The 70,870-nt window shown below is 46.8% G+C and overlaps 5 protein-coding genes across 7 annotated transcripts; 3 read left to right on the plus strand and 2 right to left on the minus strand.

Annotated features, from left to right (window-relative positions):
• Positions 1-27,064: 27,064 nt before the first annotated feature.
• Positions 27,065-29,599, minus strand: LOC125535478 (uncharacterized). Its single transcript, XM_087541093.1, has 2 exons — positions 29,573-29,599; positions 27,065-29,482 (listed from the first exon to the last, which is right to left on the minus strand). The coding sequence occupies exons 1-2, from the start codon at positions 29,597-29,599 to the stop codon at positions 27,065-27,067; spliced, it is 2,445 nt and encodes an 814-aa protein (XP_087397219.1).
• Positions 29,600-30,009: 410 nt separating this feature from the next.
• On the plus strand, positions 30,010-34,482 carry LOC125536459 (uncharacterized). Of its 2 annotated transcripts, none has more exons than XM_087543537.1 (6): positions 30,010-30,257; positions 30,341-31,516; positions 31,989-32,144; positions 32,230-32,416; positions 32,652-32,721; positions 34,201-34,482. In XM_087543537.1, exons 2-5 carry the CDS (start codon positions 30,884-30,886, stop codon positions 32,693-32,695), a joined length of 1,020 nt encoding a protein of 339 aa, XP_087399663.1. In that variant the 5' UTR covers positions 30,010-30,257; positions 30,341-30,883; the 3' UTR covers positions 32,696-32,721; positions 34,201-34,482. The 2 variants fall into 2 exon arrangements, with proteins under 2 accessions (XP_087399663.1, XP_087399664.1); XM_087543538.1 differs by having other exon boundaries at positions 30,045-30,178.
• Positions 34,483-38,655: 4,173 nt separating this feature from the next.
• On the plus strand, positions 38,656-41,260 carry LOC125528418 (phenylalanine ammonia-lyase). The gene has a single exon (XM_048692899.2). It carries the CDS (start codon positions 38,944-38,946, stop codon positions 41,065-41,067), a length of 2,124 nt encoding a protein of 707 aa, XP_048548856.2. The 5' UTR covers positions 38,656-38,943; the 3' UTR covers positions 41,068-41,260.
• A 68-nt stretch (positions 41,261-41,328) lies between these two features.
• Positions 41,329-44,257, minus strand: LOC125528419 (pentatricopeptide repeat-containing protein At5g66520-like). 2 transcript variants are annotated; one of them, XM_048692901.2, is made up of 2 exons: positions 42,111-44,257; positions 41,329-41,857 (listed from the first exon to the last, which is right to left on the minus strand). In XM_048692901.2, the coding sequence occupies exon 1, from the start codon at positions 44,099-44,101 to the stop codon at positions 42,563-42,565; it is 1,539 nt and encodes a 512-aa protein (XP_048548858.1). In that variant the 5' UTR covers positions 44,102-44,257; the 3' UTR covers positions 41,329-41,857; positions 42,111-42,562. The 2 variants fall into 2 exon arrangements, with proteins under 2 accessions (XP_048548858.1, XP_048548857.1); XM_048692900.2 differs by having other exon boundaries at positions 41,951-44,257.
• A 2-nt stretch (positions 44,258-44,259) lies between these two features.
• On the plus strand, positions 44,260-45,985 carry BRK1 (BRICK1). The gene is made up of 2 exons (XM_048692902.2): positions 44,260-44,451; positions 45,676-45,985. Exons 1-2 carry the CDS (start codon positions 44,310-44,312, stop codon positions 45,798-45,800), a joined length of 267 nt encoding a protein of 88 aa, XP_048548859.1. The 5' UTR covers positions 44,260-44,309; the 3' UTR covers positions 45,801-45,985.
• Positions 45,986-70,870: the final 24,885 nt, after the last annotated feature.

Raw genomic sequence — 70,870 nt, forward strand, 5'->3', positions numbered from 1 at the left:
AAGTATTTGATCGCACCTGGGCTATTCTGACTCAACTCTACGGTGAAGATGATCTCAAGAAGATGGACTTCAAGCAAGACTTTGACTGGTCTCAGCCACCTTCGAAGAAATTCAAGAAGGTCAAAGTTCCTCACTTGGTAGCCAGATCTTATTCTTCATCGCGCGAGACTGATGAAAATGAAGATTTTGACGACACTGCGGCAGGCCCTACTTCAACAACCGACCCCAACAACGCTGGCGCTCCTCCATTGACTCAGTGATGATATTACTCAGGGGGGGTTAGTCCTCATTTTTCATCCCTTTTGGTCATACGATGACAAAGGGGGAGAAATTTGAGTTAGTCTTCAAGCGAGTCTGTTTATATGAGAGTTTTTTGCTAAGTTACAACTCTCGTTCTTCTAAAGATTTATTGGATCGAGTTGTAAACTTAAGTCCGATGGTGGTCTGATACTTTTGATATGTTCTTCTACATGCTATTTCCTCATGTATGATAATGCACGCATGATAAATTACAACAGTCACCATATTTCATCATGCATTTTAAATTATCAATATCATATGTTAAATGCGTGTATGAATTACAAGATATAGGGGGAGATCTCCATGATTCTACTCTTCAAATGTGCATTGCCTCAAAAGCAAATTCCTCACTATGCACCTCTTCAGGGGGAGTCTCTTCTATATCTTGCAATAAAATTCCTCAATATCAGTATTTACACTTCATTTGTTTATCCTCGTTGAAAACTTAACCTATATTGTCATCAATCACCAAAAAATAGGAGATTGTAAGTGCATCTAGTGCCCCTTAGTGATTTTGGTGTATTGAAGACTTATAGTTTAAGGGATTGATGCATTTGTGAGTGTACACATGTCTATAAGTCTTTGAGGAGTTTGATATTTACAGAGAAAGTCAACCCCTAAAAATGAATGTTTTCATCTAAAAACTTTCTGAAGACTTTGAAAGCGAAGAAATTGGTGTGACTATGAAGACTTGATATTCATGTGAGAAACATGAAGCGTGAAGACTTTTGTTTTCGTAGTTTCATTTTCTCTTTCTTGAGTCATAGGAAACACTGTACTGTTAAAGAGGGTCAAGGTAAAACTAAGGAAAAGTTTCTAAGTGATGCACAACTCAAAATCCTACACCTACCAATCCCTTCGAGTGAAGCCATTGGAAATCTCATATAGTTCATTCAATTTCTTCAGTGACAGAGACGTAGTTCTTCTAGTCTCTGAGGAATTTGGCCTGACTAAGGAGTTAGGAATTCGCCAGTGCGGATTGCCTACAAGTGAGGAACATGATAGCCCTGAGGAATTTGAACCTCAAATTTCCGACCATTGCTGTGATATGCGCCAGCTGTCCCAAAATATCTTATCCATGTAACAGTCATATCATTGAAGGGCATTTATGTCTTATCATGTCGGGCTGTTCCCTAGGCTATAAATAGCCGCCCCTACAACCACTAGTTGGTTGGCTGCTCCGTGAGAAACTGACACTTGTCATTGAGAGCATCCCATCCTTCGAGGACTTTGAGCGAAAATCATCAAGTGAGGAAAAACCCAAAACCCCAAACCAAACACCTACAAACCCAAAGTGATTGAGCATCACCGAAGAGATTGTTCCTGTGTGGAACCGACGCTTGTTACCTTTGAGGACTGTGCATCCTCCAGTCGGTTAGGCGTCATGGTCTAGAGCATCCAAGAGGAAATTGTGGATCGCCGAGTGGCCGAGTCTGTGAAGGTTTGGAAGTCACCTGAAGACTTATCACGAGTGATTGGGTGAGGTCTGTGTGACCTTAGCTCAAAGACAATACGGTGAGGACTGTGTGTCCGGGACTGGGTGTCCTTAGGTTTAAATACCTAGCCGCTCCAACCAGACGTACGACTGTCACAACAGTTGGAACTGGTCTACCAAATCATTGTCTTCACCGAGCTAACTGGTTCTATTTCCTCAACCCTTTCATTTCCTCATTACTGTGTTGTGTGCTTGTTCATATCTGTTTGAAAGCTTTGACTGAAGACTTTCTCAATTTTCTCAGTTTAATTTCTTCAGTCTGTTTGTCTTCATCCTGTTTTATCCTGTGTTTACGCTTTTTGTTCTCTGTGCTTCATTTCATATCATCATGATGAGTGTGTTTTTATTCTGTTATGTTTGCATCTAAGTACTTATTCCGCTGCAAGTAGTTCTTCGCTTAGAAATTTCCTCACCCTGAAATTCCTTAGTGAAGAATTCATAAAAATTGCCTATTCACCCCCATCTAGTCGACTTAACGCACTTTTACCAACCGCTAGCAGAGCGCGCGCGGAGGGACGCGAGCAGAGCGGTCACCTCAACGACGATCAACCAAGTGTTATTGTTTGAACCAAGTGTGCTGCAGTACTCACACGAGTGAACTTCGTGTCGAAAAAAACTGCACGCAGTGTTTTTCCGGTACTGTTTTCGCTCTAATTTTTGAACCGTTTATCGGAATGAGGCGTATAATATACCGTTGGAAAGCTATTGATTAGGCACAACTTCACCATGTTGAACACTTTTCGAAATTCCTCTCGGTTTAAGAGCAGTTTCAAAAATAGTGCGGCGGATGACGAGTGGCAGCGAGCATATTTTCGTGATTTTTTCTAAACCGCTCATCGGAATAAGGCAAATGATACGCCGTTGGAAAGATATCGTCGAGGCGCATCTTTTTCATATCTATTATTTTCTTTAATTCGTTACGGTTTAATAGCAGTTTCAAATTTACTAAATCACGGAATTCTGTTCTTTTGGAAATTTTGCAATTTTCGGTACTGTTTTCGTTCTAGTTTTTGAACCGTTTGTCGAAACGAGGCATGTAATACGTCGTTGGAAAGCTATGGACAAGGCGCAACTTTCATATGTAGAAATGGTTTTCAGATTCCTTACAGTTTTAAGTTAATTTTGAAAATCGTGCGGCGGACGACAAGTGGCAGCGGTCGTTTTTGGCGAAATTTTTACAAACCGGTTGTCGAAATGATTCAAATGATACGCCGTTGGAAAGATATCAACGAGACGCAACTTTTTCGTGTAGAACACTCTCTCTAATTCCTTACGGTTTAAGAGCAGTTTTAAATTTACTGAAATGCGGACATTCTGTTTTTCGCGACACCCAAATCGACGAGTGGACTTCATCTGACAGAAAACCGCACTGCTTCAGTCGAAAATCGCACTGCATCAAAGATACAAGTGAACTTCATGATTTCTGTTGTCGGACGTACATTTTGTCAAACGAGTTTTTGTTGTCTTTTTTTAATATTTTTGTGAACAAGTGGACCGCAGAGACGGGGCAAGTGAACCACGACATATATCGAAGTAAACCGCATTACTATTGTTGTTTCACTAATTTTTTCGCATTTTCATGTTGGGCACAAGTGAATATCATCACTCTCAAAAGTGAAGCACATCGGAGGGCCAAACGCACTGCAGCGTTGCATTTGATATAGTGAACAATGGAGGAGTTTTATTATAGTGAACCACTTGGGAGAACAAAGTGAGCTTCAAAACATATACTCTATATTTTTTCATTATTTTTAAACAACCACACACACACAGCCATTCGACGGTGGACCACAGAGTTTCACCATAGGCGAGTTTTTGTTACCTTTTTCTTCTAACTTTTTTTATGAATCTGAGTGGACCGCGGAGATGAGTGCAAGTGAACCACATGAAGTGGAAACGTGGTTTGCGACAGAGTCTAAGGGGAAAAGTGAAACTTCTAAGGTAGTGTGGTTTTGTCTTTTTTAAACTTCTTTGAAATTTACCTCGACTACATCATCAATGTTAATGAGTTGCATCAAAATTTATATTCTTACTAAGTGGACCACTTAGCAATTCAGAGTGAGCTGCGTCACATCGCTTTTTAACTAGCAAACTACCAAGCCACTTCAAATATGCAAACATTGTTGTTTTTGTACAAAGAGAACCACCGGGACCCCACAACGAACTACAATGATTTTCAACAAGTTTTGCCTATACAATATAAATAAGTGAATCGTGGTAGCAGACGCCCGCAACGGAATGCAAAATTTTGTGTCTGTCGTCCCGCGGGCTGCACTGCAACGCCTTTGCCTCCGAACTGCGGAAAACAAAAATTGAAAGAACAGAAGGAACACTCCAGCCACGCTGCACTGCATCCGAGCACGCCACAAACTGCAGAGAGCGCCAAAGTGAGCTACAAACCATTCAGTTGCCTGCTGCACTGCATCCGAGCACGCCACAAACTGCAGAGAGCGCCGAAGTGAGCTGCAAAGGGAGAAAGGTGAGCACGGGGCATCGATGTATGCTGCTCCTGTCCATGGGGAGGAGTAATGGAGAGGAGCGAACTGCACTGGTCTATGGGCTACTGCTCTACCTGGGAGTGAACTCCCTGATTTCAAAAGAGGAACACAGAGAATGGCAGATAGCATAGAACATCCTCCGATCAAAATCACACAAAAAAGATTCTTAACTACACGCGCACGTCGCCGATGAGAAGTGGAGGAGTTCACTGGAAGGTCTAAACTACACTGGTCGGACTAGACACATGGTCGGCGGAGTGCACGCAGATGTGCTCCGCACTACACGGGCACGACGCGTGAACTGCACGAGGTGGAGGCGTGGCTCCCTGGAAGCAGAACATAACAGCACGCTACCCCCGGCGAAGAGCTACACAAAACCTTTTTCAAGAACAAAGTCAACTTCTTCTTCAGTATAAACTGCAGACGACACATAAACAAAATCCAAAGTAAACACATGTGTACTGCACCGCGGTCGTCGGTGGCTCCGGCCGGCCTCGAGAGATTGACCCCGATGACGGGAAGGGCGGAGGCAGGGAAGGGAAGGGCCGAACTGCAAGCCCCTGTTGGTCGAGCTGCACGCCCGCGTGGGAAGAATTGCACGCCTGTGCGGCCCGTCCCGAATCCGGCGGCGGCAGCCTGGATCTGTGCAGATCCTTACCGCTCAAGGGAGAGGGAGAGGACGACCCGTGCCCCAGCGGCGCCATGGTGGAAGGTGGCGGGGCAGGGGTGTATCCAACGCGAGGAAGGGGTGGCCGGGGCTGGCACCGTAGGGATGCGGTTGGGAGGGTGGATCAGATGGCGCACGCAACATGCGTGGTGGGGGTGGGTGGGAGGGTGGTCAGCGGTGCTCGATCCTGTCGCCTGGTGCGCGACATGGCCGGATCCGTCGTCGAGTAGGTACGCGGGGAGGAGATCGGTGCCGGTTGCGGTGGTGGAGGAAGCAGGTCGGCAAGGGATCACGCTTGGGGGATGGTGCGGGGGCGCAGGAGATCGGCGCCGGCAGCCGCGCGGGCGATTAGGGGCGGCGCGCCCGGATCCACGCCGGCAACCGCGCAGAGTGCCTGGGCCCAGGGATGGAGGCGGGCGGGGCACCTGGGAGGTGGTGGCGGGGGGAGGTGGGGGGAGGGGAGGAGGAGATTAGAGCGGCGGGGGAGGTAGCCGGCGGGGCGGCGCTGGTGGCCGGCGCGTCGTCCAGAAGGAGAGAAGATGGGTGCGGCGAGGAGTTGGCTGGGGCAGGGGAAGAAGGTGGGCAGGGGTGGGTAGGTGCTGCGGGGGTGGGGGAGAGGGGAAGAAGGGTGTGGGGCTGGTTTTGCTTTTTATGTTAGCAATTGCAAGGATCGGGGTGTTAGCAGAATAAGGGCCAGTTCTTTTCGGCGATTCTTCCAGAATCGCCCCCTTCCCCAGCTTCTCTCAGAATCGTCACTTCATATTTTTTTTACAATCCTATCTAGTTAAGATCTAATTATTTAGGATTGTAAAAAACATATGGAGTTGTGATTCTGGGAGAAGCTGGGGAGGGGGCGATTCTGGTAGAATCGTCCAAAAGAACTGGCCCTAAGGTTAGGTGTTATCAGAATAAGACTCTTAAGGATGTTATCATAATAGACCCACCATGTATATATATAGCAGTTGAACGTGCAAGGAAAAGCTGTCCACAAGCCGAGTGCGCCGACGGACGCAAGTAGAGCGCGCCAACGGACGCGACAGAGCATGCCGTAGCGCCTAACGGCGAGCAGAGCTGCCGAGGGACGCGAGTAGAGGACGGCACAGTGATACGTGGCAACGAACTGTAAGAGCGATGTCGGAGACATCAAGCACGAATCAGATTAGAGTTGTGTGTGCGATACGTGGCATACAGTTGATCCATCCGAGTTGTTTCTGATGGAATAAGCCGTGTGTGTTGCGGGAAAATGCTTGCTGGTATATAACCTTAAATTTAATCAAAACAGTGTTAATGCATGTTACAAAAATTGTATAGCTGGAAACTATGTTCAAATACGACTCCAACGATATAATCTTTGGCGACATGCATTCGTATTTTATTAGTTAAATCCTACTTATAAACCAGGACGGGGGTATAGTAGGTAATTAAATCACAAACGTTTTTTTATTAAATGTGTCCTCTCGCACGTCTTGTCACCCCCCTGCCGCAGATGGCTTACATCGCAACCTTGCGTAGCGCGGGGGCGTTCTTTTGGCCAAACGGTGGCGCCAATGAATCATCGGTGAGCTCGTTCCCGCAGAACCTCGCAGGTTCCCGCGCAAGCTTCCCGCCCAACTCGGTGAAGTCCCCCAAAATCCCAATGCTTACCGGCCTGCTATAAAAACCCTCACGGTCGGCGAGTCCTGCGTCGCATTTTCCCCTCCCTCCCTGTAGCTTATCTCATCCGCTTCTCCGACAATCGCCAATGGCACCAGTCATCATCGTCGCTCAGCCACTCCGCCGTCATCAGAGGACAGCTTCAGCTGGGAGGCTACACCGCGGCGGCGGCATAGTCCCCGACGCAGTGTAGTGCGTGTGGCGTCCCTGTTGGGTGTGCGCGGAACACCCACCACACGCTCCGTCGCCGCTGCCCGTCGGCAGCTATTGTCGGCCGTCGTTGCCGCCACACCACCATCAAAAGCCAGGGCCATCTCCCGCTCCGCCGCCGTGGCCCGAAGGCGGGAGGTGGCCGTCGTGGCCACTATCCCACTGCCGGCCACCGTGGCCATTACCTGCTCCGCCACCGCGGCCCGAAGGCGGGAGGTGCTGGTCGTGGCCGCCATCCCATCGTTGGCCGCCGTGGCCGCCAGCCCACCGTCGACCGCCGGGATTATCACCCGCTCCGCCGCCACGGCCCGAAGGCGGGAGGCGGAGGTGGAGGACTGCACGTGCGGTAGTGACCTTGCGCACTACATCGAGTTCCTACGGGGGAGGAGGAGCGCCTGTCGAGCACACAAAGAGCCTTACTGCAGCCATGGCCGCAGCACACGCCGACGCAGAGGCGAGGAATCAGGAGATCTACGAGCAGTCTGGTCGCTTCGAGAGGGATCATCTGGAGCGGCAGTGGGCGTTCAAGCTGGCGAGCGTCGCTGAACATGCAGCAGCGGCAGGCACCATATAGCATTTGTCCAGCTCATCGGTAGGCTCCTCCTACTCCTCTGCCTCTTACTGAGCAGGTGAGCGCGCTCGGCAGAGGAGAGGCTGCCGGAAGTAGCACAAAGCCCCTCCGTGGTTGTAGTAGTATTTAGGGGCTATTTTGTTCAGTTCATCTGACTATAGATGTGTGGTCGAACTGTACAACCTACTTAAAATTAGCTAGTATATATAGTTGAACTAGCTATTTCAGTACGTGGTTGGCAACAATTGGGGAGAAGTTTGGTCGGTTCAGCTGTCGAGTTGAACTATTTGTATAAATTAAGAACGAATGCTTAATCTATGCTTAATTATTGAATTTTAGTTGCAAAAATTAGATAGTGCTAATGATTTCTAGCTGCATATTTTGACAAATCACAGTGTTACAAGGATTGACAAATGGCAACGTTACTAGATCAACAAATGTAAATCTTTCCAGTTTGACAAATGGCAACATACCCAATATGACAGATGCAAATCTTACCAAATTGTTTGTACGTGGTTGCACACGGGTCATCCAAAACAACCGTTTGCATTGAAGGGATGCACAAATCCTGCGCCGCTCTCACTTTGCATAGTGGTGTTCTATCTAAAACATTTGCGATCAAGAGCTGCACAAATCCTGCCCGACACATTTTCGCTTGGCTTCCTGGGGAAGCTGTCGGTTTGCATACGGGTGTTCTAACTAAAACATTTGCGATGAGTGTTTTATATTTAAAAACCGAATTAAACTGGGGAAACCGAATTAAACCTGTGGAAGCTGACAAAATTTTTACCACGACATGTTGATGTCGCTCCATGATAGCATGCCAAGTTTCATGAATTTCAGACGAGTTTTGGATTTACTAGAATTTAAAAACCAGGTATCTCAATGTTTGCGGCTGAGTGACGGTGGCAAGGTGTTTGAAATTCATTCCCATTTCTTGCATGGGACCTAAGCATGCACCCAAGGACACATATTTGATTTTTCAACCAGTTTATATGCACTGGAGAATGTGCATGTAGTTCAAATTTGAATTATGCACATAAAATGCCTAGAAAACCCAGTTAATGTATACAAATGTCCAAACGAACCCCAAAAATTCCAAAATTGAACACAACACTCTTGTTGTTCTATGTCGACACTCGAATTTTTTTGAAAGCAATAAGAGGCAACGGATATCGTTTCGTCCCCAAAGGTGGCACGTTCCCTACCGAAACCATCACGCTTGTTGTGAGAAGCTCTGATTTGTGAGAAGCTTATACCCAAACCTGCCCCAAATGGGACAAAATTTTTATCCTGGCATGTTGATGCTGCTCCATGATATCATGCCAAGTTTCATGAATTTGGGACGAGTTTTGGATTCACTAGAATTTAAAAACCAGGTATCTCAATGTTTGCGGCCGAGTGGCGGTGGCAGGGTGTTTGAAATTCATTCTCTTTTCTTGCATGAGACCTAAGCATGCACCCAAGGACACATATTTGATTTTTCAACCAGTTTATATGCACTGGAGAATGTGCATGTAGTTCAAATTTGAATTATGCACATAAAATGCCTGGAAAACCCACTTAATGTATAAAAATGTCCAAACGAACCCCGAAAAATTCCAAAATTGAACACAACACTCTTGTTGTTCTATGTTGACACTCGAAATTGTTTGAAAGCAATAAGAGGCAACGGATATCATTTTGTCCCCAAAGGTGGCACGTTTCCTACCGAAACCATCACGCTTGTTGTGAGAAACTCTGTTTTGTGAGAAGCTTATACCCAAACCTACCCCAAATGGGAAAAAAATTTAACCACGGCATGTTGATGCCGCTCCATGATAGCATGCCAAGTTTCATGAATTTCAGACGAGTTTTGGATTTACTAGAATTTAAAAACCAGGCATCTCAATGTTTGCGGCCGAGTGACGGTGGCAGGGTGTTTGAAATTCATTCCCATTTATTGCATGGGACCTAACCATGCACCCAAGGACACATATTTGTTTTTTCAACCAGTTTATATGCACTAGAGAATCTGCATGTAGTTAAAATTTGAATTATGCACATAAAGTGCCTGGAAAACCCAGTTAATGTATAAAAATGTCCAAACGAACCCCAAAAAATTCCAAAATTGAACACAACACTCTTGTTGTTCTATGTTGACACTCGAAAAATTTGAAAGCAATAAGAGGCAACAGATATCGTTTCGTCCCCAAAGGTGGCACGTTCCCTACCGAAACCATCACGCTTGTTGTGAGAAGCTCTGGTTCGTGAGAAGCTTATACCCAAACCTGCCCCAAATGGGACAAATTTTTTACCACGACATGTTGATGCCGCTCCATGATAGCATGCCAAGTTTCATGAATTTTAGACGAGTTTTGGATTTACTAGAATTTAAAAACCAGGTATCTCAATGTTTGCGGCCGAGCGGCGGTGGCAGGGTTTTTGAAATTCATTCTCTTTTCTTGCATGGGACCTAAGCATGCAACCAAGGACACATATTTGATTTTTCAACCAGTTTATATGCACTGGAGAATGTGCATGTAGTTCAAATTTGAATTATGCACATAAAATGCCTGGAAAACCCAGTTAATGTATAAAAATGTCCAAACGAACCCTGAATAATTCCAATTTTTTTGACGACACACCTATAGTTGCATGTTCACTGCAGATAAAAGTTCTAGCAATTGAAACACCGTCCATGGCCACTGTGACCCCATTATGTAATTCAAATCAAGACGAAAAATCAAGTAGATCCCACACAATTTATTATAACCAACGGTGTGAGATGCAGCACAAAATATCTTGGAGCACCGTCGGAGTATAGTATGCATACGGCTTACGCGAGAAGGTGTGATGGCTACAGTCCACAGCCCGCTCTGAATAAGGGACCGTGTCTGATGACACTTTGCACGCCTGTTTTTTGGCTGAAGCGATTCCAAATTTTCGGTTTCCGCAGAAATATCTACCTCCCCGCCACCTCCCCCTTACCAAAAGCCACATTTCCCCTGTTTCTACCTTCCTTTCCAAGTTGAAACCTTCACTCCTTGCTTGCAGCGCCGCCGCCTCCTCGCCGGCGACCCTCCTTCATGCTGCTTGGCCTCGCCTATCTAGGCAGGTAATCCACACCCGACCCCCATCCTCCTCCTCCTTCCACATCCCACATGCCCCGACCGCCGGCGCGAGCGCAACACCTTCCACCCAAATCACCGACCCCTCCACCAAATAAGCGCCGGCTTAAGCCATGGTGCATGTAGTATAGCCAAGACCTCAAGGAGCATTTGGCAGAGGATAAGAAAATCGCGGCCGCACGCGCGGATGTGGTCGCGATGGCTGCCATTCGTGCCGACCCCCAGATCTTGAAGGAGCACCTTGCCATTTGCTAGCTACACCGGTTAAGCATGCTTGGTTTACCCGTTGCGTGTGCTGCTCCTGCCTTTCTTTCACAAATTCTAGTGAATTGTGCTATCTAATTTTACCATGCAATCTGTTGCTCTAGTGTATATGTTCTATATGTCGTGCAGTGTGGTGCTCACTTATTAACTGTTTTGTTAATTAGTTGTCGTCTTTAGTTAACTGTTTGGTTCAATTCTGCAAATGTGATGTTCAATTCTTCAGGCTGCAATTTTGTATTGTCTTCCACGTGAGAAATAAATCGAATTTATCTTTACAAAATACATGAGAAACGAATACAATTTCTATATTTCTAAGTTGTCAAGCATGCTTGGTTTGGTTATACATTGTGCAATGTGGTGCTCAGTTAACGTTTGGTTCATTTGTGTTGTGGTGTTTAGTTAACTGTTTGGTTCAATTCTGCAATGCGATGTTCAATAGTTGTGGGTGCATTCTGTTATTGTATACCATGTGAGGAATAAATTGAATTTGGCTGTAGTAAATACATGAGAAACAAATACAATTGCTACAATTGGCTGTAGTTAACTGTTTGGTTAACTGCCTGATCTTCTATTAGGAGTATGTTATATTGTGCAATGTGGTGCTCAGTTAATGTTGGTTCATTTGTTGTGGTGTTTAGTTAACTGCTTGGTTCAATTCTGCAATGCAATGTCCAATTGTCGTGGGTAGAATTTTGTATTGTTGTGCATGTGAGGAATAAATCAAATTTGGATGCACTTAATACATGAGAAACATATACAAGTGCTATATTTCCTAGTTCTTAATCATGCTTGGTTTGGATAAATGGGTTTTCCGTGTGGCTTGAATTAATTTGATGAATCTGCAATGTGCTTATTTTTCATCAACATATTTTACTGATAGCATGCGAACCCTTACTTAACCTGATGACTAACTACCTTATATGTGTTGTAGGGAAACAATGGAAAGCACTGAGGTTTACAATCGAGGTTAGCACGTGCATGGTCCGTTATCTAATAGCACATTATTGTGCAATTGCAGGAACCATTCTAATATTTAGGTTTTTAACAATTTGGTCTTGCACATGTAGGTCATGCTGTCAGAGGTTTTGACCCACTGTTCGACCCTTTTTGCATATGGGGAAATGAGTTGTCCATGAATATCGGTCAAGTCAAGAAACTCAGAAAGATTGTTAGGATAAAGAAATTAGCGACAAAAAACAACAGGATCTTTGTCTGCATAATGAAGAATACATCCGTTCACTACAGGATGGTACTAACTATTACACCTTGCCTTCTTTATTCCTTTGCCCCATTTCCAATATAGAGAATATATTTATGCACATCCTTGTTTTCAGGCCTTTCCAAAGAAGTTCACTGATGATTACCTCTCAAACCACATGTATGGTCAGGAGGCGAGGAAGGTATTCATACAACACCCACGGTTCAATATTGAAGTGTTTCTGAAGAGGACGAAGGATGGATGGTCAATCATCCACAGGCACTGGCCTAAAGTTACAAAGACCTTCAACATCAATGAAGGCTCAATATTCGCCTTCTGCTTCAGCAGTTTTTCGGATGAGATACATCTGTCTATGTACCGTCTATGATGCTAATTTCGAAAGGTTATAGATGTCGCATGTGAAACTTGGTCCTGGTGTAGTTGTGTAATGGGGTAGCTGAGTGCTGAAGCTATATGATGTTCTACTCTAATGTATTTCAATTATGAAAATGAAATATATTGTGTGCTTAATATGAAATGTCAATTAGATTAATAAATGGATTATGAATAATCGGATAATTAGCCTGCTAGTTGGGTTTTGCTATTGCAAACGGTTGTTGAAAAAATACCGCGGGCGATGACCTCAGGCAATGCACATAGTTTCTAGGAATAAACCATGTTGGATCAATGAACAATCACACACGACTTTCTCTTGAAAACTGTTCGCGTTAGGCTAACATGTGCAAACGTTTACCACATAAAAACTGTGTGTGATGGAGAGCCTTTGCCACACAGTTTCTTTGGAACGTGTGTGATACATTCAATAACGCAAACGATTTAACGGGAAAAATTGTGTGTGATGTACCTGTGAACGGAAACATTTTCCTTGGAGCGACTGTGTGGGATGTACATACGAACGGAAACGTTTGGCGGGGACTGACTGTGTGGGATGTACTTGCGATCGGAAACAATTTCGCCATATAATTGTATTTTTTAGCTCTACTGTACGTATTTCCGTATTTGAGCGCTCGCCGGTCGCACACGACCTCATTTTGCCGAGCGTGTGTGCCTGGAGGGCATATCCCCGACGGTTTCTGGGTTGTGTGGGAAGGACCCCCCTATCTCCCACACTCACTTGGCGACGGTTCCGAATACCGTTGCGGAAAGGGGTTTAAACCGTTTGTTTAGCAGCTTGCTGTACTAGTGCCTCATGGTCCTCGAGATGAGATTCCAACTCCTCGATGTATTTCTTGCCCTCAATGGCAATGGACATAATTTCCATGAAGTTGGAATGAGCAATTTTATTTTTATGAAGAGCTTTAAAAAATCATTTCCCCCTTAGTTTTTAAGGAGGCAACATTATCATTCTCTTCATCATCATCAACATCATCATCATTCTTATCATCATCAATATCATCACAAGATATATTGGGATTCAAAGTGGGAGATACCTTTGAAGCCTTAGCCATAAGGCAAAACGCAATAGATGATGATGTAGGATCCCTTGAAGCACCATTCAAGACCACATCTTATTCCATGGGATGTTGGGTTTCCTCTACATTGTTAGAACAACAATTCAAGGAAATAGATGAATTTTTATCATGGCAACAAGACATAGCAAGCATATCATCATGAGAGTTAGTCAAGCAATTTCTACACGATACACAAGAACTATTAACACAAGGATGTGAAACATTTGGAGTGCTCGAAGTGTTAAAGTCCAAAGATGAAGCATTGCGATAAGGAAGTGATGAAGGATCATCAACAATAAGCCCACTATCATCATTGCAATGAACACCACTACTCACCATATCATTACCTTGTGGAAAACCACATGTAGGTGAAGTATAAGAAGTTGAGAAGGCAACACGACCGGAGGTGGAGGGAGAACAATCATCCCCACAAATCTTGGACACACCATATTTATCTTGAGGCTTTGTCCACAACTCATGAGCATCCTGGAATGGCATGAGTTGAAAAATCACTACATTGATCAAAGCATCGAAAAGAAAATTAGAAGCTTGAGCATTGAGATAAGAGTTTTTCTCACCCTCTAAAGATAATCTTTGGGGATCATTTGGAGGAGAAAAACCCATATCTACAATTCACTCTAAATTTGGGTCCATGACCCTAAAGAGTTTAAGCATGTGAATTACCCAACTATCAAAATTTGTGCCATCGAAACTAAGAGTGTCAGAGAATACTAATCCCCTAGTCGACAACTTTACTCTTTAGGCGGTTAAGCCTATCAAAGAGAGACGAGGCTCTGATACCAATTGAAAGATCGTGGATCTCACCTAGAGGGGGTGAATAGGCGCTTTAAAATAATTATGGTTTAGGCTTGAACAAATGCGGAATAAACCTAGTAGTTAATTTGTGAAGCACAAAACCTACAACAACTAGGCTCACCTATGTGCACCAACAACTTACGCTAACCAAGATAAACTACTAGGTGATACCAAGATATATGACAAGAAACAATATGGCTATCACAAAGTAAAATGCATAAGTAAAGGGCTCGGGTAAGAGATAACCGAGGTATGCGGAGACGACGATGTATCTCGAAGTTCACACCCTTGCAGATGCTAATCTCCATTTGAAGCGGTGTGGAGGCACAATGCTCCCCAAGAAGCCACTAGGGCCACAGTAATATCCTCACGCCCTCGCACAATGCAAGATGTCGTGATTACACTAAGGGACCCTTGAGGGCGGTCACCGAACCCGTACAAATGGCAACCCTTGGGGGCGGTCACCGGTACCCGTCAAATTGCTCGGAGCGATCTCCACAACCTAATTGGAGACCCCGACACTTGCCCGGAGCTTTACACCATAATGATTAAGCTCCAAACACCACCAACCGTCTAGGGCACCCAAGAGGAACAAGCTTAAGGGTACCAAGCACCCAAGAGTAATAAGCTTCTCAACTTGTAACTTCCACGTGTCACCGTGGAGAACTCAAACTGATGCAGCAAATGCAATGGCAAGGGCACACAGAGTGCCCAAGTCCTTCTCTCCCAAATCCCACCAAAGCAACTAATGCTAGGGAGGAAAATGAGAGGAAGAACAAGAAGGAGAACACCAAGAACTCTAAGATCTAGATCCAAGGGGTTCCCCTCACATAGAGGAGAAAGTGATTGGTGGAAATGTGGATCTATACCTCCTCTCTCTTTTCCCACAAAAACTAGCAAGAATCCATGGAGGAATTGAGAGATAGCAAGCTCGAAGAAGGTCAACAATGGGGGAAGAACACGAGCTCAAATGATAAGGTTCATTGGGGAAGAAGACCCCCTTTTATAGGTGGGGAAAAATCCAACTGTTATGCTCACAACCCGCACAGAGCGGTATTACCGCTCATCCTCACGGTACTACCGCTAGGGGTAGCGGTACTACTGCTCGCCAGCGGTACTAAGAAAATACATCCGTGCCTACCACCACTGGACTTGAGACGAGTTTTTGGTTCAGGCGGAATTAGCTGCGGTAGTAAAAAAATACATCCCCTCCAAGCGGTAGTACCGCTGCAGCCTTTTTAAGGATACCAAAACTGACACAATTTCTGCAAACGGACTCCGAATTCAATGAAACCAAGTTTGTTGGAAAGCTAGCGGCAAGGGATAACACAACTTGATAGAAATAACAATAAGAAGGACATTAGAAAAGGCCAATAAGAAAAAGGTGAGAACAATTCCTCGAATAAGACCAGCAAAACCTCCAACACCGAAAACGCAATAGAAGAAGTATGTGAACTCTGCTTTCTATGAACTCAAGCTTGTCAAGAAGATGACCATAAGCTCTGAATCTCACAAGGAGAAAACCAAACAAGAACCAAGAAAGATGATGCAAGCATGCAATGGTTTGAGCTCTCTACGAATGATACGATCAAGCTACTCACTTGAGAGCCCCCCTTGATAGTACGACAATCGATCCTATAACCCGGTCTCCAAACTACCACCATGAGACCGGTAAAATAGAGAACCTATCAAGGACAAACCTTTGCCTTGCACAAAGTCCACTTGAGCTAGATGTAGATGATCTTGACTTTCTCAAGTAGGACCACCTTTCTTGATTGCGTTGGCTCGGTGAAGACTAGTAGATTGCTCCCCCATACTCCACTATGGGTGAGCCACTCTTCGACACATCTTCACAAGTCCATTGTCACCATAATGGATGACAATCTTCAAGCACTTGATCTCTTCATGATGCATCACTTGAATGTGCACACCGCAACCTAACCCCACAAAGAACTCTCACGAAGACCATGGGTTAGTACACAAAGCGTAATTGACAATGCTTACCATACCATGGGATCACTTGATCCCTCTCGGTACATCTTATATGCTTTGTGAGTTGATCAACTTGGTTCACTCTTGACTTAGTCTTGATCAACCTTGAACCTTTCCAACTCTCTTCATTTGGATGATGCCTTGAAGGTAAGCATGAATGATCACACGATCTTCTACTTCATACATACTTGCAATAAGCTCAACTCTCACATGAACGATCTTTGGATAATTCCTTAATATATAGCACCTTGGTCAACACATAAACTCCTTGAAACCAACACATGGACTTCAAGAAATGCCTATGGAGAAATCCTTCAAATATAACTCAATGCAACCATTAGTCCATAGAGAATGTTATCAATTACCAAAACAACAGATGGGGCACCACATGTCCTTTCAATGGTGTCATGCCGGTGACGATGGAGATCATGACGGTACTTTGGAGATGGAGATCAAAGGCACAAGATGATAATGGCCATATCATGTCACATATTTTGATTGCATGTGATGTTTATCTTCTATGCATCTTATTTTTCTTAGTACGACGACAACATTATGAGATGATCCCTTACTAAAATTTCAAAGTATAAGTGTTCTCCCTGAGTATGCACCGTTGCGACAGTTCGTCGTGCCGAGACACCATGTGGTGATCGGGTGTGATAAGCTCTACATTCACATACAACGGGTGCAAGCTAGTTTTGCATGTGCAGAATACTGGGGTTAAACTTGACGAGCCTAGGATATGCAGATATGGCCTCAGAACACTAGAGACCGAAAGGTCGAACGTGAATCATATAGTAGATATGATCAACATAGAGATGTTCACCATTGAAGACTACTCCATCTCACGTGATGATCGGACATGGTTTAGTTGATATGGATCACGTGATCATTTAGATGACTCGAGGGATGTCTATCTAAGTGGGAGTTCTTAAGTAATATGATTAATTGAACTTAACTTATCATGAACTTAGTCCTGATAGTTTTTGCATATCTATGTTGTAGATCAATAGCTCGCATTGTAGCTCCCCTTTGTTTTTGATATGTTCCTAGAGAAAACTAAGTTGAAAGATGATAGTAGCAATAATGCGGACTGGGTCCGTGATCTGAGGATTATCCTCGTTGCTGCACATAAGAATTATGTCCTTGATGCACCGCTAGGTGACAGACCTATTGCAGGAGCAGATGCAGACATTATGAATGTTTGGCAAGCTCGGTATGATGACTACTTCATAGTTTAGTGCACCATGCTTTACGGCTTAGAACAGTGACTTCAAAAACGTTTTGAATGCCACAAAGCATATAAGATATTCCAAGAGCTGAAATTGGTATTTCAGACTCGATCATGCCCGAGTCGAGAGGTATGAGACCTCTGACAAGTACTTTGCCTACAAGATGGAGGAGAATAGCTCAACCAGTGAGCATGTGCTTAGAATGTCTGAGTACTACAATCGCTTGAAACAAGTGGGAGTTAATCTTCCAAGATAGTGATTGACAGAGTTCTCTAGTCACTATCACCAAGTTACTGGAACTTCATGATGAACTATAATATGCAAGGGATGGAAAAGACAAGTCCCGAGCTCTTCGCAATGCTAAAGGATGCGGAGGTAGAGATAAAAAGAAGGAGCATCAAGTGTTGATGGTTAATAAGACCACTAGTTTCAAGAAAAAGGGCAAAGGAAAGAAGGGGAACTTCAAGAAGAATAGCAAGCAAGTTGCTACTCCTGGAAGAAGCCCAAGTTTGGACCTAAGCCTGAAACTGAGTGCTTCTACTGCAAAGGGACTAGTCACTGGAAGCGGAACTACCCCAAATACTTGGCGGATAAGAAGGATGGCAAAGTGAACAAAAGTATATGTGATATACATGTTATTGATGTGTACTTTACTAGTGTTCATAGTAGCCCCTGTGTCGTGGAATTGTCACGGCAGATATCATAGTGTGAGGACTTAGTCGTGAGGCCAACGCATCTATGTGATAGCTTGAGAGGGGTTGATCGGGATGAGAGACGCAACACACAAGACAAGGGTTTAGACAGCTTCGGGCCCCGGGAAACATCATCCGGTAATAGCCCTACATGTTGTTTGTGGCTAGGTCTCATTATGCTCATGAGGGAGACGCCGTAAATCCGACTCTCCTATCTTTGTGTCTAGCCTTAATGATTCTTTTTCTGTCCCTCTTGGGGTGCCCTGCCCCTCATATATGTTGAAGGGCCGGGTTACATGATTAGTCCTATTAGGATTAGGATTACTCTATTACAAGTGGAGTCCTAGTCTTGTTTCCTTTGTAGGAGAATATTCCTTATGCCTTTCTTCTTAAGCCGGCCCATCATAACGTGAGCCGGCCTTCTGGGCCTTGGGCTTTGTCATCCATCTGAAACACCCGCCAGGTCACCAATGAGTCTTCAGGCTCGTGAGTCGTCACACCAGTGAACCGCCAGACATGTGAGTCACCAATCCTCTGGCGGGTTCCCAATGAAACGCCAAGTCCGGTCGGGTCATATATCCGGCCGAGTCATACCGCGGGGTATATCCCCGACACCCTGGGTATTTGATACTGGTTCAGTTGCTATGATTACTAACTTGAAACATGAGTTACAAAATGAACAGAGACTAGTTGAGGGCGAGGTGTGTGTGTTGGAAGTGATTCCAAGGTTGATAAAGATCACCATCGCACACTCCCTTTACCTTCGAGATTAGTGTTGAACCTAAAATAAATGTTATTTGATGTTTGCGTTGAGCATAATATGGTTGGATCATGTTTATTGCAATATGGTTATTCATTTAAGTCAAATAATAATTGTTATTCTATTTACATGAATAAAATCTTCTGTGGTCATACACCCAAGGTGAATGGTTTATTGAATCTCAATCGTAGTGATACACATATTCATACTATTGATGCCAAACGATGCAAAGTTGATAATGATAGTGCAATATACTAGTGGCACAGCCGTTTAAGTCATATTGGTGTAAAGCACGTGAAGAAACTCCATGCGGATGGACTTTTGGAATCACTTGATTATGAATCATTTGATGCTTGCAAACCATGCCTCATGGGCAAGATGACTAAGACTTCGTTCTCCGGAACATTGGAGCGAGCCACTAACTTATTGGAAATAATACATACCGATGTATGCGATCCGATGAGTGTTGAGGCTCGCAGCGGGTATTGTTATTTCCTGACCTTCACAAATGATTTGAGAAGATATGGGTATATCTACTTGATGAAACACAAGTCTGAAACATTTGAAATGTTCAAAGAGTTTCAGAGTGAAGTTGAGAATCATCGTAACAAGAAAATAAAGTTTCTACGATCTGATCGCGGAGGCGAATATTTGAGTTACGAGTTTGGCCTTCATTTAATACAATGTGGAATAGTTTCACAACTCACGCCACCTGGAACACCACAACGTAATGGTGTGTCCGAACATCGTAACCACACTTTATTAGATATGGTGCGATCTATGATGTCTCTTACCGATTTACCGCTATAGTTTTGGGGTTATGCATTAGAGATAGTTGCATTCATGTTAAATAAGGCACCATCTAAATCCATTGAGACGACACGTATGAACTGTGGTTTGGCAAGAAACCTAAGCTGTCGTTCTTAAAGTTTGGGGCTGCGATGCTTATGTGAAAAAACTTCAACCTAATAAGCTCGAACCCAAATTGGAGAAATGCCTCTTCATAGGATACCCAAAGGAAAATGTTGGGTACACCTTCTATCACAGATCCGAAGGCAAGATATTCGTTGCTAAGAATGGATCCTTTCTAGAGAAGGAGTTTCTCTCGAAAGAATTGAGTGGGAGGAAAGTAGAACTTGATGAGGTAATTGTACCTTCTCCCGAATTGGAAATTAGTTCATCACAGAAATCAGTTCGAGTGATTCCTACACCAATTAGTGAGGAAGCTAATGATGATGATCATGAAACTTCAAATCAAGTTACTACCGAACCTCATAGGTCAACCAGAGTACGGTCCGCACCAAAGTGGTACAGTAATCCTGTTCTGGAAGTCATGTTACTATACCATGACGAACCTACGAACCATGAGGAAGTGATGATGAGCCCAGATTCCGCAAAATGGCTTGAGGCCATGAAATCTGAGATGGGATCCATGTATGAGAATAAAGTATGGACTTTGGTTGACTTGCCCGATGATCGGCAAGCCATTAAGAATAAATGGATCTTCAAGAGGAAGATGTATGATGATGGTAGTGTTATCTACAAAGCTCGAATTGTCGCAAAAGGGTTTTTGACAAGTTTAAGGTGTTGACTACTGAGATTTTCTCACTCGTAGCGATGCTTAAGTTTGTCCGAATCATGTTAGCAATTGCCGCATTTTATGATTATGAAATTTGGCAAATGGATGCAAAACTGCATTCCTTAATGGATTTCTTATAGAATAGTTGCATATGATGCAACCATAAGGTTTTGTCGATCCTAAAGGTGCTAACAAAGTTTGCAAGCTCCAGCGATCCATTTATGGACTGGTGCAGGCCTCTTGGAGTTGGAATATACGCTTTGATAGTGTGATCAAAGCATATAGTTTTATACAGACTTTTGGAGAAGCTTGTATTTATAAGAAAGTGAGTGGGAGCACTACAGCCTTTCTGATAAGTATATGTGAATGACATATTGTTGATCAGAAATGATGTAGAATTTTCTGGAAAGCATAAAGGAGTTTTGAAGGAGTTTTCAAAGAAAGACCTCGGTGAAGCTGCTTACATATTGAGCATCAAGATCTATAAAGATAGATCAAGACGCTTAATAAGATTTTTCAATGAGAACATACATTGACAAGATTTTGAAGTAGTTCAAAATGGAACAGTCAAAGAAAGAGTTCTTGCCTGTGTTGCAAGGTGTGAAGTTGAGTAAGACTCAAAACCCGACCATGGCAGAAAATAGAAAGAAAATGAAATTCATTCCCTATGCCTCAGTCATAGGTTCTATAAAGTATGCTATGATGTGTACCAAACCTATTGTGTACCTCACCATGAGCTTGGCAAGAGGGTACAATAATGATCCAGGAGTGGATCACTAGACAGCGGTCAAAAATTATCCTTAGTTACCTAAGAGGACTAAGGAAATGTTTCTCGGTTATGGAGTTGATAAAGAGTTCATCGTAAAAGAGTTACGTCGATGCAAGCTTTAACACTAATCCAGATGACTCAGAATCTCAATCTAGATACATATTGAAAGTGGGAACAGTTAGCTAGAGTATCTCAATGCAGAGCATTGTAGACATAAAAATTTGCGAAATACATAGGGATCTGAATGTGGCAGACCCATTGACTAAGCTTCTCTCACAAGCAAAACATGATCACACCTTAGTACTCTTTGGGTGTTAATCACATAGGCGATGTGAACTAGATTATTGACTCTAGTAAACCCTTTGGGTGTTGGTCACATGGTGATGTGAACTATTGGTGTTAAATCACATGACGATGTGAACTAGATTATTGACTCTAGTGCAAGTGGGAGACTGAAGGAAATATGCCCTAGAGGCAATAATAAAGTTGTTATTTCTATTTCCTTATATCATGATACATGTTTATTATTCATGCTAGAATTGTTTAACCAGAAACTTAGTACATGTGCGAATACATAGAAAAAATAGTGTCCCAAGTATGCCTCTACTTGACTAGCTCGTTAATCAAAGATGGTTAAGTTTCCTGACCATAGACATGTGTTGTCATTTGATGAATGGGATCACATCATTAGAGAATGATGTGATGGACAAGACCCATCCGTTAGCTTAGCATAATGATTGTTAAGTTCTATTGCTATTGCTTTCTTCATGACTTATACATATTCCTCTGACTATGAGATTATGCAACTCCCGAATACCGGAGGAACACTTTGTGTGCTATCAAAACGTCACAACATAATTGGTTGATTATAAAGATGCTCTACAGGTCTCTCCGATGGTGTTTGTTGAGTTGGCATAGATCAATATTAGGATTTGTCACTCCGAGTATCGGAGAGGTATCTCTGGGCCCTCTCAGTAATGCACATCACTATAAGCCTTGCAAGCAATGTGACTAATGAGTTAGTAATGAGATGATGCATTACGGAACGAGTAAAGAGACTTGCTGGTAACGAGATTGAACTAGGTATGATGATACTGACGATCGAATCTCGGGCAAGTAACATACCATTGACAAAGGGAATGATGTATGTTGTTATACGGTTTGACCGATAAAGATCTTCGTAGAATATGTAGGAGCCAATATGAGTATCCAGGTTCCGCTATTGGTTATTGACCGGATATGTGTCTCAGTCATGTCTACATAGTTCTCAAACCCGTAGGGTTCGCACGCTTAACATTCGATTATGATTTGTATTATGAGTTATGTGATTTGATGACCGAAGTTTGTTCAGAGTCCCGGATGAGATCACAGACATGACGAGGAGTCTCGAAATGACCGAGAGGTAAATATTCATATATTGGAAGGCTATATTCGGACATCGGAAAGGTTCCGAGTGATTCAGGTATTTTTCGGAGTACCGGGAAGTTACAGGAATTCACCGGGAGAAGTAATGGGCCTTATTGGGCCTTACGGGAAAAGAGGAGGCAGGCCAAAGGGAGATGGCGCCCCCCATGGGTCCGAATTGGACTAGGGGAAGGGGGCGGCGCCCCCTTGCCTTTTCCTGTTCCCTCTCTCTCCCTCTTTCCTTCTCTCCTACTCTGAAAAGGAAACGAATTCCTACTAGGACTTGGAAGTCCTAGTAGGACTCCATACGCTTGGCGCGCCCCTAGGGGGCCGGACTCTCTCCCTTCCTCCTTTATATACGTGGGCAGGGGGCACCCCAAAGGCACACCAAGTCTTCTCTTAGCCGTGTGCGGTGCCCCCTCCACAGTTACACACCTCGGTCATATCGTCGTAGTGCTTAGGCGAAGCCCTGCGCCGATAACTTCATCATCACCATCGCCACACTGTCGTGCTGATGAAACTCTCTCTCGTCCTTAATTGGGTCAAGAGCTTGAGGGATGTCATCGTGCTGAACGTGTGCTGAACACGGAGGTGCCGTACATTCGGTGCTTGGATCAGTTGAGTCGCGAAGACGTTCAACTACATCAACCGCGTTACTAAACGCTTCCGCTTTCGGTCTACGAGGGTACGTGGACACACTCTCCCCTCTCGTTGCTATGCATCACCTAGATAGATCTTGCGTGATCATAGGATTTTTTTTTTTGAAATACTGCGTTCCCCAACAGCTTCCTGCGGTACTTCCGCTCCGGCGTACCTCTGTACCATTGTTCCTTTGTACCATGTGATCGTAAGCGGTAGTACCACTCATGGATGGATGGTAGTACAGCTCCGGTGGCACTACCGCTCCAGCACTTCACGTGGTCACTCTGCTACTTCTAGAACTACTGCTTTAAGCGGTAGTATCGCTCCTAGGAGCGGTAATTTCGGTTTACTACGGACTATGGCATAACGGTTGGATTTGTCCCCACCTATAAAAGGGGGTCTTCTTCCCCAATGGATTTTATCCTTCGAGCTCGTGTTTTTCCTTCATTGTTGACCCTCTTTGAGCTTCCTATATCTCAATCCCTCGAATGATTCTTGCTAGTTTTTTCGGGTAAAGAGAGAAGAGATCTACATCCACATTTACACCAATCAATCTCTCTTCTATGTGAAGGGAACCCCTTGGATCTAGATCTTGTAGTTCTTTGTGTTCCTTTTCTTGTTCTTCCTCTCATATTCCTCCATAGCTTTCGTTGCTTTGGTGGGATTTGAGAGTGATGGACTTCGGGCACTCCATGTACCCCTGCCATTGCATTTGGTGCATAGATTTGAGTTCTCCATGGCGATATGTGGAAGTGAAAGTTGAGTAGCTTATTACTATTGGGTGCTTGGTACCCTAGAGCTTGTTCCTCTTGGATCCTTGGGCGTCCTAGACGGTTGGTGGTGTCACGGAGCTCTATCATTGTGGTGGAAAGCTCTGGGCAAGCATCGGGGTATCCAACTAAGTTTTGGAGATTGCATCGAGCAATTTGACGGGTTCCGGTGACCATCTCAAGGGTTTTCAATTGTACAGGTTCGGTGACCGCCCCCAAGGGTCACCATTTGTACGGGTTCGGTGACCGTCCTCAAGGTCCCCTTAGTGGAATCACGACATCTTGCATTATGCGAGGGCGCGAGGAGATTATGGTGGCCCTAGTGGCATTTTTGGGAGCATTGTGCCTCCACACCGCTCCAAAGGAGATTAGCATCCGCAAGGGTGTGAACTTCGTGATACACCGTCTTCTCCGCGTGCCTCGGTTATCTCTTACACGAGTCCTTTACTTATGCACTTTACTTTGTGATAGTCATAGTGTTTCATGTGATATATCTTGCTATCACTTAGTTCTTTATCTTTTTTAGCATATAAGTTGTTGGTGCATATAGATGAGCCTAGTTGAGTAAGATTTTGTGCTTGACAAATTATATGCTAGTTTTATTCCACATTTGTTCAATCCTAAACCGTAGTTATTTTAAAGCGCTTATTCACCCCGTGTAGGCGACATGACGATGTGAACTATTGGTGTTAAATCACATGACGATGTGGGAGAGAATATCAGTTTACTGAAAATGACAGCCTGTTTGCTACAATGCTCTCGCTAGGTTAAGTACCCCACGTCCCCTCTGGCTCACTCCGGCCACACACACACTTACAGTTGTCACACACACGCACTCACGCTTGGCACAGCCAACTGGCAGTCACGCGGTGGTGCCTTGCACTGCCGCGGTGACATTCTCCCCTCCTTGAGAACGCCCTTCTTCTTCTGTTGCATCGTCTTCCCAGATGCTTGCGTGCGGGTATCGCCGGCGGAGCACGTCGTAATCTTCCCAGGTGATCGTCGGAGGAACTGTGTCCCAGGCTATTTGTAGTTGAACCACGGGTGTGCTGCCTTTCTTCATCATTCTGCGATCAAGTATCTCCACTGGTATTGTCTCCTGAGTGGATAGATCCGTAGTGACCGGAAGTTCAGAGAACACCGGACTGTAGTTGGGGGTGAAAGGCTTCAACTGCGAGACATGAAACACCGGATGGATTTTACTGTCAGTAGGGAGGTCCAGTTTGTATGATGCAGGTCCAATTCTGGCGATGACAGGAAAATGGGCCAAAGAACTTGAACGCCAGCTTTGGGCAGGGGCGGCTCGCCACAGACTTCTGAACATATGGTTGCAGTTTCAGAAGAACCTGCTCCCCGACCTGAAACGCCCGCTCTGTTCGATTCAGATCCGCGAACTTCTTGTGCTTGACTTGCGCGCGTGCCAGATGTGCACGCAAGTTTTCCTGATGCAAAGACCAGTCCCACTGCTCCCCGTCCGGCAAGGCTGGTTGGGATGCCGGCCAGGTGGCCATGCTCCCTTCGTTGGCTTCGACTCCGTACAGCGCTTTGAAGGGAGAGCAACCCAGGAATGAAAGGAGGAATTGTACCAGAATTCAGCCGCGGGAAGCCAACGGCGCCATTGCTTGGGGGTGTCGTGCACGACACAGCGCAAGTACATCTCCATGCACTGATTGACACGCTCGCTCTGGCCATCCGTCTGGGGGTGGTACGCTATGGAGTAGAGGAGCTTGGTGCCCGCGCCGGCAAGTAGTTCGCGCCACAGCGCACTGGTGAAGATCTTGTCGCGGTCGCTGACGATGGACTTGGGAATGCCGTGGAGCTTGACAACGTTGTCCCAGAACACGCGCGCCACCTGTGTTGCTGTGAACGGGTGCCACAAGGGCACGAAGTGAGAGAACTTGGTGAAATGGTCAACCACCACCATGATTGTATCGTAGCCTTCTGACGTTGGCAGTCCCTCGACAAAATCCATGGTCAGCTCCTGCCAAGGTGCGGAGGGGATCGGCAGAGGTGCCAGTTTGCCCGCAGGCTTGTGAAGTTCATGCTTGGCTTGCTGGCAAACGTGGCACTGGCGCACGAACTCGTCGACATCTTGTTTCAGTCCTTTCCACTCAAACACCTTCTTGACTCGGTGGTAGGTGGCCGTTGCTCCGGAGTGGCCTCCTACGGCGCTGTCATGCATCGCGCCGATGAGCTTTGTGCGCAGAGCGGTGTTTGCGCCGATCCACAGTCGCCCCTGACGCCGAATGAGTCCCAGCTCGTACTCGTCATCATCTAGGTTGTGCAGCGCAAGCTGTTGCAGTCGTTATTGCACGTCAGGATCAGTGGCGTAGGAATTGGCCACTTCCTGGATCCACGCGGGCTGACACAGAGACAGGGCGTTGGCGCTGAAGGGGCTGCCCACGCGGGAGAGCGCGTCTGCAGCTCCATTGTCGATGTCGCGCTTATACTGAAACTTGAACTGCAGTCCAACCAGCTTTGACATGGCGCGACGCTGGACGTCAGTCACCAGCTGCTGATCGCCGAGAGAGCACAAACTTTTGTGATCTGTGAGGATTGTGAACGGCCCGCGCTAAAGATAAGCACGCCACTTGTCCACCCCATCATAACTGCCAGGAACTCCTTCTCATATGTTGACAATTTCTGGTTCTTCACTCCCAACGCTTTGCTGTAGTAAGCGATGGGGTGGCCTTCTTGTACCAGCACTGCTCCAATGCCCGTGTCGCAAGCGTCCGTCTCAATCATGAAGGGCTTGTTGAAGTCTGGGAGGGCGAGCACTGGCGTGGTTACCATCGCCTGCTTGAGTGTGTCGAAGGCGTGTTGCGCAGTCTCTGGCCACTCGAAACCCTTCTTGGTGAGCTGCAGTGTGAGGGGCTTTGCAATGATCCCGTAGTGGGGCACAAACTTGCGATAGTAGCCAGTGAGCCCCAAGAATGCGCGCAACTCTGTTGCATTTGTTGGTGTAGGCCACTAAGCCATGGCTTTTGTCTTCTCTGCATCTGTTGCGACACCTTCCTTGGAGATGACGTGGCCGAGGTAATCGATGTGGTCTTGGGCAAAGGAACACTTCGACATCTTGGCATAGAGCTGGTGCTCGCGGAGCAGGCTCAGGACGAGCCGGAGATGCTCCAGGTGCTCTTCCCACGTCTCACTGAAAACCAGAATGTCGTCAAGAAAAATTATGACAAACTTACGGGTATACTTGGCGAAGATCGCGTTCATCAGGCATTGAAATGTTGCAGGCGCATTTGTCAGGCCAAACGGCATCACGCGGAACTGAAAATGCCCGTGGTGGGTTTTGAATGCAGTCTTGTGTTCGTCCTCTTCCCGCATTCGGATTTGGTGATACCCTGCCCGTAGATCGAGCTTGGAGAAGAAGGCAGCACCGGCTAGCTCGTCGAGGAGCTCATCCACGATCGGCAATGGAAACTTGTTCTTCACTGTGATGTCATTCAGGCGCCGGTAGTCGACACAGAACCGCCATGTCCCATCCTTTTTCTTCACTAACAGCACGGGAGCAGCGTACGGACTGACAAAGTGTGTGATCACGCCGACATCGAGCATTTCCTTCACTTGGCGCTCTATTTCGTCTTTCTGCAGTGGCGAGTAACGGTAGGGTCGAGTGTTTGTAGGCTGAGCTCCTTCTTCCAGTGTGATTGCATGATCGTACTGCCTACGAGGGGGCAGACCAGTAGGCGTGGTGAAGACATCAGCAAACTCCTCCAATAAGTCGCTGATCGGCGTCTGCGAAGGAATGCGCGACTTGGGTCTGGGGGGTTGCATTTCCACCATGGCCATAGCCCAGATGTCATTGCCTGCGATCAGCTTGCAGAGCTCGGTCGGCTGAACGGCCGCGAGCGTTGGTGTTGTCTTGGGTCGAACACCTTGCAGGGTGACCAACTCGCCGTCGTGGAGGAAGGAGATGAACTTCTCTTGCCAATGACATGTCATTGGGCTGTTTTTCTCCAGCCAATCCATGCCTAGAATGCCATCGTAGGCGCCGGTGTCGAGCTCGTACATCGACGTTGAAAATGTATGGCCCTGCATCCACCACTTGAGCTCTGGGACTTGGCGCGAGCAGGTGAGGCGATCGCCGTTCGCCACACGCACGTCCAGGGTAGCGATCTCCTGGGTCTCGGCGCCGACACGTTCGACGAAGGATTTGTTGACGAAGCTGTGTGTGCTTCTGGAGTCCAGCAGCAACAGCATCACCTGGTTGCCCACCAGGGCGCGGAGACGAATGGTGCTGGGCGCTTCCGAGCCGTCCAGCGCGTGCGCAGAGATGGTGCAGCACTCTGGAGGGGGAACGACATGCTCCGGAGCGTCGGGCAAGTCGAGAGCGTGCACGGCGTCATCAGTGAGCACCTCGCCAAACGTGCTGACCTGGATCGTAAGCAGCCGCGCTTGCGGATTGCAGCGGTGCTCACGGCTATACCGGTCGCCGCACTTGAAGCAGAGACCGTTGGCGTGGCGAAATTCTTTGAGCTGGCGCTCGCGCGCGTAGTCGTCGGGCTGTTGGCGCGGCGCGGCGCCCGGGCGTGCTGGTGGCGCTTGTGGCGCTGGAGGTGGGCGGCCTTGGGGTTGTGGTCGCGGCCGCGCTCGTGGCGTGATCAACTCCTCTTCTTGGATGCGAGCAAGGATGGATGCGCGCGTGATGCTGGTGGGGGCTTGAAGACGCACCGCGGCGCGCAGTTCGTCCTTGAGGCCCAATAAGAACTGTGTGATGAAGAACTTTGGGGATAGCGACGGGTCGAGCGCCAGGAGGTGGTACATGCGGCTGTCGAACACCTGGCGGTACTCGCTGATGGTGCCGCTCTGCCGGAGTTGGAGAAGCTTGTGCATCTCCAGCTCGAACTCGTCAACGCCGAATTCCTCGATGATCGCTGCGCGGAATGCCTCCCAGCCCAGGCCACTGTGTGTTTGACGAAATGCCTGCAGCCAGTGAGCGGCCTGGCCCTCGATGTACAATGTCGCCGTGGTCACCCAGCTCGACGGCGGTACGCGGTAGAGGTCGAAGTAGGCACGACAGCGATCCAGCCAGAGGTACGGCGCCGTGCTGTCGAAGCGCGGAAAATCGTGCTTGGGCGCCTTGATGTAGGTGTCGTGGTGTTGGTAGAGATGCGGCTCGCTCTGCTGTTGGTGCGGCGCCTGAAGCAGAGGCGGGCGCTGATCGGAGAGGCGTGGGGATGGTGGCGGTCCCTGCTGTTGCTGGTGGACCGGTGGAGGGCGTAGAGGCGGCGGCGGGGGTGGAGGTGGGGACAGGTTGAGGACGGCGTCCGGTCCCGATCCGCGCGGCGACGGCGATCTCTCGAGTGCCTTGCACGTCTCGTCGACGTCGGCCTGGGTGAGATCCACTTGCTTGGACAGCGCCCGCAGATCTTGTGCGACCTGCGCGTTGAAGGCGGCCTGAACCTCGAGTCACTTCTCGCTGTCGGCCTTCTGCTCATCGAGACGCGAGAGGACGGTCTCCATGAGTGCCTTGAGCGTGCTGGTGTTGTCGTCCATGGCGGACAACAGCTGTCTCGTCTGAACCGAGGGTTTGGACGGCGCCGTTGTTCCGCTCCGAGCCGATCCAACCCCGCCGGGGATTTTGGGCGATTTGCCGGAGCAACTCGCACCCGCGGCGGTGGGTGTTACGGATCAAGGCCAAGAGATTGTGGAAGCAGCGGAGAAAAATTTCAGCAGGATTCGATGGCTCTGATAACCAAATGTCACGCCCCGATCTAGATCAGGGAGGACCAGCGACGGTAGGTGAGGGAAAGGGGGATGAGGTTGGCTTGAGAAAGGGGTGAGCGAGAGAGAAACGGAGAGGTGGGAGAGAATATCAGTTTACTGAAAATGACAGCCTGTTTGCTACAATACTCTCGCTGGGTTAAGTACCCCACGTCCCCTCTGGCTCACTCCGGCCACACACTTACAGCTGTCACACGCACGCACTCACGCTTGGCACAGCCAACTGGCAGTCACGCGGTGGTGCCTTGCACTGCCGCGGTGACAGATGGAACCCTAGTGGTCGTCGTCTTCTTTTTCTCCTGCTTCGACCCCCGCCGACTCGGCTGGACGCTGGACGAGATCATCGTCGAGGTTTGTGGCTCTCTGCAGCAATTTACTGCTGCAGAATCTGCTTTTCGTTGCAAAAGGGGCAAACGGATTTATTCACAAGGTTAGCGGCCGCCCGCCGGTGCTATCACCGTGATTGTACTTGAACGGCAAGAACTCACCGCAACTTGGCTAATCCTTGTGCAGGTCCGGTCTACTCCACCCTCCACGTTCTTCCCGTGCAACGTAATGCAAGCTTCCCGAGGAATTTCCTTGTGGTAAGCTTAGCGCGACCATCTAGAGCCGAAGTGCAGGCTACCTGTTCGACCAAATGTCCCAGAAGAAAACCAAAGTCGACGCCGTCCTCGAAGGAGAGACGTATGGCGCCGGCACCGTAACCGCCCATGTTGACCGCCTCAGTGACCTCCCAGATGCGCTCCTCCACAAGGTCATGTCGTTCCTGCGGGCGTGGGAGGTGGCTCGCACCTGTGTGCTCTCGCGCCGCTGGCGCAACCTCTGGGCCTCTGCGCCCTGCCTCGACCTCCGGGTCTGTTGCAAAGCCCGTCACGGCCGGCTACCCATGCGACTCGCCAGGTTCGCCAACCACTTCTTGCTCCTTCGGGAGGTGTCTGCGCCGTTGGACACACTCCGGCTCCTGTCCAGCCCAACGTCGTCTGTTGATGATGATTCAGTGCTGTATAGCCCTAAATATGATGACGACGGGGGGATTACTGCTCTACGGATGTCGACATGTGGATCCGTGCTGCCATAAACCGCAGGGCACGGTTTATCCAGCTTAGTCATCATCCAAGGGATGATGCCTTCTCTGATCTTGAGCACGTGCCGTTCATCTCCTGCCACCTGAAACACCTGCACCTGTCTGGCACAATGTTGCGAGACAAGACACTAATGCAGCTCTCTTCTCAGTGTCCTTCTTTGGAAGTCCTGGAACTCAAGGAGTGCTTCCTGTATGCCCCCCAGATATCATCTGCCTCACTTATTAGTTTGACCATGGTTGAGTGCAGGATCATGGCTGACCTGTCCATCGCTGCTCCAAGCCTTGTATCACTGTGCTGTGTCATACCATACCACCGTGCTCCGTCGTTTGAAAACCTGGGGTCGCTGGCTACCGGCACCATCATGTTAAATGACTCTTTCTTGCATGATAAGTTTGAATACAAGTACAAAGATCGCGATGAAGATGCATTTGAATGTGATAGCGGCGACGACAGTGACTCTGATGATGACCACTGTGATAGTGATACTGATACCGACTTGAGAACTTCTGACATATTGGATGGTGCTAAAGTTTTAGGTGGCCAAAATGTTATCCGCAGCCTTTCAAATGCTACAAGTTTAGACCTGATAGCTGATGCCGGAGAGGTATGCCTATGAATCTGTTGCTGACATATCTCCTTCAGTAATCAATATGCCTATGTTTCCTATGAATCTGTTGCTAATATGGAACGGAGGGAGCAAGTGATATTTTTCAGCTAGTTGTTTCCATTGCCGAAAAAAGCCTGTACTTTACAAACCCTTTTTTTCCACTGGGTGTCCAATGTGCTATGTGCACATTTTGTACTGTTTTTGCACTCAGTGACTCAAGTAACAACAGCTGGCTGCATATTCAAAAATCAAAATCACAATAAGTTATGGGTAACAGTTCTAGTGTTATTGTAATAAAATTGTATAAGCAACGGGAATTGGAAATGAGTAACGGTCTAACGATAACATCATTTTACATAACTTAACCAGAAGTAAACATTCACTTCCATGAAAATTTCTAACTACTAGTAGATTCACTGTGTTACTATTCTTTTCTGTCAACTGAACAAATTCACTTTTTGTGCCAAAGTTGATTCTGAATAGGGAATTGGAAATATGCCAAATTTTTAGCAACCTGAAGGTGTTAACCCTTGGTGAATGGTGTATGGCTGCCGACTTCTATCCGTTAGTTTCATTCTTGCAGCATGCTCCAAATCTGGAGTCTCTTTTTCTTAAACTTAAAACGGTATGAGCTTTCTCATATACTGCTTTTATAGTGTGATAGATTAATTTGGACCTATTTCATGACATTTATTTTGTTCTATGAAAAGGATCATGAGGAAATAGAAGACAATATCAGACTGGAGGGTATATCATTTGCTTGCAAGAACCTTACAATGGTCAAGATAAAATGTCCCAAGGATGACGAAAGAGTTCCTGTGTTAACACAAATGTTCATGGCTAATGGCATACCCATCGAAAAGATAGATGTCTGTCACCGTCAGACTCGCAAAACTTGTGAGTTATTATTACCGTATCTTAATGTCATTGTATTTGCAATGCGAGTCTTACATCATTTACTAGCTTGGTTAAAAAATAAGGCCACAAAGGCTGTTGTATTTGCAATGCGGGTCTTAAGTCATTACTATTTTGGTTAAAAGATATGGCTACTTCTTTAATTTGGAGTTTGTTTTTGGAGCATGACCTGAATTTAGACATTGTAAACTTATTCGCTTCGTCAAATATCAACCAGGTCATCAATCCTTGGCCCTAAGGCGTGGATATGCTGCTTTGTAGGAACTGCAGTTTCAGCGGTATCACCGGTATGATTTTACCTCTGATTACATAGCTTTTCGTTTACTGTAAGGTATACAAGTCCTATCTGGTAGTTGCAATCATCACTTTGTACTTAACATAGATTTGAGGGATTAGAAACTAGCTAATACATTTCAAAATAGTTGGCATCTTTGTCTGTGCACATTCTCCAACGTTAGCATCTTTGTCTGTGCATGTTTTCTAAAGTTATACTTTCACCTCTTTTTCCGTGCATGTTTCTGAATCTATAAATGACAAGGAAATGCAATCCTGCAAGAATAGCAAAACTGTTGTGACAAATCTAACAACACCATTTAAATATACCCAAACTGAACAACTAGAAATAATTTATTTATAAAGTATACTTAAATTTGACTAGCAAGATAAAGAATGCCAGGTAATTTACTTATAAAGTATACCCAAGCCATGCTTCCCTCGACAAAGGTCGCAGTGTGTTCTACTGGAATACTGCTGACAACAAGAAAAAGTATAGGATGGTGAAATGGAAACTTATGTGTAAACCCAAAAACCTTGTGGGGGGGGGGGGGGGTATCAATACCTCGACGATGAACAAGTACCTAATTATGAAGTGGTGGTGGCGCATTTTCTCTGAACCTGAGGATAAATACTTCCGAAACTCCACACCTTTTATGTCCTCTGCTCATAATGGCTCGCAATTCTGGATGTCTGTCCACAAGGTGCGTGATGAATTCAGAAGCCTTCTGAAATTTGTGGTGGGAGATGGGGCTTCCACCCATTTCTGGCTTGATTGGTGATTGGTGACGGCCCCCTCTCTCAGTCCTTCCCTGTTCTTTTTTTCTTATGTTTCCAATCAGTCCACCTCCATTGCGGAGCTTGCTGCTTGCAACTGGGACCTTGGCTTCCGGCATGCTTTCTCTCCTACAAAGTTGGCCAACTGGCACGACCTCACTGCCTTGTTCCCGGTGCTGTCGGGTTCACCCGATCGGCTTGTTTGGCCCCACTTCACCTTGGGAAAATTCTTAAGTCGTTATACTCTATAAGCTCATCTCTGGGAGGCAGGACTCTCATTTTAAGGCTATGTAGCGAGCATGCATTCTGCTTAAATAATAATAAAATCTTTGGCAGGCTATTAGACTCAAACTTCCAGCTAGTGACCAAATTCTTGAACGCGGCGGCAACACTAACGCAACTTGCTCTCTTTGTTGAGAGACAGAAGACACTGAACACATCTTCAAATGTGCCTTATCCAGATTTGGCTGGAGTTGTGTTTGATCATGGTTGAACTGCAACTGGAACCCATCGAGGTTCTCAGATCTTTTTAACTTAGTCAAGTACCTCTCGGCCCAGTTTGTTTGTGTTTTCTGGATCGCCCAGTTTGTTCGTGATTTCTGGATCGTTTTGCTGCTTTTGCCTAGTGTTTTTGGACCACTCGAAATAAATTTACAAAGCATATATTTCCTAACCGTCAGCCTCATCGCTTGTTTAAAATGGTTGCCCTTTTACAGCAATGGAAGCCATTGGCTAAGGCTGGCCTCGCTCATTTCCAAGATCCGGGTGCCTTCTCACTCTGTCCCCGCCTCCCCTGCGCTGGTGTCTTCTGGAGCTGGAGGGTAGATCCTTCTTTACCTGGTTTTTGCTGGCCTGCGTGCCATGGTTGCCTCGTTGGCTGCATGGATCGGTTTGAACCTCTTCCGCCTTTTTTGTAAGCTTGTTGGGCTTTATTTATAAAGTCGGGCAATCTGACTTTCCTCTAAAAAGTATAGACAAAAGAAGATGTTTTTACATGAGTATAGTTCGCGGGAACAGCTTTACATTAGTAAAGCCCGTCGGCCACATGTCGCAGCAAGTGTAGCAGACTCTAGCTCTTCGGTGGTTCTGACGGCCGAACGCATAATTAAGCATGTGATGCATGACTGATAACGATAGTAATAACCTGCAAAAAAAACCCGACAGTAATAAACAACACACACATTATATGTATACTGTATACATGAAAAAAAGTTGAACGCTTAAGCACGTGGGTACGCATATGTGAGAATCCTTGCGAGTGGCAACCTAACCTGGACGCTTACCAAGGAAATTAACATGTTGGAATAAGTCAAATTCGTTCAGATATCTCTTGTGTGAACCTTGCCGCCCTCTAGTTACGGTCAAGGCTATGTCCCAAAAAATTCGCAACTCGCAAAACTCCGCTCTATACCTAATCATACGAGAGTTTGTTGGACTTGGACACATCACCTACTGATTGAAATGAAATGAGTGGGACAATGATGGACAAGTTTGCTTTTTTTTTTTTGAGAAAAACTCCCTAGGTCTTTATTGATCAACTGAAATGTGCATAGGTATTACAATTGGGTCATGCTGGATGCCCAACCAAATATGCCTACCAGCAGGGAGCGAGACACCAAACCTGGCTAATCTATGAGCCTCATAATTCGACTCTCGAGGTTCAAAAGAAAAATTACAAGACGTGAATAAAGTAGAAGTTTGTAAGATCTCTCTAATAATAGTGCCATGATCGCCTCCCGCTCTTTGATGGATATGGTTTACTACCTGCTTACAATCCGAAGCGATCTGTAGACGATTCTCTTCAAGATCCTGCGCCAAAGACAAACCCTTTCTGCAAGCGATTGCCTCTAGTGTAGTTGGATCCGTTAGCCCTTGAATTACCAACATTGATGAGCCCAAATAAACACCATCCCGGTTCCGACATACAGCTGCTGCTGTCCCCGTGTTTGTCCCTTCCGAAACTCCCGCGTCTACATTGATCTTCACACTTCCTTCTCGTGGTGGAACCCATCTGGAAGCTTGTCTAGCAATTGGTTTATCTGTCCTTCTATGTGTCTCCTGCACCGGATTGAGCTGATCAAGGTCAGCTATGTATGCTAGCACAAACCTGTGCGTCTCATATGGGCTTTGATGTATTCCCTCATGGAGGAGCTGTCTCCGTGCATACCAAATCGCTCACATAGTAACTATCAATTTTGTTAACTTTACACGATCGAGAGTTTCCATCATGTAAAACATCCAGGCTCGTGCCGATGGACAAGTTTGCTGCTACGGCCAATTCCAACGCACGACCCCAAAGAGACGTCTATTTTGTCTGAATTTAGTCCGTTTGAGGTGGGGATGGGCCGTGTCTGTCCGGATTTAGATTTGCGTCGGCCGGTTTCCCAACGCACGGCTGCATCTTTGGCCGCATCTTGTCCACGTGCATGCAAAAGTGAAAAACCAAATATTTAAGCTGCGGCCGCGGTTTGCACTAGTTCACGTCGGTCAGCAACACAGCAGGCGGCCTACAGTCTGATGCCGGCAACAAAGCCAGCAAACAGCACAAGAGCCAGCCTTAAAAAAGGACATGTTTCACGCCGGCAACAAAGTCAGAGGTCGGCACACGAGCCATCCTTCAAAAGGGACAAGTTTTGTCGCCGGCAATAAAGTCAGCGGGCGGCACAGGAGCCACCCTTCAAAAAGGACCGCCATCGCGGCCGAGGTCTCACCTAGATCAGGTCGTCGTGGGCGAACATCTCCTTCAGCCGGTTCATGAACCAAGCCTTCCTCTCCGGTGACATGTTGTTCTTGTCGACGATCATCAACGCTAGTGCCACCTCCTTGACTTTTGTGCCGGCATTGGTGGCCTCGATCTCTAGCTTCTTGAGTTGAGCAGCCTCCTCGATCTCAAGCTTCCTCTTCTACATGGCCTCCTCCCTGTCAAGCTTCTTGGTTTGAAAATCTAGGTATATCTTCATTTGCTCCTCCTTCCCTTTGCTCTTCCTCTCCTTCCGCATTTCCTTTTGGCTCATCATATCCTCCAAAGTTCCTTGCAAGGCTATGGAAGACGCATCATGCTTCTCGTCAGACTTCGAGCTTGTCTTGCCCCTCGGCCTCTTGAGCACGTCTCCCCATCAGCCACGGCCGCCGCCTTCTCTCCTCTCTTCTTCCTAAGAGCATTGTATTGGTCCTTGAACTCGGGGCAATCTTTGATGAGCACCCAACAACGCGTGAGAGTGAATGGCTTGTCTTTGTGCCGGGCCTTGAAGGCTTCCAAAGATTGAAATGCCTACACAATCAAACATGCGGCCACAATCGTAACATGAAAGGACATAGAATGCATGAAACTTAAATGGCATGCCAACATGAATGGACGCATGATGGAAAAGAGAGAGGTTCATACCAAGTCACCAAGGCCTAGGCCGCTCACGGGACTGGCTTGGACGCTCTCAAGCGCGGCACAATATTTGTTGCGTGGATGAATCCTCACCTTTTTTGGATTGAATTGATGTCGCGGGTGCTTGTGAATTGGTAGGGGGCAAACTTTCTTCGCTCATGAAAGTTCTTGTGAAATCTTGTCCAAAAGATGGCTCCTTTTTGCTCAGCACCTTTGATTGGATCTTGGCCGATTTCCTCCCAACTCTCGCAAATCAAAGTGTCCTCAGCTTGGGTATATGATCCCTTGCGAATGTTTTTCCTCATCTTTTGTGCTTCGGCCTTTTGAGTGAGCTCGTCGATAAACAACAATGGCTCCACGAAAATGTCGACCTCTTCTTCTTCATCTTCATAATACAAGTCATCATCTTCATGCCACGAGTTGCCATGGTCGTCCTCACCATCATCAACATGGCCTCCGAACTGAGAGTCATCATAGGTACCACGATTGTCCTGGCTTTGGGTCGCGTCGGCATCAAAAGCTTGCTCTTGGCCGTCGACATGGAACGCCTCACCACGGCCCTCGAAGATGACGTTCTGCATGAACGAGGCGTAGTAAGGGTCGTTGATCGTCGACATTTGCGTCGGTGGTGGCATTTCGTCGAACAACTTGAGGATGCCGGCCATGTGAGCCGACACGAATGATCGGGGTTGCTTCCTTTGCGCGCCGTCTTTACAATGGCCAGCACCACTGTACCCCGGCATGATGTTGAGGTCGATGACGCTCGCGGGCGTGGTCGGATCGACCACCACGCAGTTCGACGACATAGAGAATCGCGTCTGCCCATGGCCGTGCGGCAGCGGAGCACGAACATCCGGCGTGTCGTGTGAGACGGACGAGCTCGGGGAATGGTGCTGTGGCGGTCGATGGGCCGAGGAGCTTGTCCTGGCCGCGGCCGAGAGTTTGGCCGGCGTGGGACGGCCTATACCCATCATGAGGAAGGCGTGCACCTTGGAGACGATGGACTCCTTGTCGTCGAGCTCGACCCGGTGTTGCATCGCACGCCGCAGGGCACACTTGGAAGCGTACTGCGCGGCGGCCTTCTTCTCCTTTTCCACAGCTCGCCGGTCCCTCCTCTTGGCCGATTCCCTGTCGAGCTTGGCGGCCTCCGTTGGCGTGAGCTCCGACCGAGGCTTCTTCACATGCTTCTTTTTATTCGCCACGGGCCGGGCGGCAAGTGGTGGGTCGTCGGGATTCGCATCGTCGGCCATGATGGATGGAGGGAGGGGCAAGGCCAGGGGCGCGGGAGAGTGGAGGGCGTGGCGCGGGAGAGTGGAGGGCGGGGCGTGGGAGGGTTTTGGTGGAAAGAGAGGAAAACTGGCCGGCTGTGCCACCGACGGGCGGGCCAGGGAAGGACAAGGGCGCTACACGCTGTCCATTCAACCGCAAACTCGTCTCAAATTTGGGTCGAGAATGGATCAAAAACGGACAGAAAACGGACGATGGTCTGTTTACAGCCACGCGTTGGAAGGCCTGCTTTGTCCATTTACCTCTAAACGGACGCGGACGAACAGGATGAGATCGCGTGTTAGAGTTGGCCTAATTAGCTGGGTATAAGAGGCTGGACGCTGGAGCTCGTCGCGAAGTCTCCATAACGGACTTTATCATCGCCATCAGCTAGCATCTAGTAGCAAGCGCGTGCAGCGTCGCCTCGTGCGTTCCCCTCGCATAGCACCTCATACTATACTAGTATCCCATTGTCGCAGCAGCTGCCTATTCTTCGTCTTCTTCCTACTGCGCACGCACGAGGCCATCAACCGCACCTTCGTGCTCACCCGGCCAAGTCCAGCGGTCAACACCACCATTCCGGTCACAGTCCACACCAATCCCCAGTTCCCCACCCACCATGGTTGCGCTACCTATTTAACTCCTTCCCTCGCCTCCATTGCCATCCAAGAAGAGCATTCCCCGCCTCTCCTACTCCAACGAGCTCTTCTCTCACAAGGCTACTCCACACATCATCGAGCTGATACAGTAAACACCACCAGTCCCTACTCAAGCTGCTCCATCGAGACTTCAAGGCAAATTGTCGATCGAACCAATGGCCACCAATGGCAGCGACGGTTTGTGCGTGGCCAAGCCGCCGAGTGCTGACCCGCTCAACTGGGGGAAGGCGGCGGAGGAGCTGTCGGGGAGCCATCTTGACGCCGTCAAGCGGATGGTGGAGGAGTACCGCAGGCCGGTGGTGGTTATGGAGGGCGCCAGCTTGACCATCGCCCAGGTCGCCGCGGTGGCCGCCGCCGACGGGGTCAGGGTGGAGCTCGACGAGTCCGCCCGCGGCCGCGTCAAGGAGAGCAGCGACTGGGTCATGACCAGCATGGCCAACGGCACCGATAGCTACGGCGTCACCACCGGCTTCGGCGCCACCTCCCATCGGAGGACCAAGGAGGGCGGCGCTCTGCAGAGGGAGCTCATCCGGTTCCTCAACGCCGGTGCGTTCGGCACCGGCAGCGACGGCCACGTGCTGCCCGCGGCCACCACGCGCGCGGCGATGCTTGTCCGCGTCAACACCCTGCTCCAAGGATACTCCGGCATCCGCTTTGAGATCCTCGAGACCATCGCCACGCTGCTCAATGCCAATGTGACACCGTGCCTGCCGCTCCGGGGCACCATCACCGCTTCCGGCGATCTCGTCCCGCTCTCCTACATCGCGGGACTTGTCACCGGCCGCCCGAATGCCGTGGCCGTGGCTCCTGATGGCACAAAAGTTAATGCTGCCGAGGCATTTAAGATCGCCGGTATCCAACACGGCTTCTTCGAGCTACAGCCCAAGGAAGGCCTTGCTATGGTTAATGGCACGGCGGTGGGCTCCGGGCTCGCGTCCATTGTTCTCTTTGAAGCAAACATCCTTGGTGTCCTTGCTGAAGTTTTGTCGGCTGTGTTCTGTGAAGTGATGAACGGCAAGCCAGAGTACACCGACCACCTGACACACAAGTTGAAGCACCACCCCGGACAGATCGAGGCTGCAGCCATCATGGAGCACATCCTGGAGGGCAGCTCCTACATGATGCTCGCGAAGAAACTTGGTGAGCTCGACCCATTGATGAAGCCAAAGCAAGACAGATATGCTCTCCGCACATCACCACAATGGCTCGGTCCTCAAATTGAGGTCATTCGTGCAGCGACGAAGTCGATCGAGCGCGAGATCAACTCCGTCAATGACAACCCACTCATTGACGTATCTCGTGGAAAGGCAATTCATGGAGGCAACTTCCAGGGCACACCAATCGGTGTGTCCATGGACAACACGAGGCTTGCCATTGCTGCGATCGGCAAGCTCATGTTTGCCCAGTTCTCGGAGCTAGTGAACGACTTCTACAACAATGGCTTGCCCTCCAACCTCTCTGGTGGCCGCAACCCAAGTCTGGACTATGGTTTCAAGGGTGCCGAGATAGCCATGGCATCGTACTGCTCAGAGCTCCAATTCTTGGGCAACCCTGTGACCAACCATGTCCAGAGCGCAGAGCAACACAACCAAGATGTTAACTCCCTCGGGTTAATCTCGTCCCGGAAGACTGCCGAGGCCATCGACATTCTGAAGCTCATGTCCTCTACATTTTTGGTTGCGTTGTGCCAAGCCATTGACCTGCGCCACCTTGAGGAGAATGTCAAGAACGCCGTCAAGAATTGTGTCACAAGAGTGGCTAGGAAGACCCTGATTACAAATGACATGGGTGGCCTCCACAACACACGTTTTTGTGAGAAGGACCTGCTCCAGACTATCGACCGTGAGGCGGTGTTCGCGTATGCGGACGACCCTTGCAGCGCCAACTACCCTCTCATGAAGAAGATGCGCGCGGTGTTGGTTGAGCACGCCCTGGCCAATGGCGAGGCTGAGTGCACCGTGGAAACCTCGGTGTTTGCCAAGGTTGCCAAATTTGAGCAGGAGCTCTGTGCAACACTACCTCAGGAGGTTGAGGCTGCTAGAGGTGCAGTGGAGAATGGCACCGCTGCAGAACCAAACCGTATCGTAGACTGCCGGTCATACCCTCTATACCGGTTCGTGCGCGAGGAGCTGGGCACAGTGTACTTGACCGGAGAGAAGACTCGGTCACCTGGCGAGGAGGTGGACAAGGTGTTCGTTGCCATGAACCAGGGTAAGCACTTCGATGCTCTGCTGGAGTGCCTCAAGGAGTGGAACGGCGAGCCCCTGCCTATCTGCTAATCAAGGAGATGAAGAGAAGCCTTGGTTCAGAATTTTAGAAACTGATAATACTGTTGTTTGATTTTATTTTACTTTTCCTCTTCTAAAGCGTTGATGCATGCAACGTTCTTCCGGAGCTAGAGCCTAGAGATTCTGATGCTGTAAGTGACAGGGTATAAATTTTTATGACAAATGTTCAAGTTGTTGAAATGAATCCAAAGAAGCCAGTCTATTGCGGTATCAACAAGTACATTGCTGTACCACATTGCATTGCAAGTCATCGAACAATTAGATTATCATACATGTTCAGGCACAGCAAGATTGCCAGAAGTGATACAAAGAAACAACAATAGACACGAGAGGATATACACACGAGTTTAGTGCAGTAGTACATACGAACCAGTAACAGAAACTAATCAGATCTATGTTTTCTTATCCTTATATGACAACTGATCAATCCATTGGTACTAGCAGTATGTGCCAACAGAAGAATCAGTGTAGTACACCCTAGCTGCTTCGATCATCGCATAACCTAGCAAAAAATCTGTTCCATTTCTGGAAGACAAAAATCTGTTCAATTTCCGCACGGGAGATCTATGGGTAGGTGCTGTCGTAGTGGTTGTCTGTGAACAGCAAGGTCACACTAACATGGAGAACTCCAAAACTAAGTAGACATCTTGAGGAGGTCCTCCACCGAGCTGCTCAACACCATCATCTGCACTTAGGACGCCACCATTTGAACAGGGTAGCGTGCTGAAAGCACCACTGTGACATCTCCAGGTAGCTGCTAGTAATCTGAGGAAAACCAAAACTGACGAAAAAATGTGTCAGAAACATGAGTTAGGATGAACTGCAGGAAAGATAGGTCGACGACTGAAGGATAAGTCGAAAAGTGCTTTCTCACTGTTTTCTTTTAGAAGTGTTTTCTCTTCTATAATAAGTGCTGAAGAACTTGACAAGTTTCTGATTATGGTAACTGACAAACTGGCACATTAAGCCAGTGAGATGGAAGCATTCGGCCACAACACTTCACCGGAATTGCAGAAAAACAAACATATGAAAACCTGTTAGTCGATGCTACGGGGATCAATCTGCCTTGTGTCTTCCAGCTCATTAGTCTCTTTATCAACTTCTTAAATGCCTGAAGGAAACCGTGGAGATAAATCGCATTTGGTAATCATTCCATACATCTCTGTAAGGATTCCCCTTCAGAGGTCTCGGCGGTAGTACTGAAGAAAGGCTTCAGCTGGCCTGGCCTGTTGGCTCGCCAGCGGTGAAGCTCCACGAAGGTATCCGATGAGAGCATGTCAAGCTGCGGAAGTCGCTGACCAACTCGGCGTCTTGGCCGGCAGGTAGGAGAAATCTCCATGAGCATGTCATATGAGCAATGGATCTGCGCCCCTTTCGGCTGAACAATGTTTGCCATGTGTATTTGTGGTACGAGCCTGCAATGTGGTGTTCCAACTTATAAGAGGCAAGACACGGCTGCGACCTGAGACGGAAACGGGCTCTAAACCTACGCCAAGTTGGATAGCTCCTCGAGGTGACGGTAGTCATGGCCAAGCAGCCTGAGCTGCTGATCGAGCCCTCTGACGACGGTGTTGATGCACGGATCAAGGAAGCGGTCGCCAGCAACAAACTCGCAAGCGACGCCATCGACCTCGACCATGCTGCAGCCGGGCACTTTGGCCACCTTCTTCTCCTCCATCACCAACCGGATCCTTACCACGTCCTCCCACTTGCTGGAGCAGGCGTACATGTTGGACAGCTGCACGTGCACGCCGCTGTGGTCGAGCCCAAGTTCCGCTAGCCACTCCACAACCTGCTTTCCGAGCTTCACGCCGTCACCACCGTGCACCCGGCATGCATTGAGCAGCGCACCTAGCACGTATGAGTCGGGCCGCATCGGCATTGCCCGCACCACAGCCGCGGCCTCCGCAAGCATCCCGGCACGGCCGAGCACGTCGACCAGGCTCCCATAGTGCTCCACGCCGGGCTCGATGCCGTGGACGGCAGACATGCTCTGGAAGATCTCCCTAGCGACGCTGACAAGCCCGCCGCCGGCACGGGCACAAGTGCAGAGGACGCAGATGAAGGTGACCTCGTTGGGGCGCACCCCCTGGTCCTGCATCTGGCCGAACAGCTCAACGGCCTCCTGGCAGTGACCGTGGTCCGAGAGCCCCGAGATCATGGCCGTGTAAGCAAACACGTCGCGCTCGGGCTCCGGCATGGCTGCGAACACCTGCCTTGCCGAGTCTAGGTTCCCGCACTTAGCATACATGTCCACCAGCGCAGTAGCCACCCCCGCATCCATCCTACCGGTGGTAGCGGTGATGAGAGCGTGCACCCACCGGCCCTGCTCCAGCGCCCCGAGCCCACCGCATGCAGCCAGTGCGCCAACGATAGCCGCCCTGTTGGGCCGGACACGAGCCCTGAGCATCATGTCGAACACCTCGAGCGCATCCACGAAGCCGCCTGCCCCGACGTGGGCGCTGAGCATGGCGCTCCAGGCGATGGGCGTCTTGTGCGGCATTCCATCGAACAGGGAGCGTGCGTCGTCCCTGTGCCCGGCCCTGGCGTAGGCCGTGAGAAGCGAGGTCCAGGAGCAGACGTCGTCCGTACGGGCGAGGACGGCACTGTCGAAGACGCGGCGCGCGGCGTCTAGGAAGCCGCGGGAGGCGTAGGCGTGGATGAAGCCGTTGGAGACGTAAGCGTGCGCGTCCCAGCCGAGCGTCACGGCGAGCGCGTGCAACGCGCAGATGAGCTGCGTGTGGGCCGAGGAGGTGAACGACGGCGAGGGAATGGGGATGGCTGTGGCGATAGAGGCGGTGAGGAGGAAGGAGAAGGTGTAGTTGTTGGGGAGGAATGCGGGGAGGATGCGGCGGAGGCGGGGGAAGAGGGCGAGGGCGCGGAGAGGGGCGTCCGGGAGGAGGCCGCGGAGGAGGATGTTTGGGAGGTAGCGGTCGCCGAGGAGGGAGGAGGTGAGGAGGTGGCCGTGGAGCTGCCGGAGCTGCGCCGCCGTGAGCGACGGGTGGGACAGCAGCCGCAGCGCCATGGCTGCGACCGAATGATACGTGGGCCTGGGCCCTTATAGGAGAGGATGTGGAAGTAGATTGCCGGCCGGCCCACGGACCCAGCCCAACCGAAGCGTAGAGTGGAAGGTAAGTAACCAAGGACAGAAGCGACTTCTTCTCCATTAGTGGGTGGGGAGGGGAGCCAATTGCCGAGCGTCCTGCGAGCGGGAGGAAGACGAAGGAGAAGCAATGGCTCGCGCGGGGCAAGGGGGCGGGATGGGGAGCGCGGTGAACGTGGGGATCGCGGTGCAGGCAGACTGGGAGAACCGCGAGTTCATCTCCAACATCTCCCTCAACGTCCGCCGCCTCTTCGACTTCCTCCTCCGATTCGGTGCGCCCCCCAGATCCCCATTTCCCTCCCTGCATCTCCTTCCTCCTCCCCCACCCGTCTGCTCGCTTGCTTGCCTCATTGGATTGGATTGGATCGAATCTTAGCCCCTACCGCTTCCACCCGCCTCTAGGTGTGATTTATTCCACGCATGGGTGAATTAGAATCTTGCTACCTACCTGCTCGCGCCCAGGACAAGATCTTCCTCATGGATGATATGCCCTGCTGCATCCGCCTCCATGACTGCACAGGCCCGTATTTGCCATAGCCGACTTCCTCACGCATGTTGCCGATGAGGTTGGTTCAGTCAGCCTTGAATTGCCCGTTACTGCAACGGTGCTTTGCCCCTTCTAACTAATAATCACCAGAAATGCTAGTTTCTGTGACTTTACTGCTGACCATGTAGAAATTCTCTTGACTAAAAAGAAAAATACTACAGTGGAACCATTGCTAGAAATAGGGAATGCCATCAACAAAGTTCTGCTGTAGTATGTGCTACATCCTTTATCTCTTCTTGGCACACGCGTTGATAATGTATTTTTAGGGATGTGTTTGCAGCAAACCAGGGAGATGCCGGACGGTTGTGCTTCCAGTCTCAAGAAAAAAAATGCATTATGTGATTTTGCTGTTGACCAAGTAGCAACTCTCTTGCCTCACAAAATAGACAATGGAACCATCGCCGGAAACAGCGAACAGCATCAACACAGAGGTGTAACTAGTTCACCCCTTAGCTGTGGGTAATGGGAAACCGATTTCAACTAGTTCTGCACAGTTATATCATGTAACTAGAATGTGACTGGTTTTGCGTGGTATGCTATTACTGCCCCGGAATGTTGATTGGGCTCTCAAACTTGTGGGAAGAACAGAGTTAGTAGTAGGTTGGATACGTTTGAACTGTGATAGCAAATCAACAACCATGCGTGTCTGTTTATTTGTTGCTTTCTTATTCATCCTCGGCATTGTTTTTTGGCGGTTAAAGCAGGAGTGTGCCAATTTCATTAAGATATAGAAAAAGAAAACACATAGTGACCCGGTTTATAAGGGAAACTGGGCCGAAACCCCCAATGCCTGACTCTGAGCGAAAACCAATAAACAAAAGGAAAACCTAGAAAACAGAAGAAAAAAAACACTCAAGTTTGGGGATGTGGACTACAAGTACGCAAAAGCAAAAGGAAGGCACGGGCAGATAATTCAGGACCTTGCTAATCTGATGCGTTCATTTTGCAGAGGCCACGACGAAGAGCAAGCTGGCCTCACTGAACGAGAAACTAGACAGCCTGGAGCGGAAGCTGGAGGTGCTGGAGGTCCAAGTGAGCAGCGCCACCACCAACCCCTCCGTTTTCAACAACTAGCTAGGCCTAATTATCTAGAAAAAGTGCTAGCACGCGGAGTTGCAGCTGCAGAGCTTACTGACGTTTCAGAGGAGCATTCTGGCTTTGTGTTTGTGTTTCCTGTGTGTGTGCAGTCAATCAGTCTATGTGTATGTATGTTTGTACGTGTCATGTACTACAATTAATTGATTGAGATGTTGATTACATATCTTTCTATATGTTTTATTACGCACAGTTAATAAAAGAAGTCCCCCTGATTACCAACGCTTGCTGGTGACATGTAACATCCCAATTTTCAAATTTTGGATGTTAACATGCCATTCATTTGAATGTTAACATGTCATTCATATACATCGCATATATGCATCATTTGGAGTTCATTGGAATAATGTTTTAGGGAATTATTTAAATGCTCATATTAACTCCTATTGCATAAAATGAATTTACAAAATTGCGTTTTAGTTGGAGTTATTTTTCCTCTGCTCAATATTAACTATTGGGAGGCATCTCATGAGTTGAAGGAGAGGGCTATTAGGAGTGCCCTTGAGAGGAAGAAGGTGATGCAAACAAAATGTGGACGGAGATGGTGACTTGCACTCGTAAGGTGGCTATCAAGGAGAAGAAATGTTGTTCGTAAGCTGGCTTCAGAGGAGTTTGGGGGTGACCAAGTGAAGTAGAAGCGAAGCTAAAGATATCTGGTGGTGGAACGATGATGCTTAGAAGGCTATCAGGGAGAAAAAAAAGATTGTTTCAGATGCCTACATCTGGATAGGAGTGTAGACAACATAGAGAAGTACAATGTGGCAAAGAAGACTGCAAAGCGAGCTGTGAGTGAAGCAAGGAGTCAGACATATGAGAACCTCTATCAGCGTTTAAACATGAAGTAAAGCGAAAAGGGCATTTATAAGATGGCCAAGATCGAAGAGAGGAAGATGAGGGATGTCAACCAAGTCAAATGCATAAAAAACAGAGCAGATAAGCTTCTGGTGAAAACGAGAAGATCAAACATAGATCGCAAGAGTACTTTGACAAGCTGTTCAATGGAGAGAATGAGAGCTCTGCTGATGAGGATCTAACTGACCTCAAGCCGCCACCATCTTGACTTGCACGTCAAGATGGTACTTTGGTCTTTATCTAGGCCTTCGGGCTCCCCCCTGATGCTGGTCCTTCATGGAGTCAGCCGGGCCCCGAGGTAGGCCTGCTGCCAGGCTTCCCACCAAGAGGTCACCCCCGGTGTATTATACCGTTAGCGAGATAATTTTTTTTCATCCTCAGATCATCATGAGCACTCCCAGTGATTTGAGTCTTGTTTACTTTTGAGATAATCATAAGTAAGTCTCTCGTGATCCACCGAGAGAGAATCATAATGACTGGATAGTTCCTCAAATTTCGACAAAAGAGTAGAAGGCTCATTGGTAAACATTTGGGTTTTCTCCATCTCCTCGACCAACAAACTTTCTTGCATCACAAGCATCTTAAGTTGCTTATCAAGAGAACCTGGTTGCTTAGAGGCAATTTTAATGAGCTTAGGATAACTAGGTTTGTTATGAACAATTTCCTCAGAGGAAGAACCATCACAAGAATCAGCCTGGGATTTCCGAGGAGATGCCTTGGAGACTTTTGCCATGAAGCAGTGTGCAGGTGCTTCATCGTCACTACCATCATTGCCGAAGAAGGAACTCGGCGCAGGTGTGGAAGCGCGGGCAATTCCTTCCATGCCGGAGTTAGAATCATTTGCGGACGGTTCTTCTTCAGTGGCATCAGATTCAGAAACTTCTTCGTAATCCATTTCCTTCAATATCAGTCGTGGCCTTGTGAGATTTATTTTTCTTCTGTTGGAGCTGGACTTTCGAGGAAGAACCCTCTTTATTCTTGAAACATTCCTTCTTCTTGTCGTTGTTAGAATCATAGCTCTTTCTTGACTTGCTGCCTAAAAGTGCTAGTTATCGACTAGAGGGGGGTGGGCAGGCGATTTTTATGGAAGTCTTCAAGACAGGCAATGTCTTCGAAGACCCGGAAGCGAAACTGTAACTAAACATGATACGGCGAAGGATGAACTACACTAGCCATGCTGGTATGTCATCAATAATTGAAATGAGATGCAAAGATAAGCAACAACTAGTTAGAACGAGACAGATAAGGAAGATAGTGTGAAGACAAAGATGTAATCAGAGGGAATGTCTTCACACAGTGTCTTCAAACAGAACGAGCATGCAAAGGCTTCACGAAACTAAACAGTAAGTAAAGGAGTAAAGTGATAGAACTAGTTTCTCGGTGAAGACAAATGATTTGTTTGGCCAGTTCCAGTTGTTGTCACACTTATACGTCTAGTTAGGGAGGTTGAGATTGAACTCAGAACACCATGTCTTCACCTTATTCCCCTTGATCTAAGACCCGCAGATCTCACCCAATCACTCTAGTAAGTCTTCAAGGTAGACTTCCAAACCTTCGCAGACTTCATTCACCAGCAATCCACAATGACTCTTAGATGCTCAGAACGCGACGCCTGACCGACTGGAAGATCACAGTCTTCAGTTCATGAAGAACAGAAAGGCTTCAGTGATGCTCAATCACTTTGGGCTATGGGTGTTTTGGGTTTTCTCCTCGCAAGGATTCTCTCTCCAAGGCGTCGGAGGTGGGTTGCACTCACACGACAAAAGCCGTGCACTAACTTGGAGCATCCACCAATTTATGGTGGAGGGGTGGGCTATTTATAGCCAGGATATTGTAAGGTGGAACCCTAAGGGAGATCTTTTCACACTTGGAGGAAAAAAGAGATGAACTCACAAGAACACAAGGGAAATTCACTCAAACATAACCAAATTACACATCCACTAGAGTAGCACACATGAGATCAACATGAATACAAGAACAATCAAAGGAAAACAAGCACAAATGTAAGTTCTTCCCACTCCCAAGGAGGTGGGGTCTTGATGATAGTCTTCTCCAAGTTGAGGTCTTGATATCCACTAGGGATCTTCTCCTAGAATGTCTTGATCTCCAAGAGGAGTGGTAGATGAGCAAAGCTCTTTCTAATGTCTCTCAATACTTTGATAACCCTAGGAAAGAGGAAGGGAACAAGTACTTATAGCCTAAGGACGAAATGGGAAGAAACAGGGTACAAGGGTCATTTGACCCTAAGTGCATGTAGGCACGGCCGGACATGTCCGGGCACCCGGGAACGAGAGGCGGAGAGGGTCCGGGCACTCAGGGTGTCAGGGTCGGGCACCCGGGGTGGTGCACCCAGGGGAGGGTCCGGGCACCCGGAGGTAACTGTACGATCGAAAGTATGTCTAGAGGGGGGGTGATTAGACTACATGACCAAATAAAAAATCTAGCCTTTTCTCAATTTTAAGTCTTGGCATATTTTAGAAACTTAGCACAAGTCAAGTAATCAACCTACACATGCAATTCTAAGAGTATAGCAGCGGAATGTAAAAACATTGCACATGAAGGTAAAGGCAGGAGTTTGGAGGGAGCAAACGCAATGTAAACAAGGAGATTTTTGGCGTGGTTCCGATAGGTGGTGCTATCGTACATCCATGTTGATGGAGACTTCAATCCACAAAGGGTAACAGTTGCGCGAGTCCATGGAGGGCTCCACCCATGAAGGGTCCACGAAGAAGCAACCTTGTCTATCCCACCATGGCCATCTCCCACGAAGGACTTTCCTCACTAGGGTAGATCTTCATGAAGTAGGCGATCTCATTGCCCGTACAAACTCCTTGGTTCAACTCCACAATCTTGTCGGAGGCTCCCAAGTGACACCTAACCAATCTAGGAGACACCACTCTCCAAAAGGTAATAGATGGTGTGTTGATGATGAACTCCTTGCTCTTGTGCTTCAAATGATGGTCTCCCCCAATATTCAACTCTCTCTCACAGATTTGGATTTGGTGGAAAGATGATTTGAGTGGAAAGCAACTTGGGGAAGGCTAGAGATTTGTGGTTGGAATGGAATATCTTGGTCTCAACACATGAGTAGGTGGTTCTCTCTCCGAAAATGTATGTTGGAAGTGTAGGCACGTTCTGATGGCTCTCTCTCCCAATGGAGGATGGGTGGAGGGGTATATATAGCCTCCACACAAAATCAGACCGTGGGACCGAATCATAAAACTCGGTCAGATCGATTTAGTTAAAAATGTGAACGTTAGGATTTTCGTTGGGACCGACATGTCAACTCGGTGAGACCGATTTCATTAGGGTTAGGGCATAACGTAATCTCGGTGAGACCGATCACATAAACTCGGTAGGACCGATTTCTGTAATAGGCAAACAAAGAGTTGGTCAGGCAAACTCGGTGGGATCGAATCGCTCATTTTGGTGAGACTGAAACGTTACGAAAGGGAAACAGAGAGTTTGCATTGCGAACTCAGTGGGACCGACCGCTCATCTCGGTTGGACCGAAACGTTACGAAGGGAAACAAAGAGTTTGCAATCCCATCTCGGTGAGACCGAGATCCCTATCGATGAGACCGAAATGACTAGGGTTTCTGGCAATGGCTATGTCAAATGAACTCGGTGGCGCCGGATAGATAATTTTGGTAGGGCCGAGTTTGACTTTTGGTTTGGGACATATGTCGATATGAGAAACTGGTTGAGGGCTTTTGGAGCATATCACTAAGCATTTTGAGCAAGCAAGCCATTAAGCAACACCTCATCCCTTTTTAATAGTATTGGCTTTTCCTATGGACTCAATGTGATCTTGGATCACTGAAATGAAAATGTAGAGTCTTGATCTTGAGCCAGTATGTGTCCTTAGCATTTTGAGGGGTCCACATTCCTAATCCATGCCATGCCAATCACCGAACTTTCTGAAATGATCATCTTGAAATAGCATTAGTTCAATGAGCTATATGTTGTTAGGAATTACCAAAACCACCCAGGGATAGTTGCACTTTCAATCTCCCCCTTTTTGGTACTTGATGACAACATATAGATCAAAGATTCGACAAATGATAATAAGATTTGAAATACATCGTCGCTTTGAGAGGTATGTGATAAGCAAGAGCTCCCCCTAAATTCGTGCATTATTTAAAATTTGCTTTTGAATGCAAATGCACAATCGATTAGGATCATGGGTTACTCTTCCATGTCACATACATCTTGGTGGAGCGCTCAAAATGATAGAAAGTAAAAACATGCACTCATCACCAAGCAAAGTGAATGATCATAGAAGAGATATAAGGATAACATCATTCAAGCACAAGCATTAATGTAGGATATGATCAAACACATGATCATACAAGTATCTCACACACAGACATAGAGTATTAAGCAAGCACACACAAGAGTATCAACCAAATAGCAAAAGACCAAAGAAGCAAAAGCACTCTCTCTCGAAGCCTATGATCTATACACTTCTCCCCTTTTGGCAACAAGTTACCAAAAAGTTTGAAAATGCATAGTGCTATGCGTCTCTCTAGGCTTGATCTTCGGGAGGTGGTGTTGAGAGGACTCCAAGGACGAAACCATTTGTAGAAGTTGTTGGAGCTGGTGGAGTTGCAACTAGAGGTGGCATTGAAGTTGTGGCTGCCCGTGCTGATGTGGTAGCTCTATTGTCAGCCATGGGCACTGCAGCACACCTCTGACCTCTGGGCACTCTCTGAAAGGCATATGTGGTAGCCTGCCCTTTCCTCTCCTCAGCTTCTTCTTGGAGCTGCTCAACAGCTGTGTGCATCTCAGTCACTTTAAGATTAAGATCGTAGAATTTTGTCTCAATGATCCTTTCCAAGCCCTCTTGGTTTTTGTACAGGGTGGCCAAGCCCTTCTCAATCCTCAAAGTTGCTTGAATCGGATAAGCAAGTTGATCTTGTTTTGACTTTAGGAACACTTAAGATGCCTCTTCAACACTTGGCATCTTTGCAGATTTTTCAGCCTTTGCCTTCTCTCTATTTTCTTGTGCCTGCATAGAAGTAGGATTTTCTTCATTCATGACAACCGTGTTGTCCTCAAAATCTGGTTTCAAAGGTAGATCCTCCTTGTCCAAAAGATATGTGCCTGAGCCCATCTTGGAGTTGATGAGCACCTGAATATGTGGAGCATACCCACAAGATCTCTTCTGATCTGCAGCTGTCCTCTTGATTGTTTCAACAATCAGGCTCATAACTTTGAATTTCTGAGGCACATCAAATATCTGCAGCAAGTTGATTGAATGACCTATGATCATCTTGTGATCTCCAGATTTGGGCAACAATGTATGCCTCAATATAGTGTTGATGGTAGCTAATCCAGACAACAAATAATGTACAGACCCAAGCTTATGAGTTTCCAAAGCCTTGTCAGGTATCTCCTTGTACATGTTGGCCATTGAGTTGTGATCTTTCTTCTTCTTGGCATAGACATCCAAGTCATCTTCATGCTCTTCAGGGGCATTGATCATTTTAGCCCACTCATCAAGAGTAGATTGGTATCTTGTACCCTCATACATCCAAACTATTCTTCCATCTGGATAGAAATGAGCTGTAAAATAAAATTGCATAATGAGCTCATCATTCCATTTGGTAAGCTCCTGTCCCACAACTTTTCTACTCCACATGATTTGAAGCTCTCATGCACTCCTGGAAAGTGGGCTTCATTCTCATCGATGTAATCCCAATCATCCCACTTCATATCACAAACTATGGGCTTCTTGTCAAGCAATATGGTTTCATAGAAATCTTGCTGCTCTTTGGTATGGAACCTGTAGTCCACATCAGTCTTTCTCCTCACAGCATAAGGGTCACTTTGTCTCCAAAGTCTGAGACTTGCATCCTTCCTGGTGCTCATATCTTCTGCCACTGGATGGCTGTCATCATGATCTGGAATCTTAGGTTTGAGCTTCCTAAGCACTTGGGCTTTAGCATCTTCTTCTTCTATCTTAGGCATTGGGGCCTTATTCTTCTCAGCAGCAGAAATGTTCCTTGTACTTCTCTTGGGATTTAAAGTCTTTGAAGCTTGAGCAGAAGCTTTGGGGGCAGTCTTGGGCTTAGAAGGTACAACCCAGACTTGATGGCACCCCCATCAGCTTTTGAGACTTTGATGCTGGTGCGACATCTTCCTCTTCTTCCTCTGGATCTTCCATCATAGAAGCTGTCCGAATGAATGTGGCCATAGTTTTCTTGACCCTCTCCTTCCTCTTTTTGCCTTCACCAGCAGCCTCTTCAGTTGACTTAGAGGTTTCAACAGTTGAGGCCCTGGCCTTTAAGGTTGGCACCTTCTTTGCACGGGCCTTCTTGTGCATACCAGGTTTTGTTGCAGTAGCACTTCCATATTCCCTCTTCAGCACTTTCTTCTTGGAGCTTACTTCCTCCTCAGCAACCACATAGTCATCATCCTCTGAGTCAGAATTCCTCTTCTTTCTCTACCTAGTAGCTGCTTTGGGAAAATTGCTTGGAGTGCTCCTGCTGCCATCAACATAGCTGCTAGAGGGACTAGTGCCCTCACTCATGTTCACTTGCTCTTCTGACTTATTTTGGCTATCACTCTGATCAGACATACTGGAAAAGCAAACTGACCGCAGACCCTGTGAATAGATATAGATGAGGTAGAGTGGATGAGCATCACAAAGTGCAGAGGTTTTGCAAAACAAATGAGTCAAAAACTTAGTTTTAGTTCTCCACAGAAAGCATTTCGGAATTACCGATTTGTTAAACTCGGTGACACCGAAGTAACTTTTGGAGTCTAAACTAGTGAACTCGATCAGACCGAGTCACAGTTCGGTGACTCTGAGATTGCTAGGGTTTCACAGAGAGTTGAACTCGGTCGCACCGATTTGCAACTTTCGGTCAGACCAAAAAGTGCAAGTGCTATGGCCTAGGCCAAATCGGTGAGACCGATTTCTACAACTCGGTTGGTCCGAGATGATTTCGGTGGAAACCTAACCCTAAATTTTCAAATTAAACCTAATATAATGGAGGTTTTTTCTGGATAGATTGATCTCATACGTGGTAAGAAAAATGGCATTGACCTTGTGCTTAGAATCGGAGGTAAAAAGAATGCACAAGGGGTCGAACTCATACCCTAGTTTGGCGATGAGCTCGCTACGGCGGTGTTGAAATCCATTGATGGCGATGGAAACCAGCGGCGGGAGGTCGCTGGCGATGAGAGGACGATCCGGAGACCCAAGGCGGCAGAGCAGGACACGCGCGGGATGAAGGGTTTTGGAGAAATTTCCGAAATTCAACCCGCCGGTATATATATATCCCGACCTGTCGGTGTGATCGAGTGGAACAACTCGGTGGCACCGAGATGCAGAATCACAAGCGGTTACTGCAACTCAGTGTGACCGAAAAGTTCTAATCGGTTGCACCGAGATTGAAAACCTAGATCAACTCAGTGAACTCGGTCAGACCAAAAAGGATGAATCGATCGTACCAAAATGCACAGAGAGGTTTTGGAAGTTTAAGTCTATGACAAATCGGGAACTCCGAGTGCTCCTCACACAGAGTGGTTCGAATCTGACTTGATCAAACTTTGTGATGTAGCATGAATAGAGTTTGAGACGAGAAACACATAGATAGCTAGATGAAGTTCTTAGGCATTCTCGTCCATCCATTTGGCAAAAGAGAAAAGGCCAAAAAATCAAAGCAACAAATGGATGTCCTCAGATGAGTAAAATATGCAATCAGCATGCTCACACAATGAAATGGCAAATGAAATATGTGGCAAAGCAGCACAAACACTCTAGCATCTATCAAGCACTTGGCGATGACGAGGTCATCTATATATGAGTATGTTGACTTAGGAGTCAAATGAGAACATTTCACAATAGGCCATACTCATCGTTTAAGCTCAAGCGGGGTTACCACTTTTACATAAAGAATTGTTGTGTTCACACCGTTAGAGTTGCTTTAGCTCAATTCTTAGAGTAAAGCCCCCCTAGATGTGATATCCCCCCTAAGAGGGATGAACTAACCTTGCGTTTTGTCGATGATGACTTCATGTAGATGTTGAAGATGTGGATGCTCAATGTTGATGTAGATCATTTGGAGCAATCCATTGAGTGAGTTGCACTTTCAATACCTACACAGGTTAGTCCCACAAGGAACAAACAAGGATATCCATAGACCTAGAATGAAGTTCACACAAGATGATGTCCATGAAAGCATTAGGTTACCTTGGCCCTTGTGTTACCAACAAGAGGGTTTGTGACTCCTTGAACTAGTGCAAGATGTGGAAGTTGTTTGCACTTGTCCTCGCCAAAATGATATGAGTGAAGTATGTTGTCGGAGTCACCCTCAAGAACTCTCTAGTTCTTCTTCTTCGGGATCCCACATCATCTTGATGGGAATCCTTGGAGTTGTAGTCGTACTTGATGAAGTAGAACTTGATGTAGTCTTGGGAACCCACTTGACCAAGGCCTTAGGAGCTTCTTCAAATGCATCAATCTCCTCTTGAAGCTTGTCCTTGCCCTTTTGCTTGTGGTCTTGTGGTGGAAGATCATCTTGAGTTGTGTCCCTTGGAAAGAAGTAGGATCATACTCCTCTTGTTGAGGAACAAACTTCGTCTTGGGGTATTGATCTTCTTCCCACTCAACTCCATCGGCATTGAACTTTCGTTCAGAACCAACACCTTGATTCTTCCGGTGCCTTGCTTGCTTGCGTACAATTTCCTCAAATTGCTTACTCCCGGCAAGGCTCTTGTAAACACCTTTCTCTATAATTCCCTTCAATAAGCTATTTTCTTGCTGAAGTGTAACTTGGCTAAGAGAACAATTAGTGGAATCAAGAGAACTACTAGAAGCAACAATATTGGACTTAACATGATTATTGTTACTACTAGAAGAAGAATCTTTCTTACTCTTGTTGCTAGATTTTACTTGTGGCATGTAATTAGACAAGAGTAAACGCTTGGCAATATAAGAAGAACTTTTCTTGCGAAGATCATCATTGATTTCTTTTAAGAACTCATGCTCTTGCTCAAGATTGAGATTTTCAAAGCGTAGCTTCTTATGAGTCTTTAAAATCTCTCGATAATTTTCCAGGGTAGTTTCATGAGCTAACTTAAGAGTGTTTAGTTCTTTAGTTAGACGCTCAATCTCCTTCTTATCATCATCATTCGTTTTATCTTGATTAGCATGATTAATAGCAATTTCATCATAGTTTTCATCACTAGAGTTGACAACAAGTAAATCATCATCATCTAGAAAATCATCTTCATTACTATTGAAATCAACATACTCGGGGTGTGATACCTTTGGGCCTTTAGCCATGAAGCATCTTCCAATTCCTTCATTTGGTGAGTCAAATATGTTGTAGGAGTTGGTTGACACAAGTGCTAGACCGGCAACACCTTCATCTTGAGTATATTCGGAGTCAGAGTGATAACTTCTCTCGGAGTGATTGTCGAAGTCGGACCGGATACCCATTCACCAACATGAGCTTGATGTCTTTGTTTTGTGTAGCTCCTTGATGACTTGTCCTTCCTTTCTGAATCATTGCTTCTCCGAGATGTTCTTCGTTCATAACGATCATCTCTACTACTCCTCTCTCTTGTAGGTGATTATTCTCTTCTACTTCTCCTTTTGGGCAAATCTTCTCTTCTTCTGTAGGGGACCGTACACTCATTTGAGTAGTGTCCGAGTATTCCACAATTGTAGCAATTACGCTCACCACTAGAAAATCTTTTGTCATTGTAGGACCTTGACTTGGAACTTCTTTCTTTGCTTCTACTCTTGTAGAACTTGTTGAAGTTCTTCACCATTAAGCTCAATTCCTCATTGAAGGCTTGTTTCTCACTTGATGGTGTAGGAGCATCACATGAGGCTTTGTAAGCACCACTAGACTTGTTGTGAAGCTCTTCTTTATCCTTAGTGACATCTCATGAGCAACAATTCTTCCAATCACTTCCGTTGGATTGAGATCTTTGTAGTTGGGCATTGAGGGAGTCCTGGATTAGGGGGTATCCGGACAGCCAGACTATATTGTAACACCCGGGATGTAACTTTCCCAATTTGTACTCCAACTCTTGCCATTTCCGGCGTTAAGTTATATTTATTTCTCGGGTTCGGGTTTTTGTCTTCGTGTGTTGTTTTCGTTGTCATGCATCTCATATCATGTCATCATGTGCATTGCATTTGCATACGTGTTCGTCTCATACATTCGAGCATTTTCCCCGTTGTCCGTTTTGCATTCCGGCGCTTCGTTCTCCTCCGGTGGCCAATTCTAGCTTTCTTTCGTGTGTGGGGATTAAACATTTCCGGATTGGACCGAGACTTGCCAAGCGGCCTTGGTTTACTACCGGTAGACCGCCTGTCAAGTTTCGTACCATTTGGACTTCGTTTGGTACTCCAACGGTTAACCGAGGGACCAAAAAGGCCTCGTGTGTGTTGCAGCCCAACAGCCCTCCAATTTGGCCCAAAACCCACCAAACTCTGCTCCATGTTCTAGAGCGTTCGATCACGATCGCGTGGCCGAAAACCGCACCTCATTTGGACTCTCCTAGCTCCACTTATGCCTATAAATAGCCCCCCCGTTTTTCGGATCTCTCCTCCCCCACGAAACCCTAAAATTCCCTCGCGCCGGCCGGACGTGTCCGACCCGGCCGGACAACTCGCGCCGCCGCCGCCGACCAATCCAGCGCCGCCATGTGTCGCCCTCCGCCGCCAACAGCCGCCGGCCCGCGGAGCCCAAGTTGGGCCCCCGCGCGGCCCGATCCGCCCGCCGCCTCCTACCTCGTCCGCCGCCGCCCTCTCCAGCGCCGGTGGCCGGCGCCGCCACGGGCCACTACCGCGCCACCGAGGGCGACCTCGCCGCCGCCAACTCCGGCCGCCGCCGTCCCGCCTCTCCGCTGCCGCCCGGGCGCCGCGCCGCCCCGCGCCGCCCCGGCCATCCTCTCCCTCGCCGGCGACTTCCCCCGTCTCCGGCCGGCAAGCCTCGACTTCCGTGCTCCGGTGGTGAACAGTGTTCCGGTGTTCCTCGTAAAGCATGCACGATCCAGATCTGGATCTGAGAAACCCTAAGGGTTGACTTTTTCCCTCTCCCCCTAATTTTGTATGCGATCTTTGACCTACTTTAACTTTGCATCCGTAGCTCCGTTTTGGACATATAGTATATCAAAATGTTCGCCTCGACGAGTACATCATTTCATTCCATTGCATCATTTTCATTTGAGTTCATCTTGATGCCCAAAATGCTGTTAGAAGAGGGCTTCGTGAGTTAATTGTCAGATCTGCTAGTTCATCTTAGACTTTTGTCATTTTTGCCATGATTATTGTGTGCATGATATGCCTATGAGTCCTTCATATGTTTTGTTAAGGATTTTGTCGTCTTTCCAGAGGTGCAACCCATGCATTTTTAGGATGTGTGTGGTGACTTGTGCAAGCTTGCAAAGTGAGGAACCCGGGAAATCTGTTTTCAGAGACTTAGTTGTTTTCACTAAGTCTGGGATTATTTAGTTCATGATGCCATATGTTCAGCTTGTTTCCGAGTGATCCGTGCCTCTTTTGAGGGTGATAAGTAAAGGAGTTTTGTTAATCATATTATGCTCTATCCATCCATGTCTTTGTTTGCAATTTTGAGGCACCCTAGCTTGAGTCAATCAAGCTCTACTTTTACTTCGTGGTGAATCTGGGCAGATCGTCAACTCGTTCGCGATTTTGCCGATGTTATTGTAGTTGATCCGTGCATGCCATGCCATTGTTCTTGCCATGTCTAGCTTGTATTTTGTGCCTTATTTATGGACGTATGCTTGTCTTGCCATGACTTGCACCGTCGTGAGTGCATCGAACTTGTTAACATGCCTTCGTGAGTTATATTTCAGCATGTCTCAGTTTTCACTAAGTCTGAAAACTGATTGTGTTTTAGCTATGTTCGTGTGCCCGTTAGCATATTTTGTGATCCCTTTTGGCCCCAGGTCACTTTGGTACTTTTGTTAAGCTATTTGAGTAGCTCCATGCCATGTTCTTACTTGTCCTAATAAGGTCATGTATCATGTTGTTTTGCTGCTCCGAAGAGGGCTTCGTGATCTGAAATTTCAGACAAGTGTTAATTTCACTAAGTCTGGAATCTGTTTTGCTTTTGCGTTTTTGCCATGCTTGTTTGAACCTCGTAATGGGTGAATTGGCCGTGGCTCAGTGCTAGTATTTTGTTAAGCATCTTGTGTGCATCCATGCCATGTATTTTGTTGTCATGTTTGGTGGCTGTAGCATGTTTATTTCATTGCATTTAGATGCCTACTTGTTGTAAATCGCAGACCGGTGTCAATTTTGAAACGCTTGCCATTTCCAAACCGTAACTCCGATTCCGGCGTTCTTTATATCGTTTTCAAGCGATTTCATCTCATATTTCCAGTGGCACCCTTGGAATTCCAAGTTGAGGCCAGGTGCATGCATTTCCTGTCATATCTTGCATTTTGCATCCCGCATCGCATCCCGCATAGCATATCATCATTTCATCATATTGCTTGGTCTTGCACGTGGTTGATTGTATCCTTGTTGCTTGTTTGGGTAGAGCTGGGAGACGAGTTCACTACCGAGGAGCCCGTTGAGTTTGCTTGTGAGGATCCAGTCAACTCTGACAACTGTGCAGGCAAGATGATCATACCCTCGAAATCACTACTATCTTTGCTATGCTAGTTTGCTCGCTCTTGCTATGCCAATGCTACGATGCCTACCATTTGCTTGTCAGCCTCCCAATTGCCATGTCAAACCTCTAACCCACCATGTCCTAGCAAACTGTTGATTGGCTATGTTACCGCTTTGCTCAGCCCCTCTTATAGCGTTGCTAGTTGCAGGTGAAGACTGGAGGCCGTTCCTCGTTGGAACATTTATTTACTTGTTGGGATATCACTATATTGCTATGTTATCTTAATGCATCTATATACTTGGTAAAGGGTGGAAGGCTCGGCCTCTCTCCTAGTATTTTGTTCCACTCTTGCCGCCCTAGTTTCCGTCATATCGGTGTTATGTTCCCGAATTTTTGCGTTCCTTACGCGGTTGGGTTATAATGGGAACCCCTTGATATTTCGCCTTGATTAAAGCTTTTCCAGCAATGCCCAACATTGGTTTTACCGTTCGCCACCTAGCCCTTTTCTTTCCCTTGGGTTCTGCAGACTCAAGGGTCATCTTATTTTAACCCCCCCGGGCCAGTGCTCCTCTGAGTGTTGGTCCAACCGAGCGATGTCCGGGGCTACCAGGGGCAACTCTGGGCTGGCCTACCCGACGTCTTGCTCATATGAGTGTGCCCTGAGAAAGAGATATGTGCAGCTCCTATCGGGATTTGTCGGCACATTCGGGCGGTGTTGCTGGTCTTGTTTTAACCTGTCGAAGTGTCTTGAGTTACCGAGATACCGAGTCTGATCGGAACGTCTTGGGAGGAGGTCTATTCCTTCGTTGACCGTGAGAGCTTGTCATGGGATAAGTTGGGACTCCCCTGCAGGGATTGAACTTTTGAAAGCCGTGCCCGCGGTTATGGGCAGATGGGAATTTGTTAATATCCGGTTGTAGATAACTTAAACCTTAATTAATTAAAATGAATCAACTGAGTGTGTTGCCGTGATGGCCTCTTCTCGGTGGAGTCCGGGAAGTGGACACGGTGTTGGAGTAATGTTTGCGCAGGTTGCTCCCTAGTTTCTCGCTCGCGCTTTGCCTCCTCTTCTCGCTCTCTTTTGCGTATAAGTTAGCCATCATATATGCTAGTCGCTTGCTGCAGCTCCACATATATTTGCCTTTTCCTTCCTATAAGCTTAAATAGTCTTGATCGCGAGGGTGCGAGATTGCTGAGTCCCCGTGGCTCACAGATACTATAACTCCAGATGCAGGTCCAGGTGATTCCGCTCCAGGTGACGAGTACGAGCTCAAGTGGGAGTTCGACGAGGACTCTCAGCGTTACTACGTGTCTTTTCCTGATGATCAGTAGTGGTGCCTAGTTGGGGTTTGATTGGGACCGTTGTCGCATGTTGGGTTTTCTTCTATTTTGGCGCCGTAGTCGGGCCATGAGTGTTTGGATGATGTATGTTATTTATGTACTCTGATGTGAAGTGGCGAGTGTAAGCCAACTATGTCCTCCCTTTATTATTCATATTACATGGGATGTTGTGAAGATTGCCTAACTTGCGACATATGCCTTCAATGCGATTATGTCTCTAAGTCGTGCCTCGACACGTGGGAGCTATAGTCGCATCGAGGGTGTTACAAGTTGGTAATCAGAGCCTTCCCCGACCTTAGGAGCCCCATTGCTCGATCGTTTTTAGCAGCCGAGTTGTGTCTAGAAAAATGTTTTGAGTCTTTTAGGAATTATATATCGGAGAGTTTAGGAATTCTTTTTACTTCCCAGTCTCCTCATCGCTCTGGTAAGGCATCCTGACATAGAGTTTTGACTCTTCTCTTCTTAAATTTCACTAAAATTTTTTTAGGATCACGCGAGTATCTTGGAATCGTTCCGATGGCTTATGATGAGAACATTGTCTTGGTGCCTCCTGTCAGGGGTTTAGTGGAAGTGTCCCGCGGAGTTGAGCTCTGAGGTGTTGTCATCATAATTTTATCGTTGCAATTCTGGAATACTTGAGATATGTTCGCCGACATCGAAAATCTCTTTTATGCAGTTCGTTGGTGAGATAACCTCGACGCCACCCAGTACTGGGGCGGGAGTTCGGGAGTATCGCCATAACTTGTATAACGGATGCTTTTCGAAGGTTGAGGTAGATGGTTTCCGAAGTTTTCTTGGTTATGTGTTGAAGGATGGATACAGCTGGATGTAGGATTTGCTAGTTTGGGTGAGATATTATGCTTCCCCTGTATCCCCAACACCTAATTGCATAACCGGAAAGGTTCGGGAGTTTCATAGGTGGGAATTCTAGTAGCTCTAGTTCTTCTTCCACGGAAATTGGTTTGAGATTGGGATTTCTTACCGATTATTCGTTCTTGATCCGTACCTTGTTGATTTATTTCTCTAGCTTAATTCTATGTGGCTTCTCAATTTATGGATATGTGACCATTTGAAGAGGAATGCATTCGTTCATTTTGTTCGGATGTGAAGACTATATGTTGCAATTTTCATTCCGTTGGATTCAGCTTCAATATTTATCTGTCAATGTGCTAATGGTGGTCAACCTCTTCAGGATGGCTCCTCCAACGTGCACGACTCTGAATCCTGATCCGCCACCACCTCCACCTCCTCCGAAGGCATGGCAAGCTGTGATGGCCGCAACCAATGCAAACACACAGCTGATCATGCAAATTCTCCAAGAGCGCAATCAAGGCAGTCAAGGGAATCAAGGCAGCAATCAGAGTCACTTTGCTACACTCAACCAGTTCCTTGATAACGGGCCAATGACTTTCAGCAATTGTGTTGAGGCAACCGATGCTGATGATTGGCTTGTGGATCTGTGTAAGCATTTCGAGTGCAGTAACGTCAGGCCTGAGGACTTTGTCAAGTTCGCTTCCTTCCAACTCAAAGATCAAGCTACAGAATGGTTCCAGCAGTACAAGGATTCCAGAGGTGGACATGTTATCACTTGGGATGATTTCCGTCGAGATTTTCGAGCTCATCATATTCCGCAGAGCGTGGTTGAAAGCAAGCGTGAGGAATTCCGCAATCTGAAGCAAGGCTCTTTGTCTGTCTATGACTACAACAAGTTGTTCCAGAAGCTCGCCCGCTTTGCCAAGCAGGATGTTCCTGATGAGAAGAGCATGATATATCAGTTCAGGGGTGGTCTCAGAGAAGATATTCAGCTCGCTCTTGTCCTCTTTGACCCCTTGAGGTACGATGAGTTCTACAACATGGCACTGAAGCAAGAGGCTGCTCAGTTGAGGTGTGATGCTTCCAAGAAGGGAGTCAGAGATGTTACTCCTTGTTCCTCTACTCAAGTGGCCAAGCAGCAGAAGTTTTGGCTTCCTCCTCCTCCGTTCCGTCAGCCGTATCAGCAGAAGAGCAAAGGTGGCAGTGGTTCTTCCCACCCACCCAACCCTGGCTTTCAGAACAAGACTTTGTCTCAAGCTCCAAGATCGAGTGCTCCGTATCACCGTCCGCTTTCAGAGGTCACGTGCAACAAGTGCCAACAGAAGGGTCACTATGCCAACAAGTGTTTCAACCAGAGGCGCCTTCCTCCTCCTCCTCCTCCTCCTGTGAGATCGGCAAGTACAGCTGTGGTCAAGCATAACCCCAAGTCCGCCAAGGTCAACTTGCTGAATGCAGCTCAGGCAGAGGAATCGCCAGATGTGATCATGGGTAACTGTAAGTGCATCTAGTGCCACCCCTAGTTGGTTTTGGAGTATTGACGACAAACCTAGTTGAGGGACTGATGTGTTTGTGAGAATTGCAGGAAAACACAGGTAGAAGTCCCTCACTGATTCGGTTTTACTACCAGAGATGACCCCTAAAAATGTACGAAGACATTGAAGACAATGGTGGTTTATGAAGATATTCATATTGAAGACAATGACATGAGAAGACTTCCTATGAAGCTTATGGAACTCGAAGACTTAGATCCTTCGTGGTTTTATTTCATTCATGTTGTGTCATAGGAACCACCGTACTGTTAAGTGGGGTCCAAGAGAACCAGTCAGAATGACTGAAGTGATGCCTAATTCAAATCCTATGTCTTCGAGCGAAGACTATGAGAGAAAATCTTGTCCAGAGTCAGACAAGTCAGCTTTACTTGTAGCCCAAGTAAAGTTGCCGTGTGAGTCCAAAATTCGACCGTTGGTACACGTGTCAGTTCCTTAGTGACCCAGGGTCATTTCGGACAAATCAGGTCGGGTTGCCAAGTGGCTATAAATAGCCCACCCCCACAACCATAAACGGTTGGCTGCTCAGATTTCAGTGCACGGCTTTTGTCGTTTGAGAGCAACCCACCTCGAAGCCTTTGAAAGAAAAAATTCCTAGTGAGGAGAAAAGCCCTAGCCACCCAGAGCCAGAGTAAATTGGGCATCACTTAAGTCTTTGTGTCTGAGTGATCTGAAGACTTATTACACTTGAGGACTGTGCATCCTCCAGATGGTTAGGCGTCGCGTTCTGAGCATCCAAGAGAAATTGTGGATTGCCAGTGAACGAAGTCTGTGAAGGTTTGGAAGTCGCCTGAAGACTTACCACGAGTGATTGGACGAGGTCTGTGTGACCTTAGTTCAAGGAGAATACGGTGAGGACTGGGTGTCTTGGACTAAGTGTCCTTGACTGGGTGTCCGGGACTGTGTGTCCTTTGGTTTAAATACCTAGCCGCTCCAACCAGACGTACAGTTGTCACAGCAACTGGAACTGGTCCAACAAATCATTGTCTTCAACGTGTCACTGGTTTCATCTTCACTTCCTTAGACTTACTGTTATTCATTGTGAAGTCATTGCATGCTTGCTTTATCATTTGTCTTCACAACGTGAATGCGTGATCTGTTTGGCTTCATAACTTCTTCCTACCTAATCCTTATTACACTGAAGCTGTTTGTCATTGTGCTTTCATTCTATTGAATACATGATCATGGCTGGCCTAGTGTAATCTAACTTCCGCTGCTTAGTAATAGGCATAATCTTCACTGTTTGTCTTCATAACTCTCACATTTTGAAGACTTTCATAAAAATTGCCTATTCACCCCCCTCTAGTCGATATAACGCACTTTCAATTGGTATCAGAGCAAGGTGCTCCCTTGTTCTGTGTGATTCGGTTTAACCACCTGGAGTTTTAGCTATGTCGACTGCAGGGATAATCAAAGTCTCCGCTGCTTGCCCTGTCTTCGATGGAACTGAATATCCCTACTGGAAGAATAAGATGCGCATGCATCTTGAAGCCATTGATGTCGACCTATGGTATGTCGTCGAGAACGGCGTTCCCAAGGCTGGAGAAGGTGTCACTGCTGCTGATGTCAAGAAATTCGTTCAACTGGACTCTACTGCTAAGAATATCATCTGTGGTCATCTGACCAAAGGACAGTATGGCCGTGTGAGTGCTTTGAAGACATCCAAACTGGTCTGGGACTGGCTCTCCAAAGTTAATGAAGGCATCTCAACCCAAAGAGATCAAAGAATCAGTGTCCTTCGCAATCTCTTCAACCGCTTCAAGCGAAATGACAATGAGAATGTCCAGCACACATTTGACAGACTTAGTGACATCACAAACGAGCTTCAAGCCCTCGGCGCCACTGAGATCACCAAACATGAAATCGTCAAGACGTTGCTGAGATCACTTGATAGTTCGTTTGACATCCTGGCCCTGATGATTCAAGAACGTCCTGATTTCAAGACACTCGATCCGTCTGACATACTTGAGAGGCTCAACACACATGAGTTTCAGCTTTTTGAGAAAAGAGATATCTACGGTCCAAACTATGGGCGAACTCGAGCCTTGAAGGCAAAAGCTGTCTCCTCATCTGAAGAAGAATCTGACTGCAGTTCTGATGATCCTGAAGACATTGGAAGAGAACTTGCAATGCTAGTGAAGAAGTTCCAAAAATTCACCAAGAAGAAAGGCTTCAGAAAATCTTCACATCAAGCTCAAGGAATGATGAAGCTTCTGCTCATGACTACAAGAAGAAAACATGTCACAAGTGCAAGAAAACTGGGCACTTCATCTCTGAGTGTCCACAGTGGGACAATGAGAACAGAAGGAAGAAGAAGAGCAAGGAATATGATTCTGACGACAAGAAGAAGAAGAAACACTCAAAGTCTTCTTCCAAGTCTTCATCAAAGTCTTCATCACACAAGAAGAGCTCATCTGGCAAGGCACGTGCGTTTGTTGGAAAGGAGATGGATTCAGAAGAGGAGTCCACATCTGAGGAGGCAGAGGTGGAGTCTGAGGAGGAGTCTGATTCTGGCATTGCGAGTCTGGCTACAGCATACGTAGCCAAGTCCATCTTCAACACTGAAGACAATGACTGCATCACCGACACCGACGCAAATGACAAGAACGACTCCACTCCTACATACTGCTTCATGGCACGTGGTGCCAAGGTAAACACACGCACTACTCGCTATGAAACATCTAGTGACGATGACTCTGAATGTGATTTAAAACCTAGCTACAGAACACTTGCTAAAATTGCAACTGAACAACAGAAAGCTATGGAACATATTCAAAAACTGTTAGACAGAAGCGATGATCTGTTGGGTGCCGAAATGACTCGTTCTGAATCCTTAATTGAAGACATAAAAAATCTTCACGTTAAGTATCAGGAACTTGAAGATCGTCTTGAGACTCTCTCAACTACTCATGAAAAGCTCTCCTATGATTATCTTCAAAAGAAGCAAGATCTTGAGAAGTTGAGAGCGGATCATGAAGATCTTCAAAAGGAAAATGAGTCACTTCGCTCCGAACAGATCAGTCCCGCTCAGGAAGGATTTGAACCGCCATGTCTTAAATGCATTGAGCGTGATAATGCTAATTCTGTTGCTGAATGTTCCACTGCTACTACTGTTGCAATATCCTCAACTGTTAACGTGGTAACTAACCCCTCTCCTGAGGATACCACTGCTATTGCTGATGAGAATGCTAGGTTGAAGACATTGCTTGAAACAGGAATGTACAAAAGTCTGAAAGGGCATCAGACACTATGTGATGTCCTTAAGAAGCAGATTCTGAACCGAAACCCTAGGAAAGAGGGTGTTGGGTTCGTGCGGAAAATTAATGCAGATGGCTCTTACTGGAAACCTGAGCAGTACCCCAAAACCACATGGGTTGCTGCAAAGCAATCCTCAGCAGATCCATCCAATCTATCTGGCTTCACTTGTGCTAATACCATTATCATTGATGAATCCTTTGATGCAAACTACAAACTGTTTAAGAGTCAGAATGGTGAAGTATTTGCTAGGTACATTGGTACTAACTGCAGGAATGGACCGCCCTTGAAGAAGATCTGGGTTCCGAAAACATGTCTTGAAAATCTTCCTGTGAATGTCTCCTTGACACCTCACTTGAAGAAGACAAACCTCAGACCAAAGGCTTCATATGGTCCAAAGGCTTCATACAGACAGAGGACTTACCTGAGTCACACTAATGCAAATGTTTTGCAGGGAAACCATACTCAGGCATATGAATATGAGAGCGGTTCATCGAACCGTCATGTTCATATGACCAAAAATTATTCTGCTTATTCCTATGAGTATTATTGTCCACCTGCTAGACTGTTTGCTAAGGCTTCAAAGCCAAAATTCTCAGATGCTGCACTTAGACTTATAGCTTCTAAGCCACCCTTGAAGATGTGGGTGGTTAAGAAAGCTTAACTCTCTTTTGCAGGGAAAGGTCTCCAGCACAAAAACAAAATCTTCTGATGCTATTGCTGGGGACCATAAAAATCTTGTGGGGCGCAAGATAAACTGCCCAAATGGCATCATTATGTACTTCGTTCCTGAATCGCATGCTACTCTCCCTATTAGTCCTAATCTGGATCTAAGTTTTCATAACCCACTGGTTCGTCAAATGTTTATGCTTCACAATTCTCTTCGTGAAGCCTATCCCCCTAACTGCACTGTAGGGTACGACACCAGCGACTTCAAAGTCTTCAGAATGGATTATTGACAGTGGGTGTACAAACACATGACTGGCAGAAGAAGCCTTCTTATGGACTCAACTTTACGTCCATCAGACAAGAGCCACATCACATTTGCTGACACTGGTAAAAGTAAGGTATTGGGTCTAGGTAGAGTTGCAATCACAAAGGATCAACACATGGATAAAGTCATGCTTGTTGAATCCCTTGGCTTCAACTTAATGTCTGTCTCAATGCTTTGCGATTTGAATATGATTGTAATGTTTGGAAAATATCGCTGCCTGGTGCTAATGGAATCTGACAAATCTCTAGTGTTTGAAGGGTATCGAAAAGGTGATTTGTACGTGGTAGATTTCTCAGCAGGACCACAACTCGCAGTATGTCTTCTTGCAAAAGCTTCAGAATGCTGGCTTTGGCATCGAAGGCTTGGGCATGCTGGCATGAGGAACCTCCACACCCTTGCGAAGAAAAAGCACGTCATAGGCATCGAGGGTGTCAAGTTCAAGAAAGATCATTTATGCGGTGCCTGTGAAGCAGGAAAGATGACAAGGGCAAAACATCCTTCGAAGACAATCATGACTACTACTCAACCCTTCGAGCTGCTTCACATGGATCTTTTCGGTCCCACTCACTACTCAACTTTTACTACTTCTGCTTGCCTCTATGGCTTCGTAATTGTTGATGATTATTCTAGATATACTTGGGTGCATATAATCCTTTACAAGACTGAAGTGCAGGATGTCTTCAGACGCTTCGTAATTCGAGCTATGAACAATTTTGGCGCCAAGATAAAGCACATCAGAAGTGACAATGGCACTGAATTCAAGAACACTGGCCTTGATACATATCTGGATACCTTGGGCATCACACATGAATTCTCAGCTCCATACACGCCACAGCAAAATGGCGTCGTCGAACGCAAGAACAGAACACTCATTGAGATGGCCAGAACAATGCTATATGAATACAAGACTCCAAGAAAATTCTGGACTGAAGCCATTGACACTGCATGCCATACAATCAATCGTGTTTATCTTCACAAGCTTCTGAACAAGACATCTTATGAACTCCTAACTGGCAAGAAGCCAAATGTCAGTTACTTCAGAGTATTTGGCGCAAAATGCTGGATCAAGGACCCACACCACACCTCAAAATTTGCACCAAAAGCACATGAAGGCTTCATGCTTGGATATGGAAAGGATTCGCACTCCTACAGAGTCTTCAATCTCTTCCACTACAAAGTGGTTGAAACAGTGGATGTGCGGTTTGATGAAACCAATGGATCACAAAGAGAGCAATTGCCAAATGTGCTAGATGAGGTTCCAGCAAATGAATCAATCAAGCTTATGGGAACTGGAGAGATTGTACCTTCTGAAGCTCATCCTGAAGAAGAACTTATCATCTCAGCACCTGATCCACATGAAGACAATGCTCAGCCTGAAGATATACCTCCAAATGACAACACAGATCAGCAAGAGCAAAGTCTTCGCCCTATACATCCTCGTGTTGCAAATGAAGTACAGATTGACAAAATACTTGACAGCATCAATGCACCTGGTCCACTCACTCGTTCAAGGGTAACTCAGCTAACAAACTTCTGTGGGCATTTCGCATTCGTCTCAATATCAGAACCCAAGAAAGTTGAAGAAGCCTTCATGGAACCTGAATGGATTCAAGCTATGCAAGAAGAGCTTCAACAGTTTGAGCTGAATAATGTATGGGAACTGGTTAAGCGTCCTGATCCACGGAAGCACAACATAATAGGCACCAAATGGATATACCGCAACAAGCAAGATGAGCATGGTCAAGTTGTCAGAAACAAAGCTCGTCTCGATGCTCAAGGATATACTCAAGTGGAGGGCATTGACTTCGATGAAACATTTGCTCCTGTGGCTAGGCTTGAAGCCATACGCATACTGCTGGCCTATGCAAATCATCATAACATACTTCTATATCAAATGGATGTGAAAAGTGCCTTTCTCAATGGCAAGATTGAAGAAGAAGTGTATGTTGCACAACCACCTGGCTTTGAAAATCCAAAACATCCTGATATGGTATACAAGCTCAACAAGGCACTGTATGGCCTCAAACAAGCCCCTAGGGCCTGGTATGATACACTCAAGTACTTTCTGAAGAGCAAAGGCTTCATACCTGGTTCCCTGGATCCCACTCTTTTCACGAAGACATATGATGGTGAACTGTTTGTATGCCAAATATATGTGGATGACATTATCTTCGGCTGCACAAATCAGAAGTACAGTGAAGAGTTTGGATATATGATGCAAGAGCAATATCAGATTTCCATGATGGGGGAGCTGAAGTTCTTCCTCGGTCTTCAAATACGGCAACAACGCAACGACATCTTCATATCTCAAGGGAAATATCTTAAAGAGTGCCTGAAGAAGTTCGGTATGCAAGACTGCAAAGGCTTCACAACACCAATGCCGGCCAAACATCATCTAGGTCCTGACGACAATGGTAAAGAGTTCGATCAAAAGGTATACCGCTCCATGATTGGGTCTTTGCTTTATTTATGTGCATCTAGGCTAGATATCATGCTTAGTGTTTGCATGTGTGCTCGATTTCAAGCGGCACCAAAGGAGTCGCATCACTTAGCTGTGAAGCGAATTCTTCGATATTTGGCTCACACCCCAACTCTAGGATTATGGTATCCAAAGGGCTCAGAGTTTGATTTGGTTGGATTTTCGGATGCTGATTATGCTGGTGACAAAGTTGATCGCAAATCTACATCAGGCACATGTCATTTTCTGGGATGATCACTTGTATGTTGGTCTTCAAAGAAGCAGAACTGTGTATCTCTCTCCACTGCTGAATCTGAATACATTGCTGCTGGATCTTGCTGCGCTCAGCTTCTGTGGATGAAGCAAACACTCAAGGATTATGGCATTCATCTGAAGCAAGTGCCACTTTACTGCGACAACGAAAGCGCCATCAAGATCGCCAACAACCCAGTTCAGCACTCGAAGACAAAGCACATTGAAATTCGTCATCACTTTCTCAGAGATCATGTTGTGAAGGAAGATATTGATATCATACACGTCAACACTGAAGAGCAATTGGCAGATATCTTCACCAAGCCCTTGGATGAGAAGAGATTTTGCAAGTTACGGTGTGAGCTAAATATCTTGGAATCCTCAAATGTCCTGTGATCAGGCACACATCCTAACTCTTATGCATATTGATGACTTAGATGTGCAACACACGAAGTAACGTATATCTTCAATCAATGAAGACATACATTCTAAGTGTGAATACATTAATGTGGAATTTGACTTCGGAGCGCCACGATAATTGTGCGCCGTGTCTGGGTCTAATACTTCCTATACGGTGGGTAACGCCACCACCAAATGTTCTATTTTGAAGTGTTTCACTCATGGCGTTACCTCGCAATGTCTTCACATTTGGTTTGACTTCAATCTCAATATGTCTTCGTGATTATCTTCACTGCGTTGATTAAATAGATATATATATATATATATATATATGTACTGATGTTCTGTCCTCTACAGCATTCACTTATAGCTATGTCTTCTTGTTTGAATCTTTTGATCTAAGTGAATGTGATCGGACCCTAACCTCTCCATGCTTTCTACCTCAAACTCTATCTCTCCAAGTCATATGCATTCTGTTGAAACTGTCAAATGTCTTCACTGTGTCCTTGTCAGCTGAAGACATTGAG

Source organism: Triticum urartu, chromosome 2A (assembly GCF_056163025.1).
Source record: "Triticum urartu cultivar PI428250 chromosome 2A, HENAU_Tu73, whole genome shotgun sequence".
Classification (NCBI taxonomy): Eukaryota; Viridiplantae; Streptophyta; class Magnoliopsida; order Poales; family Poaceae; genus Triticum; species Triticum urartu.

What these genes read in the sequence shown, in the direction of transcription:
- LOC125528418 (XM_048692899.2), top strand. Translation starts at nt 38,944, where the DNA reads ATGGCCACCAATGGCAGCGACGGTTTGTGCGTGGCCAAGCCGCCGAGT.
- LOC125528419 (XM_048692901.2), bottom strand. Translation starts at nt 44,101, where the DNA reads ATGGCGCTGCGGCTGCTGTCCCACCCGTCGCTCACGGCGGCGCAGCTC.
- BRK1 (XM_048692902.2), top strand. Translation starts at nt 44,310, where the DNA reads ATGGCTCGCGCGGGGCAAGGGGGCGGGATGGGGAGCGCGGTGAACGTG. An exon ending in CGACTTCCTCCTCCGATTCG is followed by an intron (nt 44,452 to 45,675) that starts GTGCGCCCCCCA and finishes TTCATTTTGCAG; the next exon opens with AGGCCACGACGAAGAGCAAG.
- LOC125536459 (XM_087543537.1), top strand. Translation starts at nt 30,884, where the DNA reads ATGTGGATCCGTGCTGCCATAAACCGCAGGGCACGGTTTATCCAGCTT. An exon ending in TGATAGCTGATGCCGGAGAG is followed by an intron (nt 31,517 to 31,988) that starts GTATGCCTATGA and finishes TTTGTGCCAAAG; the next exon opens with TTGATTCTGAATAGGGAATT. An exon ending in TTTTTCTTAAACTTAAAACG is followed by an intron (nt 32,145 to 32,229) that starts GTATGAGCTTTC and finishes TTCTATGAAAAG; the next exon opens with GATCATGAGGAAATAGAAGA.
- LOC125535478 (XM_087541093.1), bottom strand. Translation starts at nt 29,599, where the DNA reads ATGGACGACAACACCAGCACGCTCAAG. An exon ending in ACAACACCAGCACGCTCAAG is followed by an intron (nt 29,483 to 29,572) that starts GCACTCATGGAG and finishes TTCAACGCGCAG; the next exon opens with GTCGCACAAGATCTGCGGGC.